Here is a 72089-nt window from a genome sequence, read left to right as displayed (position 1 = left end):
AATGGGTCTCAAGCTTTAGCTAGAATCAGAAGGCTTGTCAAAACAATGATTTCTGGAGCCTCAGCTGGGAATTTGCATTTCTAACAAGTTTCTAGGAGAAGCTTCTGCTGCTGTTACATATTTGATGAACCACTGCTCAAGTAAAAGGAATGGGAATTTAGGAAGTAGAAAGATGGAGAGCTATGAAAAGCTGAAGTCAGCTTCTGATCTTCTTCACCAATCTGCCCAAGCTATTGGGAAGATAATCACTACCGCCCCAGGGAAGCGTATTGAAAGTCACACCGATTAGAATGGGCATCATCAGAAAATCTACAAGCAACCAATGCTGGAGAGGGTGTGGAGAAAAGGGAACCCTCTTGCACTGTTGGTGGGAATGTAAATTGATACAACCACTATGGAGAACAGTATGGAGGTTCCTTAGAAAACTAAAAATAGAATTACCATATGACCCAGCAATCCCACTACTGGCACATATCCAGAGAAAACCATAATTCAAAAAGACACATGCACCCCAATGTTCATTGCAGCACTATTTACAATAGCCAGGTCATGGAAGCAACCTAAATGCCCATTGACAGACAAATGGATAAAAAAGACGTAGTACGTACATAAAATGGAATGAACTTGGGTCATTTGTAGAGACGTGGATGGACCTAGAGACTGTCATACAGAGTGAAGTAAGTCAGAAAGAGAAAAACAAATATCGTATATTAACACACATATGTAGAATCTAGAAAAATGGTACAGATGAACTGGTTTGCAAGGCAGAAATAGAGACGTAGATGTAGAGAAGAAACGTATGGACACCATGGGGGGAAAGCGGGGCAAGGGTGGTGGTGGTGGGATGAATTGGGAGATTGGGATTGACATGTATACGCTAATATGTATAAAATAGATAACTAATAAGAACTTGCTGTATAAATAAATTAATTTAATTTAATTTAAAAAGTAATTGGCCCTCCTCTGAGTAAGTGATTGCCCGAGGGCATCATGTTGAACACTCTTGACTGTCCTCTTAAGCCCAGGTTTGCAGTGAATGAGCCATTTAACCTCTCTTTACCCCAGTCTTTCTAGATTACAAATAGTAACGGTAATTTCCCTTCCCTCTTGTTAAAAAACAAGACAAAACAAAAAATACGCAAATCCTGATGGCGCTTTCCCTTTGTGGAAAATTCTTTGGATTTATCCATCTATTACTCTGATGTAGTAAAGAAGAAATTTAGCAAAATTTCTCTCTGTCCATAAAGATTTTAGGCTTTTAAGCTTAACTCTTCAGCAAAAACTATCAAATGCCTATTCTCCACTGCCTGTGACTAGACAGTTCCTTGATTCTGTCTAAGAGGTGGGGAGCCACAAGGGAACAAGTACTTAAAGAGACTCTCAAAGGCCCTATCTTTTCTGCACCCCCTTCGCCACCACCAGCTCTCCAGTTTATCCACTGCTCTTCTCACTCTTTCCACACCAGGAACACCAGCCTCTTAGTTTGTACTTTCAACACTCAACGTCCTCCCATCCAAAGGCCCTTGCATTTACGATTTCATCCTCTGGAAATGTTCTAGAAAAGTAATCCATACACATATAAATAGAATATGATACTAGAGGTTATGATAATAGATAGGCTATGACTACCTTCAAGTCTCTGGTCAAATGTCACCACATCAGTGAGACCTTGATCATCCTATAAAAAACAGCTGTTGTGCATCCCCATGCAGGTGCACACATTAACCTACACATGCTCCATTCCATCTCTGATATAGTTTTCTCCATATGTTTGTTCCCGTCTGCCAAACAATATATCAATATTTGGGTATTGGTTTATTTTCGGTCTCTTCCCTAGGTAGAATGCAAATTCCGTGCAGGTAGAGTCATGATTTTTTCACTGCAGAACCTACAACAATCATTGGCACATAAGAGTCACTCAGTAAATATTTCTAGGGTGAAAAAAAGAAAGGTGATATATCCTTACCTTAGATTATCCACTGCACATTTTGGCATCCTTTGCATTACTTGCTCAAATGATCTTACACTCCAGTCATACGTACCTATTGGCAGTTCTTTAGGACCACCATTGCTCTGTATGCCCTCGTGTCTTTTTTAAAATTTAATTTTATTTTTTTAACATCTTTATTGGAGTATAATTGCTTTACAATGGTGTGTTAGTTTCTGCTTTATAACAAAGTGAATCAGCTATACATGTACATATATCCCCATATCTCGTCCCTCTTGCGTCTCCCTCCCACCCTCCCTATCCCACGCCTCTAGGTGGTCACAGGACATATATACACTCACTACCAAATGTGAAATAGATAGCTAGTGGGAAGCAGCCACGTAGCACAGGGAGATCAGCTCTGTGGTTTGTGCCCTCTTGCTTTTTAAATCTTGCTGTAGCCTCTGCCTAGAATGTTCACTTCTGAAACTTTTTGGTTGTCTTTCACACTTCTACATTTCCTTCAAAACACAAATCAGGTGTCCTGTTCTTCAAAAATATTTCATGATGAACTCATTCTTTCTCTGTGTCCTCCTTCCCACCCTGGCACCCTGTCCTGGCACTTATCTACTCATTATGCTATACTATTCTGTCCAGTTGAAACTCCTCCCAGCTTTACCAGAGACCACTTGAAAGCAGGGACTGCTTCTGACGTCAAAAGCACAATGCCCCAATGCCTGGCATATGACAGCTACTCATAAATGATCAATAAATGAACAACAACCCACCTTATTCTTTTTTCTTATCGTAAGAAGCTGCTCTTCATTGCTTTAAACTTCTAAAATTGCCCTGAGGGATATAATAGTAATGAGTGTTCCTGAAAATCAAGAGAATGGACACTTATGATAAGTAGCTTGAAGATCAGCCAAGTGAAAACTGGAATAGCTCTCAAGGAAGAGGAGTGAGGCATTCAAGCTCCTTTAGGAGTAGCAAGTAGCAGTGATGCTGGTGTTCACACTGCCATGAAGAAAACCACTGCCATGTGAAGCTCCTAACACAAGTAAATATGTAGTATCTCTGAGGTATGTGATAGTATGTGAGAGTAGATCATGACAGAACTCTTCAGCAACCTTGTTTCTGGATTTTACCTCATCCAGCATCACTTGGTGTATGTTGAGGTAATGCACAAATTTTACTAGGTAATTAGTCTAGGAATTATTCCTCTAAGGTAGAAAGATGCTATCTTACTCCAATCATGTTGCTATAACAAAATACCACCAACTGGGTAGATTATAACAACAGCAATTCTTGCTCACAGTTCTGGAGGCTGGGAAGTCCAAGACAGAGGTGCTAGCATGTTTGCCTTCTGATACCAGGAGGAAAGTGGAAAGTAGTCATGTATGTCCCTGCAGGTATTTGTAGGTTGTCTTCCACTCTGAGATTTCTCTGCTGCCTCCCCTCCCCTAAACAAGTGTCAGAGAGGATTGGAGCTCTATCTTCACAGCGCTTGCTGACTTTTCAAGAGAAACATTGTACAGATAGACCCACAGACATACTTAAATAGATATCCGCAGCTCTGTTGGATGTGTAGTATTTAGCTTCTTCGGTCTGTGTGTGAAACACTTCTAACTTGCTTCCCCTCCTCCAATGCCCGCAGGGCCACCAGTTTTCAGCCTGTTTTCTCTGTTCTGTTAAACACACCTCTTTTTCTAGCAGCTGAATGGGAAGGAGGACCCCCCTTTCAGTTGTCATCTTCCTCGAAACTGTTCACTCTAAACGAATTCTCACATTTCCCTTCTGAATCTATCTACCATCTCCCTCTATGTCCAAACTCCTCCTGATAGACAAATTTATTGAGCGCTTAAATGTATACCAGTTACCGTTTGTCAGTGGCATTTAACCCTCACAAATATTATCCACATTACACAGTTAAATACTGAGGCTTAGAGAAAGTAAGAAACTTGCCAAAAGTTGCACACTTAACAAGTGACATGTCCAGGATTCAGGCACAAAAGATTTGAGCCCAGAGGCCATGCTCTTAACCATGAAGTGAAACCCTCTACACAGGAAGCAGTTAACACCTCTTCAAGGGAAATGGAGGGTCCATACTAGCTCCCTTATTTATACCAGCTGCCCGAGGGGAAAGTTTAACAGAAAAGTGTTCCCATTTAATTTTTCTGTTTCTTTAACCATTGAACTAAATAATAGCACGTCCTCCTTAAATGCAATCTCTCTTTGATTCAAGCTTTCTGATTATTTCAGAAACTTCAGTGAATAGTTTATATCTTCATAATTTTTTTCTTTAATTTCAGAACTTTGTGAGAAGGATAATGCTATTTTCTTTTAAGTGATTAGATAATTTTGTAATTTTCTATGCTAAAAAGTATACTTATACTATAGTATATATAAATTCTATGTATTTAGTGTGTACTTTTGTTAAAGCATTGTAAAATAACAACTGAATTGTACTCCAATAAATACATCATTTTCCTCAACATTGACTTAATGTGCACTATAGTTCATATTTTTTTCTGATTAGTTCAGAATTATCAAATTAGAGAATTATCATTTTGAGACTGGTTTTTACTAACTCTAACTTCCATGTTCCTAATTTCCATGTTCCTAATGAATAAACTAAGCTTTATTTATCCTTAATATTTTCTGACCTCTTCACTTCAATTGAAATCTGGATTGTTTCAAATGATTCCCCTACCATCTCCACCACAAATTTAGCTTTCTCTTTCTCTAGTATAAGAAGAGCCAGCCTGCTTCTTACATTTATGCCACTTTCTGATTATTATTCTCTAATCTCTGTATTCCCCTAATTTTAACTTACTGTTAGGAAGTAAAGTTGGCCCTCTCTCTATTCAAACCACTCCTGTATCCTCCAGAACCAGTGCCTACTTCTACTTTCCTGAATGAGGTCAACTACAGTTCACCAAGCTTAATGTTTTTTAATTTTAACTAATTAATTTTTTAAAAATTAATTTTATTGAAGTATAGTTGATTTACAGTGTGTTAGTTTTAGGTGTACAGCAAAGTGATTCAGTTATACATATTCATATATCTATTCTTTTTCAGATTCTTTGCTCATATAGGTTCTCATAGACCAAGCTTACCAATTTTATAGTTTCATTGCCTGTCTTCATCTATGCCATGACCTCATTTCTCATTCACATCTCAAAATTAAACTTTCAGAACTCCATTGCAACAATGATCAGTTGTCTAATGAACTTGTATAAGATGACCAGAAGTTGAAGTATTGTAAGCATTAGTAATATAAAAGTCCAACTTCTGTCTGTTCTGCAAATGAATATATGTTTAATACTAAATATAGGTTTAGTACTAAAAGTTTCACCATGGTAGTGTGAGTCTTTCCCAAATTTATTACATTCGTATTATATGCCAAGCACTGACTTACTCTTTGATTTCATTTTCCCCCCAATTTTGTTTTCCAAACACAGAATGACAACTTGGTGGAAAAAACCCTGCGGTATATACCAAATACCAAGATGTGCATCCTCTGCCCATCCTCATTTCTGTATTCCCACTCATCCCATCGTAATTAGATTCTGCCACTTTTCTCCTGAGCCCTATAATAGTCTCATGTCTACTCACTTCCCATCTCTTTCACGTCTTTTAATCTCAAATACAGTTCATAAATACAGAACGTCACCTGAATGATGTTCATAACTGATGGCTGCTTGCTTTCTTAAGAATGCTTAAAAGATGCAGTGTTGGAAGAGAAAGCTGTCACCACCTGCTGACTTGTGCCCAAAGTCTCTGAGGCTGAAACTTCTGCTTTCATAAATGGGGAGGTCCAGCACAGAAGTGAATTGAAGAAGTGCCATAAAAGAGCTTATGAGCCTTTTAAAGACTTCCCAGGAGATATACACACACACATACATGTACACAAGATGTTCAGTGTGATTTCAGAGAAATTCTCAGAGACCTCATATGTCTCGAACACTGGGTAAGACCTCTGCTTCCAGACATTCTAAAATTTACTCTTGAATAATGCAACCCAGAGAGTGGAGTACTTGGACCAAATTACTTATATCCCTTATAGTATTATTTCTGGCAAATTACCCCATCCGCTTTTGGCTTGCATAACACACAATTACAAGAGCTTCTTTTCTATCTATTGGTAGAGGTCCTCTTCCATCACATCCTGTATACAAAGACTATATAAGTGCACATAATGTCTTACATACTATTTCATAGGGTTAACAGATACTTGGTGTCCAATGTAGAATAACATGGACTATGGGCTAACAATGTTCTATAAAGAATAAAGTAGTTCTTTGTAAACTAGACTGTTTATATATTTCATACACACGCTTTGTTTCCCAGTTATTCTCTCTCATCACTTAATAAATTCTTTTGATGTCTTTTCTATATCATTTGTACTAAAGTGAAACAAAGCAAGATGTTTTTGATTGCTCCATACCTGGACAAAAGTGTTAGAATGGAAGCCTAGAGGCTGCTATGGTGGTAGCAGTCATAATGAAAATGAGAGAACCCCTAAATGCATGTGGTTTTCCTGCTTCAATTACCTGGAGATTGTTTTCCAGTGCTGACACCAGGATGTTCTGCATTTTGCTTTAGTGAAAGGAATGAGTGTTTCCTCTACAGTTTTAATTATAATTTTGTTTCCTCTAAAATGGCTATGTAATTTCATTGACCACTGAGTTAATGCAAAGTGAACTCCTTGGCCTGGCCCTCCAGGCACTCCAACTGTTCTAACCTATCCCTGCTGCTCCATCACCTCCCCTTCTCCTACACATGGGCCTGTGCTGCCATCAAACTGCACAAACCTCTCTTCTCTCAAGTGCTGGGGAGTTTTCTAATCTCTGTGTCACTTTTCATTCTGCTGATTATGTCAGGAATTGGATTTTCTTAGATGCGATGCATACTAAATCTACTTTACATGTATAACATGCTTATATAGTTAGTAAATTTGACAAAAAATTATTAAATGATACCTAATGATGACTACATTATAAAATCATATATATATGCTTTTTCATATATATTCATGTCTTTCAACACTAACCTCACCCTCTCCATTCTCATAATACTTAAAATATGCTTGCTTTATGTTTTCCAGGCCATTGCATGTGGTGCTCTCTTTGCCTGGACTTCTCTCCTTCCTCCGTTCTTCTACTTGCTACCACTTCCCCATGTAATGACCCGATTTGGAGAAGACTTGTTTCTGCTTCTCTTACGGGTTCCCTTAGTACCCTCTTCTAAGTTCTATTAATTCAGACTGCATTGTAACTCCCTGTTCATTGTCTTACTTGCTCATTGTGTCCCCAATGCCTATACAGCACCTAACGTTTGGAAAGTACTCAAATAAATGAAAGTTGGTGACATTGAAATACATGTATAACGGGTTTAGAAGAGTTAAATGATCATTGTTATTGAAAGTCATAAAGATACTTACACCTTTGACCCAGTAATCCAGGAGTCAAAAATTCACATGCTTTCAGGGTCAAGCAAGTAATCTAAATGTGCAATGTTGGCCTGGGGGAAGGCAATGGGAATACAGGTTACTGTACTTGCCTCACCTAAACACATTCAGATTTACACTTTTATAAATACTGTCAATACAAGCCAAACAAACCATAACCCCGGTCTCATTCAAAGAAACAATTCTGTAGAGGAAAAAAAATATTCATAATAATATTATTTGTGAATCTATCTGTAATCAGGAAAAAATGAAGACAAATAGCTAGTAATAGGAATCTGATTAAATTAAATATCGATTGTATCCATTAAATATCATGTATTCTTTAACATTAAAATAATCCCCCAATTGTAATATATGAAAAATGCTTTCGTTATTGGAAATGGTGAAGGAATAACACAAAACCCTGTGTTTGCTGTAATTGCAACCATGTAAAAATGTACATCCTTGTTTAAAACCAAAAGGATTATACAAAATGAAGATAACTATGTTAGGGTGCTCAAAATAGAAATGATTTTTGTCAAGTTCAGCATTTAATAATGCCGTCACTTTTCCAATCCTAGTCTCTGGAGAAAGCTTTGGCAATATCTCTTGGAGTCTTAGAAGATGATACCTAGCAAGCAGAACCAGGTGACTTTGGGTAAAAGCTGAAGAATATGAATTGTGGGCTGAGCTACAAATAACATTGTCATAGCACCCTCCAAAGATTTCATAGAAAAGGCATGACTTGGATTTCTCTCTTTTTTTTTAAGGAAAATGACTAACAAGATCCCTTTTGAAACAGTTCCGATATAGTGCGGGATAAGATACAATAAGTTTGATAAAGAGTTTTGTCGAGAAATTGGGATAAACTGGCATAACCTTGAGATCAGAAGTGAGACTCCCTAGTGTAGCCTTAGCACATTATTTTGTGTGTGTATTGATTAGTTTTCAGTGACGTAACACTTATGTGATGCCAATCTGCCTTCCCTGCAGATAATATTTATTTAATAATAAAATATTAAGAACAATATAATAATTCTATAATGATAATAATGGTTATTGTTAGTAAAAAAGTTCAATTCTCCTTGTTAGGAGACATTTAATATATTTCTCTGATTCTTTATAAAGGCTTGATTATCTGTTCTCAGGGTTCTTCTGTGATACTATATATAACCTCCTGGAAACAGAGGACTGTGGAAATACTGATAGTATCAACGGAAATCATTGTACCTTCTTTGGAAAGGGCGTATTCCATCAGTCTCATTGCCTCATTTGTTAAGCTGAATCGCCATCCTCAGTGACAGATCTTTTCAGTGTCCAAACTTCCTGCAAGGATTTATGTTATTAACCCCATTCTGTTTGAGTTTAGATCAGGAGTGTCCCTTAGGTTATTTTAGGAACCCAGGTTTCCTGTAGTTTGCAAAAGCTGGCCCAGCCCACTGGCAGAAAATCGGCTTCTGATAGCATAGTCCTGTGGTAACAACTTTGGTATCTTGCACAGATAAGCAGCCTTGATATAGGTCCATGTGGTTAAGGAGGAAGACATTGTCAGTAATTACTTTTACGGGGGAAATTCTAGTTAGCAATTTTTTTCCAGTTCGAGGTAAACATGTAAATCTGGGCTTATCATAAATAGCAATATATCCAAAGTATCATTCTCAGACTACACACACATTTTTGACTCTAGCTTTCTGTGTAACGTTAGAAAAACAAACAAACAAAAAAGCATAGTCAGATCACCTGTTACCTCAAAATAAGGAGCTGTGTGGCAGCATCAGGAAGCATAATGAGTTAAGCCAGAGTTAACAAGGAGCAGGGCTGAGTGTGAAACCCCTGCAGTTCAGGCCTGATCATTGAAACTGGCACCTGATTGCCCTTACAAGTAATACCTGTTCACTCAGTTCTTGAAACAATCAAATATATACCGTAAATATCATGGTTCTGCTAACACCTTTTGTATGTTTTCTGAAGCCACTGGTAGAACTAACCTTTTTAACCATCTGCTGAGGACAGAAGTCACGTTATAAGTCAAGTGGAACTTTGAGTTCTATTTCCATTTCTAAACATTTGACCACAAAATTAAACCTCAGATTCTTAAAGAAGAATTCAGTCTTCTGGGTAAGTGGGATCTGTCCACTCGTTCATTCAACAGTTACTGAGCTGCTGCTTCATGTAGAATGTACAAGTGGGTTAAAAGATGTTTGAGGAGATTACTGTCTCGTTAGCCATCCAACTAATGATCACTCATGCTGAAGTTTTGAATCAGAAAAATAAAAGAGTTGAACCAATATTTGTTAAATTTTGCACACAAATAGCCCTAGGGAGCACAGAAGGGAAGACTTTTTCCATTGAAAAAATGTATGACTTTTCTGAATAAATTAATATGTATCTTAATCATCTACGTTTCAAATGAGGAAAAGATTAATTTAACAGAATCATTCTGTAAAACCCCTACTGCTTTGAATCCTATGAAAACTTGTTGCTAATTTGAGGCTTTCAAATGTAAAGTCATAAGATAAGTTGAGCAGTCAATAACCTTGAAATTTAGGAAAGTGACTGACATGGACTAGCCAGAACGTTTTTTGCAGTAATTTGATTTATAACTCTGCCCTAATCACTCTTAAAAATCAGCTAGACATGGGGGCTTCCCTGGTGGCGCAGTGGTTGAGAGTCCGCCTGCCGATGCAGGGGACACGGGTTCGTGCCCCGATCCCGGAGGATCCCACGTGCCGCGGAGCGGCTGGGCCCGCGAGCCGTGGCCGCGGAGCCTGTGTGTCCGGAGCCTGTGCTCCGCAACGGGAGAGGCCACAGCAGTGAGAGGCCCGCGTACAGCAAAAAAAAAAAAAAAAAAAAAAAAAAAAAAAAAAAAAAAAAAATCAGCTAGACAGTAAAAAGTTCTCTACCTTCAAACCTCTTGATGAAGTTTTGCAGATTAATCTGAATGGGTTGAAAGTTTGATGAAAGGATGGAGAGCATCTAAATTTAGTTTTTCTGGATAGCCACACACAAAAGAATGAGACTAGACCACTATCTTATACCATGCATAGATATCAACTCAAAATGGATTAGAGACTCCAATGTAAGATCTGAAACAATAAAACTCCTAGAAGAAAACATAGGCAGTATTCGCTTTGACTTTGGTTTTAGCAATATCTTTCTGCATATGCCTCCTCAGGCAAGGAGACAAAAGCGTAACTAAACAAATGGGACTATTATCAAACTAAAAAGCTTCTGTACAACAAAGCAAACATCAACAAAATGAAAACCTACCAAATGGGAGAAGATATTTACAAATCATGTATCTAATATCCAAAATAGATAAAGAATTCAAGCAACTCAACAACAAAAAAGCTAACAATCCAATTAAAAAACGAGCAGAGAAACTGAATAGATATTTTTCCAAAGAAGGTATATAGATGGCCAACAAGCATGTGAAAAATGTTCAACATCACTAATTATCAGGGAAATGTAAATCAAAACCACAGGGAGATATCACTTCACACCCATTAGAATGGCTATTATCAAAAAGACAAGAAATAAGTGCTGGAGAGGAAGTGAAGAAAAGGGAACCCTTGTGCACTTTTGGTGGGAATGTAAATTAGTGCAGCCACTATGGTAAATCACATGGAGATTCCTCAAAAAATTAAGACTAGAACTATCATATGATGTAGCTATTCCACTTGTGGGTGTTTATCCAAGGAATACAAAAACACTAATCTGAAAAGATATATGCACCCCTGTGTTCATCACAGCATTATTTAGAATAGACAAGATGTGGAGACAACCTAAGTGTTCACTGATGGATGAATGGATAAAGAAGATACACACACACTTACAATGGAATAATAGCCATAAAAAGATGAAATCTTGGCATTTGGGACAACATGGATGGACCTTGTGGGTATTAGGTTAAGTGAAATAAACCAGATGGAGAAAGACCAATACCATATGATTTAACTCATATGTGGCATATAAAAACAAGCAAAACAGAATGAATGAAGAAACCAAACTGAAACAAATAGATACAGAGAACAGAGTAGTGGTTAGCAGAGGAGAAGGGGGTGGAGGGAGGGCAAGATGGGTAAAGGGGGTCAACAATATGATGACAGTTGACAACTAACCTTTTGGTGGTGAGCACACTGTAGTTTATATAAATGTCAAAATATAATATTATACACATGAACCTTATGTGTTATAAACCCATGAAACTATAAATAAATAAAAATTTAATAAATAAATTTACTTTCATTAACTTATGAAACAGCAACATACTTTGCCCAATTTACTTAGGTTCAGAATTTTCATTTGTACAGTTTGAACCAGAAGAAGTACCTTTTTATTGGTTTATTTTTTTCTAAAATTCTAAGACTAAATTGTTATTACAATGTCTTCACAAAATTATTAATAGAATGCCTCCATAATTATCTCACGTAAATATTTAGATAAATAGCTATGTATTAGCTGAATTTTCTCTAACTCTTAAAATATTATTTCTAAAGGTATATTTCAGGTTAAGAAGGATTAAGCTGCAGAGATATAATGTTTAATGATATTTCTCAAGTGATAAGAACTTACTATCAGAAGCATGTAATGTATTAGTACCCTCATTATGGAGTTCAGATTCTCTCTTCAGCAGAAAATGCTCAGGGCATATGTGAGTGATGATAATTTTTTTTCTATGCCTATATTCCTATAGCATTTCTTATCATGATGTCATTGTGTAACTGCATTTAAAGTGGGCTCTTAGGGACTTCCCTGGTGGCACAGTGGTTAAGAATCCACCTGTCGGGGCTTCCCTGGTGGCACAGTGGTTGAGAGTCCGCCTGCCGATGCAGGGGACACGGGTTCGTGCCCCGGTCCGGGAAGATCCCACATGCCGGGGAGCGGCTGGGCCCGTGAGCCATGGCTGCTGAGCCTGCGCATCCGGAGCCTGTGCTCCACAACGGGAGAGGCCACAGCAGTGAGAGGCCCGCGTACAGCAAAAAAAAAAAAAAAAAAAAAAAAAAGAATCCACCCGTCAATGCAGGGGACACAGGTTCGATCCCTGGTCCGGGAGGATACCACATGCCGTGGAGCAACTAAGCCCATGCACCACAACTACTGAGCCCATGTGCCACAACTACTGAAGCCCACGTGCCTAGAGCCTGTGCTCTGCAATAAGAGAAGGCACCGCAATGAGAAGCCCGCGCGCCACAACGAACAGTAGCCCCCACTCCCCGCAACTAGAGAAAGTCCACATACAGCTATGAAGACCCAACACAGCCCAAAATAAATAAATTTAAAGAAAAGATGATTCTTTAATCAATCAATCAATCAATCAATAAAGTGTGCTGTTAAGCATTTGCCAATTAAAGAAACTCAACATAAAGACCCAAAGACCCCATCTGAGTTTGCTAAATGATGCAGTGTTAATAAAACTGTGGCTCATTGGAATCTAGTGTGTTACAGGATTTTTTGCACACTTAGCTCTTCAACTGATTTGGTTTGGATTCTAGTCAAATTACTTGGTACCTTGGTTAAGTGGGCTTGTGAAAAATACCTGATATATACAACCACTTCCTATGGAGCTAATAGCTATGTGTTTGCTAAGTATTTTGTGAGAAGAAAAGATCAGAGAGCAAAGAAAGCTGGATTTCCTTAAAAGCACTGAACTGTAACATGTATGTAAAGACTGGGTAATTACTGGGCAGAAACAGGCCTGCCAGTAAAAGCCAAATATATGCAGCTCCCTTCTTCTGCTGAAAATCTGTCCTAGTTTCATGTTAAATTATATATTAAAAGAATACTGCATTTTTCTATAATGATGTTTTTATAATATAGAGGGTGTTTCTGACCAAAGACTCTACATCCACAATATATGATAAAAGCAAAGGTATAATGATAAAATATCATACTCAACTCATTTAAGTAGTAAAGTATATTCTAAACCTCATAATGGACAAATACAGTCACTGTGAGGTGTTTCTATAAGTCTCTAATATATTTTAAAAAGGTATATATCATGTTCAAACCAATTTCTACTATATCTTAAATTATAACTATATAAAATGAACACATTAACTTTAATGACCACTTATTTACACTAATATAAGTCTGTTCCCCAACAAGAAAGATGTACATATATATATGGTTGTTTGTATGAGTTAGATAACTGGCATCTTTTAAAAAAATGTTCAAGAAAGTTTGAAGGAATGAGTTTTCATGTAGCATGAGGAGGTAATCAAAATCATTCTCCCATATTTCCTTAATTCTAAGGTGCCATATGTTGTATATGTCCTTAAGTTAGTGAAACTTTTTTTGGAAAGAAAAAGCAAGTACACCCGATGCGCACATTAGAAGGAAAATTCTGGTTTTATAAATTTTATAATGAAAAAAAGAAAATGGAGTACATATTTTTATTTACCTTAGAATTAAATTTGAATTTAAGCTTAATTTCTACAGTAACCTTTAGAAATTTTTATTATGCATTCTTTCTTGATGATAATTTGTAATTTGCTATGATTGATATAGAATTTCCAAATTTCCATCCATTTTTAGAATTCAAAATTTTGGCTAAAACCATCAATTATTGGAAATCCTCTCAATGTAGACTGTGCATGAGGCCAGTACCTGAGCTGATCCTCTAGGGAGCTTCATGGAGAGTATAATAAGGGGAGCCCTTGTTGAGTAATTTATAGTTGATTAACATCATCACAAATTGCTCCCAACTTTATTCATGATTCTGAACACTTGAGATAATTGAAATACCAAAAGAACGAGTATAAAGCTATTAGGACGAGTGGATACTTGAGCCTACTCACAGTCTCTTGGAGGCAGAGGCTCATTTTGTGCATAAGTGTAAAGAAATTTATTTTTGGAAAAATAATTCTAGTTCCAGTTAGAAGATGGTGAACTCAGAGATTTCATTTATCACTGCTCAAAGTGTTTAGAGCCATTGAAAACATTTCCCCCTAGACATTGACATGATGGACTTATTTTAATCAGCAATTACAAAAGTTGACCAAGTGCCAGGCATCAGTGAGTAGATTATTGGGCAAAAATCAGTTTTTTCCCCTTGTACAAAACCTGGATGCATCCTGTCCAAGGACAGACTTAAACAGGCAAGGGAAAGTTTATTGAAAACGATTGCAGTTGGAGAGAGAGATTGGACTAAACTCTGCTGAAACACAAGGTGGGACAGTTTATCAATTCTGGAGTGAGCTAGTGGACTGGTACTGGAGGACATTAGGAGGAGACTGGTTAATGTGATTAGGCCATCTGTGTTTGCTAATCAGCACTTATTGAAGTTAGACTCTTGCCCTCCCACAGAGAATGCGGTGCTATCTTTCTTGATGATTACATTTCGAAAAATGGCTCCCATGTCCGTGAGAAAGACATTCCTGGGTTGTAAATCTGGCAAGATTACTAGAAGAAGATTTACGTGTCAAAGGGGTGAAAAAAGAATTTGCATGTTTTTTAGAGTAAATGTTCTAAATAAGGGGAGGTCAAGGGCCTATAAGTCAGGAAGAAACCTGTCTAAAGTTTTATTAAGCTGAAAGGAATGTGAAGGCTGTCTTGGTCAATCTAAACCTTGAACACAGGTAAAGATGTTTGCCAACTCTAGAGAAAAGCCTACAAGTACGGCAAGCTCCTTTACCTTTAATCTCCCATCCTCCCTAATCTGATTTAGATATTTCCCTTGTGTTGTCACAGGCTTACCAATATCACAGAATTTATCAGGTCAAATTGCAATTTTTTGTCTGTTTACTACTCTTGACATTAGACTGTAAGGTACCTGAGAACAGGGATCCTGTTTACATTTGTAACCACAGGACCTACTGTAATTCCCCTTACCTCAATTAATGCCTGCTAAAATAAACTGAATTCTAAAAAATAACAGAAAAGTAGCTGAGATAGGAAATAAGAATGTGGGGATTACAAAAAAATTAAGAGCCTTTAGTTTAGTAAAATGAAGATGGTAAGGGAATATGATCAGAAGCCATATATTCCTAGAAGGTATGAAATTTTCTAGTAAATCCTAGAAAACTAGAAGTTGGCCACACCCAGTGGAGATAGGAAAGAGGGCTCACATTTAATGTACACTATATGGTAGACACTATGTTAGCATATCAAATTTAATCCTTTATCTGTGAAGAAAGCACTGCAAACCCTATTTTATAAGTAAGAAAACTGATACCTGGAGTGGCCATATACCACCTACAGAACAGTGAACCAAGATTTAACCACTCACCTTTATGGCCCCAAAGCTGTTCAATTTGGCTGCCTTAAACATAAATTATAATAGTTTAAGTTTAGGAGAGAAACATGATCAATACTTTTAACTTTGCATATGAGATGATATCCCTAAGAAGGGATCACCCTCAAAATATAAATAGAATCAATAAGTATCAGATGTGTCTTTAAATACTAGAGACAAGCAAGGTTGTAAAGAAAACTGGTGATGTTTGGGGGTACCTTGCAAAACTTTTGAAGGTGGTGTCACCACAAGGAGACTCTGTCTTTTGGTAGCACCATCAGCTCTGCTTCTGGATTGGATGGATTTTGAGATGACATTAGAAGTGCTCTTCTCTTAGAGTTAGGACATTCTCGGATTCTTTAGTAATGAAATACCTTTGATTCTTTGCTTTATCACCAAAAAAGATGGTTTAAAGGAACAACCTTTTTGTTTTTCCAGATACACACTGGGAATGCTATTTACTAACTCTCACTACATGCTAGAGATATGATGGTAGTCCCCTTATATATCGCAGTATACCGTACAGAAAATATTAAGGCTACTGGCATCAGTCCCATATGGTTAAATAAGCTATTTAAAGGAGGATATTCCTGAACTGGAGAGGGATGTCTGGGACAAGAGCAAGCAGGATGAGGATTTAATCAACAATTTAGTTTTCTCTGGAAGCCTGATAAAATTCAAATACCCATGTCTCGCTTACATGGGACTTATTTTTCAACATAATATGGCTTGACAATTTTTCTTAAGAATTTGGGATGAGAAGGAAAAACATAATAATTTAATCTAGTCAATAAGAGGAATATTGATGTTCCTCATATTTCTTTGAAGTCCTTTGGTAAATTTCTTGACTTGTCATCTGACTGACTTTTACCCTTTTCTAGAAAAAAAGCATACCGGGAGGAAGTAAGACCTAGTGCTTTTTAGTGTACTCTTGGCATTCTTCCAACTCTTCTGGAAAACATCATTCTTTCACTTATATTCCTGTCGAACTGTAAGTTGAAATGAAGAACCCTCTTACCCAGCCTCTTACACAAAAGTATCACGATATTCTTTAAAAGACCCTATCCAAACAGACACATTTTAAATAATTATTAGTTCATCATCATGACCCAACAAGACTGCAGGGTTGCTTAGCAACAGAATCAGGCACTCTTAACAGGAACATGCATGGGAACAATGGTGAAAAGTGATGGAGATCTTACAAAGGCAAATTCTTTGAATTAAATCTTTGTGAAAAGACATCACGGGGAAAATGAGTTTTTTAACCTAAGAATTGTTTCCTGAGATTGATACATTATTTCATAGCTAAACATCAACCACTTTCCATAGAATAGATAGAACAATGGAACTTTTAGTCTTTACATAATTTAGGGCACTGACAAAACATTATTTATCAGTGTTAGCTTGAAAGTGAATAATATTTCTGTGTTGTTCCGTTATCTTTAAAACTGTATAGATACATAAAGAAAGGAAGTTACATACAAAAATAAATACTGAAAATGTATTTGATTAATGATGTTCTATTTTTATGTCATACATAGACTATAAAAAATTGTATTCTTTTAAATTTGAACAAGATACAAGTATATATATATACATATATATATATATATATATATATATATATATATATATATACACATACATACATACATACATACATACACACAAACATGCATTATCTATCTAATTCCCATTTCCAATGGAAAAAGAAAAGAAAAGAAAAGAAAAAGCCTGCAAAGCATTGTCTCTTTGGGAGTCCTAGATTGACTAATTTTTGACTAGTTTGACTGAATGGGCTGATTTTATACTACAATACCTGTAAAGGCACTAACTTGCTTCTATCAGTAAATGGAAGAAAATCCAGTACATATGGGCTCTGTTGATGCAATATGTAAACACCCAGCAAGTTCAAAGAGTAAGCTCAACATCCTGGCAGAAGACCTCAACTTTGACCCTAGTCCCATCTCTGGCTTGGACAATTCACTTAACCACCATAGACCTCATATTCCTCATCTATAAAAGGAGGCCTCCAAGATTATTTTCAGCTCTAAAATTCCTAAAGTTCATGTCCATCAACTCTAAGTAGCATCATTCTTTTTTTCTCACAGAAGAATTGTTTGTTTTACTGCATTGGTTATTTGACTACTGTCTTTATGTAAATACTAGAAGTAGCAGGCTTGTTCACCAATACATTCAGGTATCAGGCAGAAAATTTTCAATACTGGGTTTTTGTTTGTTTCTTTCTTCATGGCTGATTGCATGTTGCAGAGCTGATTTTTAGTTTCTGGAAGTTAAAAACATGCAGGTGTAGATATAATATGCTGCAGCCATTTATATCACCAGCCATAATGTTTTAAAACAACTGGCTTTTTTGCATAGTCTTTAGAAGAGGGTTAGATGAGCACTTCTGTTTTCCTTTTCTTGAGAAGTTTTATAAAAACACCAAAAGGTCATCTTTAAACTGTCAGACAAGATTAACAACAAAATCTTGGAAGACAGCCAGTCCACCAAGGAAACAAACCCAAAGGACTCTTTACAGATGCAAATCTTAAATAAGCAACAGAACCTGAGAGTGGGGTGAGGGCAGGGGAGAGAAATACTTTGTAGCAAAGAAATACATTCAAGAGATGCCTCGTGGCATTGAACTGTTGGAAAGGAGTAGCAGTAAACAAACCTGGCCCCCAGCAATTGCTAAAGGGCACATTCATTAGGAAGTTGGAAGCAAGAAGTCTAAGATCATGAGTCAGAGAAGCAGAATCATGAGCCACACCCACACTGGGTTCTATATGCTATTGTTAAAACAAAGAGAAGTTGATGTAAATATTTTAATTGCAAGGAATTGAAAAAGTGGTTATTAATCCCACTAGTTGATGCCAGGCCAGGTTTCTGATTATACAACTGAGGATGTAGCTCTATAGTCCTGACAGCTGGGTAGTAGAGAAGATGCAGTTTTCTTCCCACAAAAATACCACTTCTCCTACTAACACTTCTAAAGGGAGAGAAAGCCTTTAACAGAGAACACATTAAAGGAGAGTCACAGTTATTTAAAACCAGAAACTTAAATATTGATGGAAGAAGCAAGTAGGTTTAGGAAGAGAGCAAGCTACAGAAATTGATAAAAGCTTTGCACTTTTAGTTGAAATTTTTAAAATTATAAACAGAAATGGAGAATTCTCTGCCATTTGTATTTTATCCAGTATTCAACTAAGTGGCCTATTAGTTTAGTAGGATGAAAAGTATCTTGCTGGCAAATGTGGAAACTAATACTGAAACAAAACTATAAGGCAGAGACATATTTTTGTAGCAAAGGATTTCACCAGCGCTGTCAGGGTTGACACAAGAATCATATTATAGGGGCTTCCCTGGTGGCGCAGTGGTTGAGAGTCCGCCTGCCAATGCAGGGGACACGGGTTCGAGCCCTGGCCTGGGCAGATCCCACATGCCAGGGAGCAACTAAACCCGTGCGCCACAAGTACTGAGCCTGCGCTCTAGAGACCGTGAACCACAACTACTGAGCCCATGTGCTGCAACTACGGAGGCCCACGTGCCTACAGCCCGTGCTCCACAACGAGAGAGGCCACTGAAATGAGAGGCCTGCGCACTGCAACCAAGAGTAGCCCCCGTTTTCCGCAACTAGAGAAAGCCCACGCGCAGCAACGAACACCCAACACAGCCAAAAATAAATAAATTAAATAAATACATTTAAAAAAGAAACTGTCAAGGTTATCAAAAACAAGAAAAGCCTGAGAAACTACCACAGCCCAGAGGAGCCTAAGGGGGCTTGATAACTAAATGTAATGTGGTGTCCTGGATGGAAGCCTGAAATGGAATTAAGGACACTAGGCAAAAGCCGAGGAAATCTGAATAAAGTACAGACTCTGGTTAATATTATTGTATTAATATTGGCTCGTTAATTGTAAAAAAGCTACCACACTAGTGTACGGTGTCAATAATAGAGGAAATTGGGAATGAGATATATAAGAACTCTGTATTATCCCCTTAATTTTTCTGTATATCTAAAACCATTCTAAAATAGATATAGTCTATTAGATAAAACAAAAAAGGTAATGATGAGTTGATTGTAACATCAGACTAGTGATACTTTGAGATAACTATAAAAACTGCCTTAGGAAATTGTCTGTGGTATCTGCTGGGGATATAGTCACAGGTACTCCTAATATTATTGTGGTTTGTTGTCTGCATTTAGATTTAAAGGACATGCTAAATACTAAATTGCAGCTAGAGGTTAGTGAAATTAAAGATGTAATATTCCCATCCAGATTCCACATACAGTTTGATACATATTAAGAATCCCCTGCTCTTTGGTGAGGTCTAATTTTATGAAAGTGAAACTCAGAGAGATGAATTAGGTTGTTCCAGCTTTTAAAAAGCCCGCATTCTAGGGTCAAGAATTCTTACTGAGCCTTGTTGAAACTGTTTGCTACACTACCTCCTAATTTTGGAACTGCTAAACAGAGAGTTGGGAACTCTTCCTAGATTAAAAGTACTGCCTTGGCCTTGTGCAATTATACTGTTTAGGTTGCTGGACAAATCCAAGGATAAAACTGGCCTGGACCTAGTGATGGGCAATTCCAAAAGCAAGCTGAATGTGAGAAGTTCACTCACAGAGAACCCTAGTGTCAAAAAGCCTCTCTACTTGGGAATGGCTGAACACCGGGAAAATAAGCCCTGGTTCAGCTGTAAAGAGAGCACATCCTTGGCCTTTTTTCCCCCTTAAGTCCGGAAACTGATGATCTGGTCAGCTTAGGAGAGGGAGGGAGGGAAGGAGGGAGGGAGGAAAATGAGAGAGAGAGAGAAACCTGTTAATAGGTGGTGCCAATTTAAAGAGAGAAGGAAAGGGTTTCTTATATACGTATATGCTAATATTATTCCTAAAGCCAATTCTGATAAATCCTTCGGGAAAGAAAGAGATGCAGCCACCTGTTAATGTGGCTTCAGCTTCTTTGTTTCCAACTGTTACAGCGGTCACCAGACCAGCCATTCCACTTGGGGCGGGGCCAGGGGGTTAGAGGGGGAACATCTGTCCACTAAGGACACTACTGAACAGCAACAAAATCTTGGGGCGACCCCTCTCTCTTTCCTCGAGTGCTTTCGCTAGCCGGTCCTACTTCCCCACTCCTTTGGGAGTTTCCTGTTCCATTACGTAGGCAAGAGGGCGGGCGAGAGGTCCCAGCTTTCCTAATTGTGAGTGGTTTGGCTGGGTGTGTACGTGCGAGTAACTGTGTGTGTGTGTGTGTGTGTGTGTGTGTGTGTGTTGAGGGAAAGTGGAGCTTGCTACAGGGGCTTAGAAAAACTAGTCGCCAATTTAAAATATTTTCGGAGTGTTTGAATGATATCTTCAAAGCTAATCCCACTCTCAAATTCAGCGAAATGAACAATACAGATAAGGAAGATGAAGAGGGTGGAAAACCCACACAGCGGAATGGAGCTGTCCATGCCGCGGGAGTGACAGGGGAGCGCTCAGAGGTAAGGCGCTCTGCAGAGAAAGTCACTCTGGCTCTTCTCTCTCGGTCCACCAGCCGGCGACGCTTCTTCTGTAAAAGCATTCCTAGAAAATAACCCTACAACCGGGAAGGGTAGCGATCTTTGAGCGCAGTTTCCAGGAGCTGGTCCCCGCAGCAGGGAGAGGCCCCTCTCCCCCCGCGGCTGGCGCGGAATGTGGCGATCCGGCCCGGCGCGGGGGATGACTTCCTGCGGCCGGAGCTCGGCGGCGGGAGCGGCGGGAGCAGCTGCTGCAGCTGGCAGGTGGGCTGGGGGCCGGCCGAACTGACCAAGCACAGACCCGGCGCGGCGGCACTGCGGCCCCGGGGCAGCCGGCGCGGGGACATGCGCTGATTCGATCCCTCCGGAGAAGGTAAGCAGCCCGGCTATTATTAGCCTCGGCCACACTGCGCGGTGCTTTCTGCTTGGTTAGTAATGGGGTTTGTAATACAGAGGGAAGAAGGGGAATATCCCTGCCGCCTTCTGCAATGGGAAAAAGAGCAGCAACTGGAATTGAAATATTAATCAGCCAAGTGCTTGAGATTATTGGAGGAGCGGTGTTACTGGGCAAACAAAGAAGGCGGTCAGCCTCTGTAATCTTAAGATAATCAACCATTGCTGTGCCACACTCGCTTCGATATTGAAGAGGATTCAGAATGTAAAATAATTTGAGTTTCACTTTTACGTTGCTACCTTCAACCTTCGCTTGGTTAATTTCTGGTTTGCGAGCAGCAGGTTCTTGTCAGCAGCCTCGAGAAGTAATCGGAAATCTTCCCTCTCCTTTTGCCTTCCTCAGTCTTCTCCCTTTCCAGTTATTAGAATGGGTCTGCACATTTCAACGTCAAACACCCACTTCAATACTGAACCTTTAGAAAGAATCTCAAATTAGAGGAGAAACTTACCTCCTGGAGTTCAGCTTGGGTTGAGCAGCACTTGTCCCCACTTCTCCCTTCATTTACCATCTTCTCTGGTCAATCATTTCATTGATTCCCCCACCCCCCACCCCGGGGATGCTGTGCTCATTAACAAGCCAGCTCTTGTCAGCTCCTGTCCACCACCTCTGTTCCCTGACTGATTTTTCAAGGACCCAGAAAGGACATGGCCTTATACCATGTTTGGACTATTATCTGTGTCCTTCCCCAAAATGCATGGCATGAAAAATCCTTTAAACCCAGTACCAACATGGTTTCCGATAACTCCCTTCATTGTAGTCACTGCAGCTACCAGATGGGTTTCGAGGACAGCAGAATCTGTTGGGGTGTGAGAAAGAGGGCTATACCTACATATTTTGCTCCACGTGCCTAAGAATAGGTGGAAGTAGAAATGCAAATGTCAGTCTGTCCCGTTTTTCTTGAAGCTTTTTTAGTCCAGCTAGGTTGTGAGACACCTAGCTGGGTAGGGTGTGGGGCAAGTCCTCCTGCAAAAGCAAGCAGTGTGTTTGTCCTAGGATTCCCCCAATAACCTCAAAAGAGATTCCAGAGAGGCTTTTCCCACAGGCAGTCAGAAAGCCAGGGGAGGTGGCCAAGGTAAACCTCAGGTTATTTGGGCATCCTCAAGTTAGTCTCCCCTTTTAGGGGTTCTGACCTAGGATTTCCCCACAAACGCTTTGCTGCTGAGCTCAAGTGCCGATTCTTGTTGCCCACCTAGGGATGTACAATTGAATGATATTCTGTGAAATGGTGAAGATTGCTATGGTGGGGATTACAAATGTGCCACTTCACCAACAGAGAACAGTTGCAATAAGCCAGACTGTGTGGTGTCTGTGTGCCAATATTCCATTTAAAAAGAGATTTGTTATCTTTAAATCTGAAATTAAAGAGACAGTTTGACTCAAAAGGCCATGGATTTTATTTTAACAAATTAAAATAGGAGACCAATGAAAAAGAGGTCCAGGGTTTATAGCTAACCTTCTTACCTTCTTTTTTAAATATTGCTTTAGAACAAGATACTGGTTCTGAAAAATCATGTTACTTCTATTATATATCGTTCTTGTTTTTCTGATTACAAATTCTCTATTTATAGATACACTTTGGAAAGAGTTGAGTTGGTTTCTTTGTCTCTATCTTCAGTATATGAGGCAGAAGGAGTGGAGGGGGGTGGGCAAATCCCACTCCAAATGGCCCCCTCAGAGAACTGTTCCCCGGACCATGCAAACCTCTGGACCGATATTGTTTTGGCTGGTTGTTATTATTATCTTTAAATGCGGTTTGCGTTTGAAATATTAAATTTTCAATATTCTAAAATTTTGGCTCAGGCACACCAACTAGAAGAGAGAACAAAGAACAAGAAGAGCAAAACTATTTTCCACCTTTCTTACCTAATTGTAAAATATTTAATTATATGAATAATCATTCTGAATAATAAGTGAAAAACATATTAAAATAATAATTCATTTTTTAGAAAGTAGCCCAAGGTTTATGAAATACAGGTGAGTGCAATTGATCTTAAGTACAGTAAAAATTTCTGTAATTTTGAAAGGTGTTTTTATGTTGAGTATTAGTACATGAAAATATGCTAATGATGGTTAGAAATTGAAATGTCTGTTACTTTGTTTCTGAAGAAGCTGAGTTCTTTGGCAAGAAATGGGTCAGGATTAGGGGACTGGAGCCGCCAAAGCCGGCATCATACCTGCCAGTGATTGTATAGGTGAGATGAATGCATGAAGTTATGGATTAGGGTTGGAGAAGCCTTCTGGGGAAGAAAGAAAACAAGATAGAAAATAGAATTTGTTATTTTAGTGCAACTAAGATAATTAAATTTAAGGTATTTCTGAATTTGGACTTCGTTATATTTAAACAATTTCTGAGGAAAGTTTCTAAATTCCAAGCCCTAGGTAGAAATAGTTGTATGGTTTCCTAACCAAAACTAATTTATGACTCTATTTCCTTTGTTAAAAACGTTTCCCAGAGAAAGGAAAAATTAATTGCCCCGTGTTAAGGAGGAGTAATACCAAATAGAAGGATGTATTCTATTAGTTGCTAAATGAACTGTAGGAACTTTTTTGTAGATATGACAAGATAGAATTGAAATCAATCTGTTGCTTTCCAATCACGTAAAGAAAAACATTTAGTCTGGTGGGTGGTCAGTGTTATCAGTAATTTAAGACTTGAGTACCCACTTAGGATTCACAAAGTTGCCCTCTCTTTACAAAAGGCATTTTCTGGTGCTGCATTACTGCCATTAGCTACAATTGAAATAGACTTATCCTGAGATTTTGAAAAACAGTAAAAGAAATAGTAGGATTAATAAGGCTTTGCCTCCACTGAGAATGGGTAGAAAAAGTGCTATTTTGAAAGTTATCAATGGCCTCTTAATTGCCAGATTTCTGCGCTGTTTCAACCTGCTCTTTATGTCTTTATTTTTAAGCTCTCTTCTAAGTTCTTTTTTAAAAATTTTACTGCTTAGTGTTTTATTCACTAAAATAGCATTTTTAATTGAAGTACAGTTGATGTGTAATATTATATAAGTTACAGGTGTAAAATATAGTGACTCACGATTCTTAAAGGTTATACTCCATTTATAGTTATAAAATATCGGCTATATTTTCTGTGCTATGCAGTATATCCTTATAGCTCATTTTATAATAATAGTTTGTACCTCCTAGTCTCCTATCCCTATATTGTTCTTTTTTTAAAAATTAAATACTTGTGTTCAAAAGTATTATTAATAAGTAATACATAAAGAGATATCTCTTTATCTAGTTTCTCACTAATCCCCTTAAATTACCTCATGACCAGCCTAGAACAAGTGCTGTTTATTTCTAGTTTGTGCCTCATGATATCACGACTATATGTCTTCATTTGTTCCTTTCACTCACCCTGCTACACGTTGAAACCTTGCTCACAGCATACACTGCCTCTTCCATGAACCCTTCCCCATACCCACCTTCCTTCTCATTTCAGATGTGTTTCTCCCTTGTCTAAATGCCTGTGGCACTTTCTATTTTGGTCTATCCTTTAGTTTGAACATGATTTGCTGTTGTAAAATAACCCTAGGGAGCAGAGTCTTTGACTAACAACTTTTTATTACCTGAAACTCATAATACAGTGCCTAGCTATGTATATGCAAAGTAGATGTTCAGCAATTTGATTTTAGTGAAGAAATTAGCTATTATTTTCCAGGGGTGTATATCCACCTACTCTAATATCCAAGTTAGGCTCTAAATAGTGTGTGCAGGTACATTTTAGTTTAAAATCCCTATATAATAATATACTGAAAGTACATTCAAACAGTTATATTCAACAAAAGTTATTGTGAGCTTACATGCCCTTAAGTGGATATTGGCTCATCCGTATCAAAAAGCATAGTAAGCATTACAAAAGAAAACTTTAAAGAAGACATTGTACCAGCTTTCAGTATGCTTTCATTCTACTGAAAACAAGTAAGCAGGGGAAGATGTCTTGCATAAATAAGTACTAGTCTTAAAGCGCTCTGCTAGGTACTTTCATCTGTGGTGTATAATTTCATCCTTCTACTATATGCTAATTTTACACTGAGACTCAGAGATCTTACCTAAATGGCAGAGATTCTTTCCACATTCACATGCTGTTCTTTGAAGTGTTAACGAGTGAAGGAAAACTATAAAAACATAATCAGAGTAGTTTAAAATGGTTTTGTGGTCAGGCTTTCCAGTGCTTTTTAAACTTTTGGGTCTTAACATCCCCTTTAATAATTCAATAAAGGCTATGCGTCCACTCCCCAAGTACATACACAACACACACACATAGAATTTTGCCTGTAATTGCAGGTGTTCGCGGACCTAATAAAGCCCTCCTTTGCAAATGCTTTAAGGACATCTACGCTGGACTCAGTTTTTCTTTTTGCTTGTTGTATGCTTAATATTTATTTTTGTACCTATTAAAATTAAACAAATTGTTATCTGTTATAGAATGAGATATAAACCTAAGCAGCTTCGTACTTTACAACTTTTCTTTTTGCATTTTTGTATTCTGTCCTCTCTCACACAAACACACAAATTTATATAAATGAGATCAAATAATACTTTTCTGTGAAGAGAATGCTTAGAATTTATTCTTAACGATTTTTCTATATATCACACGTCAGTGTTAGCTGTAGTCATCATGTTGTACATGATGTCCATAGTATGTATTTATCTTACAATTGGAAGCTTGTACCTTTGACCATCTTCCTCCAATTTCCCCTCCCCTGACCCTCTGTCTCCTGTAACCACAGGTCTGATCTCTTTTTCTATGATTGTTTTCTTTTTTTTTAGGTTCCACATATAAGTGAGATCATATAGTGTTTGCCTTTCTTTCTCTGACTTATTTAACTTAGCATAAAGCCTTCAAGGTCCATTTCTGTTGTCTCAAATGGTAGCATTTCTTTGTGTTCTTACAGATGAATAATATTTCAGTGTGTGTGTGTGTGTGTGTGTATACATATAATACGTATATATCTATAAATATATAAAACAACCTCTTTACCCATTTGTCCATCAATGGGCACTTAGATTGTTTCCATGTCTTGGCTATTATAAATAATGCTGCTATGAACATGGGGGTGCAGATATCTTTTTGAGTTAGTGTTTTCATTTTCTTTGGATATATTCCCAGAAGTGGAGTTGCTAGATATATGTAGTTCTAGTCTTAATTTTTGAGGATCCTCCATACTGTTTTCCATACTGGCTTTACCAATCTACAATCCCACCAACAGCACAAGGCTTCCCTTTTCTCCACATCCTCACGAGCATTTGTTATCTCTTGACATTTTTGAGGATGACTGTTCTAACAGGTGTGAGGTAATATCTCAATGTGGTTTTAATGTGCATTTCCCTAATGACTAGTGGTATTGAGCATCTTTTCATGTACCTGTTGGCTTTTCGTGTGTCTTCTTTGGAGGAATGTCTATTCGGGTCCTTTGCTCACTTTTTTAATTGGGTAATTTTTTTTTTTGCTATTGATTTGTATGAATTTTTAATTTATTTTGGATATTAACCCTTATCAGATATATGGTTTACAAATATGTTTTTTTTGCATTCTATAGGTTGTCTTTTCAATCACTTTGTTGATTTGTTTTTGTTTTCGTTTGCTGTGCAGAAGCTTTTTAGTTTGATGTAGTTCCATTTGTTTATTTTTTATTTTGTTGTTTGTGTTTTCAGTGTCATATCCAAAAAGTCATTACCAAACCCATGTAATGAGCTTTATTCCTATGTTTTCTTCTGGCAGTTGCATAGTTTCAGGTCTTACATTTGAGTCTTTAATCCAATTCAAGTTAGTTTTGTGTATAAGATATTGGTCCAATTTCATTCTTTTACATGTGAATATCCAATTATCCCAGGGTTCCCTTGTATGTAACTTCTCTCTTTTCTCTTGCTGGTCTTAAAATTCTTTCTTTGTTTTCGACTTTTGATGATTTAATTGCAATGTGTCTCAGAGTAGCCCTATTTGAGTTCAACCTATTTGGGCTTGTTTAGACTTCATGGATATGGATGTCCATTTCTCATCCTAGGTTTGGGAAGGTTTCATCCATTATTGCTTTAAATATACTTTTTTTTCCCTTTCTCTCTCTCTTTTCTTGTTCTGGAATTCCCATACATGAACATTGTTTACTTTATTGTGTCCCATAATTTCCATAGGCTTTCTTCACTCTTTTTATTCTTTTGCTTTTTGTTCCTTTCACTGGGTAATTTCTAAAGTCCTGTCCTCCAGTCTGCTGATTCTTTCTTCTGCATGGTCGATTCTACCTTTGAAACTTTCTATTGAATTCTTCAGTTCAGTTATTGTATTTTTAAAATCTAGTGTTCCTGTTTCTTTGATGTTGCTACTTCCTTGTCAAACTTCTTGTCTTGTTCATGCATTGTTTTCCTAATTTCACTTAGCTGTCTGTGCTTTCTTGTAGTTCACTAAACTTCCTTAGGAGGATTATTCTGAATTCTTTGACAGTTTATAGATATTCTCTTTTTTTTTTTTTTTTTTTTTTTTGCGCTGTGTGGGCCTCTCACTGTTGTGGCCTCTCCCATTGCGGAGCACAGGCTCCGGACGTGCAGGCTCAGCAGCCATGGCTCATGGGCACAGCCCACTCTGCGGCATGTGGGATCCTCCCGGACCGGGGCACGAACCCGCATCCCCTGCATCGGCAGGCGGACTCTCAACCACTGCGCCACCAGGGAAGCCCAGATCTTCATTTTTTTAAGGTCAGTTATTGGAGTTTTATTACTTTCCTTTGGTGGTGTCCTATTTGCCTAATTTTTGTGATCCTTGATTCCTTACATTGGTATCTGCATATCTGAATAATTGGGCTCTTCCACCAGACTTAACTGGGTATTATATTCAGTAGTAGTAGTACATGGGGCTATGAATTAGTTTCCTGGCAGAGAATCAGAGCTTGTATAGGACCTGGCTCTGGACAGGACCCAGAGCCTGTATAGTTCATTGTTTGGGAACCCAAATCAGGCCAGAGTGTGCACTTAATTCCCTGGTCAGGTGAGGGCAGTGGTTTTGCCCTGCAGAAGGGGGAGGCCACAGGCTGTGCTGTCTGTTCAAGTGCCACTGTATCTAGGGCTGTTTAATGGGCTGTACAGCTTCCCATGTTCTCTGGTTAGGTTCCCCAGTTGGACGTGCTGAAGGCTGTATTCAGTGATGAGTAGGGCTATGAATTAGATTTCCTGCCTGGGTGCAGCAGGAGAAGCAGCTCTAAAGCCAGTAAAGCTCTTTGTTGTCTTAACTCAAGCTGATCCACACTCCACGTTCTGTGGCTGAACAAGGCCACTGGCTTGGCTTTGCAGACTATCAGCTCTGTCTACCCTTCTCTAGGCTTGAGCACTGCTGGGCCGCACAGTTTCTAGGAGTTGTCACCAATCCTTCTAGTCAGATGGGCCAGGAAGACACTCTCCACAGCAGATGGGATGGGGCTAGTCCCAGTTCCTTTGCCTGGGTGGGATGAGGAGGGACCACTCCAGGCGACTCTTAATTTCTCAAACAGGCTCCCCAGTTGGGAGGAGCTGGGAGCTCCTCTCAGCCTTGGATATGAATTAATCTCCCTGCCTGTGCATGGTACAGGATCCCTCCACACCTGATACTGGCTCTGCTTTGTACCAGAGCCAGTGATGAGCTCTGGCTGCCTGCCTCTTGGCTGGAGCACGACTGGGCCAAATAGCTTCCAGGATTTATTGCCAGCCCTTTTGGTCAGATGGCCAGAAGACACTCTCCACAGTGGGTGGGCTGTGACTCTGCTCTTTCCCTGGGTATTGGCAAACCAGGTTCAAGGGCCAGATGCATATCAGGTGGATCTGTACCCTGCTGAGTTCCCCGGTTGTAGTGTCCCACCAACCTGGCTCTGTAGATAAGCAAAGGTGCCAGTTGTGATCACTACTTGGGCACTGCAGGTATGAATTCCATCGGTCACAATCCATGTGCTGGCTGTTGCATGCCCCTTCCCCCTTCATCACTAAAAGTCCAACTTTTAGTGGTCAAACCCTGCAGATTCCCCTGCAATCCCAGTGGAGCAGATTAGAGCAGTGGCTCCCACAAAGCAACCCCAATGCTAGTGGTGGTGCTTGCTGTCCCCCAGTTCTCTTCCCCTACTGGAGGAACCAGAGGTTCAGGGGAGACCTCACCCATGGTGCTCCACTGGCTTGGGGGAGGGGCAGTGTGGTCAAGCTCCTTTTCTCACCCTTCTAATGCAGTCTGTCTTGGTCTCTGTGGTGCACGGGGGTGCTTCAGCCTCACCTCCATGTTCTAGGATTCTCTCAAATAGTGTCCTGTTTCCAAGTAATTGTTAGTTGTTCCTCCTGTGGGGGACGTGGAGCCAGGAATGACCTTGGTGATGTCACCCCACTCTGGGCTTACTTTGACAATATGTGTGTCCTTTATAGCCCAGACATTTCTGGTACTTGAAATGAGGTTCTCCTTTTATTGTTCTCCCTGCTTTAGGACCTAAACTGGGAGCTCTTCATTAGCACTGGCACAAAGGCTGCTGAGATGACTAGGAAGCAAGTGCCAAGGAGGATAGTGAATCAAAGAACCTTGATTCATGGAAAAGGAATCCCAGAAGGAGCTCTAAACGTTACACATTCCAAAGGATTTATTCAGGGTTTTCCAATCAAAATCATTTTTACAAAAAAGAAACAGTTCTCAGACTTCAAGTAGTATACTGCCAAGTATGTGGAAGAACATTGCCAGCAGTTGAGTGGTGTGGTCTGCTTTGAAATATATTCAGTTTGCTTAGGATGGACATATGTCTACTTCAAAGTTACTATTTCTTTCTAGTAATGCTGTCTACAGTACTGTATTTGCTTTTGGCAAGTTAAGAAAACAATGACATCCCTCCCAGGTTCTAAAACAATTACCAGCATAAAAATACATTAAACTTTTTAGCTGATACTTAAGGAAACCAGTACTAGCTAGCATTCCTACTGATGCTAGTATTCAAAGAGAGGCGTGACATAACCATTAATCTAGAAAACACCAGGTTGGAAAGATGGAGAGAAAGAACTCAAGAGGACTACTTAAGCTGTTGCTTTCTTTACATGTCCCCAAATATGATAATAACCATATAAGCTCCTAAAATAAGTGCAATTTTATGCAAACTTCATAGTATGCCTAGTATGAGGTAAATTTGTACTTTATTTTATAGTATATTTTAATTTTTTTATTTTGGTAAAATGTCCCATAATGTAAAATTTACCATTTTAACCATTTTTAAGTGTATCATTTATTGGTATTAAGTACATTCACAATGTTGAGTAACCATTATCATTATCCATTTTAAGACCTTTTTTGTTATCCCAAACAGAAACTGTACTCACTAAACAATAACCCCTTATTTCTCCCCTCCCCTTAGCCTCTGGTTAACTCTATTCTATTTTCTGGGTTTATAATTTGCCTATTCTAACTACCTCATATAAGTGGAATCATATAATAGTTGTCCTTTTGTGTCTGGCTTCTTTCACTTAACATAATGTTTTCAAAGTTTATCCATGTTATAGCATGTAGCAGCATTTCATTCCTTTTTAAAGCCATACAATGTATAGTGATTTTTAGTTGCAAAACACTTTTAGTACATTGTGTTTCTATTATATTAATGATATCTAGCATATATCACTACCATATTACCTTTAGTAGATGCCCAGTAATGTGTACTATGAGTGAGCCATAATTTCATTCAGTCAAAACCCATTGATAAACATTTATTAAGTTCCAAACAGTTTTATGATTTCAAGAAATGTGGTAATGGACATAGAGGTTCATGTCTTGATGTCCTGGAGCTTTTACTTTTGATGGAAGAATTCTTGGAGTGGCATGGAATGGTATTGTTGGGTCAGAGATTATGCAGAAACATTTATCATTTGAATACATACATTGACTATAAAAACCATCAACTTCTTCAACAGATAATATTCCTGTATTTTATGTAACCATTTATGACTATCTTAAAAATGAATGCAAGTAATGTAAGGGAATCCACTTAATGTGATTTGAGCAAGGAAACATTCTCACTTTTTTCATTTCTAGTTCATGGAAGAAAATTCCTATACACAAGTATTGAAATATTTCAAGTCTCTGGATCACACATTTCATCATTTCAAAAATATTACAGAGTACATCACGGATGTCAGTCAAGTCTTGTAACAGCAGTGTAGAAAACTAGTAACATTTATAGCTAGTTTGTTTTTAAGCTTCAGCAATGGATCAATTCTATCCAGCCTAATCTGTAATTTTAATTAGATTAATTTTTAAAATAAAACAGATTAATTTTTAATTTAAAAGTATTTTTAGTTCATATTTATGTACCTGCATTATGGTAAATCTTTTATTTTGTTGTTTTTTTCTTAGTTTCTCTTCAGAGTATCTTTGAAAATTTATTTTTAAACAGAATAATTAAAGCCCAAAGATGAGAATGTCTCATTTAAGATAAACTAAAGAACGTTGGAAGAGCTGAAGTATGAACACAATTGGCACAACTTTTCACCACCCTCCTTAGAAGAAGACTGTTTTGATTTGCATGGTCCAAGAAAGGAGAAACAGATAACTTGCTGGGGATTGCATCCTGCTTTACTTAAGTTAGACATTAACAGGCTAAAAGGGCAAGGATGAAGCAACATGTTTATAACATATTTTTGAAAAGCTACTTAAAGGTGAAGGGTGGCAAGAACACAGACAGACACACCCTAGACATTTCACGACAGTATTTTAAGGTATGCCTTTTCTTTGGTTGATAGGGATGGAGGGACCTATTAATAAACATTTCTCCTATTTACTTTTGTCTTTATTGCTGTCTAATCAAACCCTCATTAAAAAACAGACATAAAACAAATAAGCATTCTGACTTTTGCCTGAATAAGCAACAACAAGCTCACATCTTAAACAATGGACTGCAATGGCTATGAGACTGAGGATCCTTGGTCATTGCAACAGTAGCAGCAACACAACCTGCTTTGTTCCTTCTGTTGTATCCTGCGGAATCTGAGTAAATAGAGAGAAGTCAGTGATACCTTTAGTGCCATTTCTTACACTCCTCTCCATGATCTTTCACACTCAGGTTCTCTGGTCATCTCAATGTAGTGAAAAACCACCAGGATGTTAATACCCTCTATCCATTCACAAAACTTAATGCTTCTGAGACTTGCAGAAATAATGTTGAATCTGAATTGGTGGTACCCAATAGAGTCACTAAGAATAATCCGTCAGACTCACCAAATCCAAATTCAGATTTAAAGGCCATCAAATTTTAAAGATAATGAAGATTTTAAGATTTCCATATTTATTATATATGGTCATATGTAAAAATTTAGAAAAGTAAAATTACATGTATAGGTTTTTAATTATAAGCTATATTCACGGGAGAATTAATGCATTTTTAAAAGGATTCATTCTGAAAAGATTACATTAGCACTTTTTTTAAACCACTACCCTCAAAAATAAATTGTGACAAATCATTGTTCACTCAAGTTTATGTCTCATCTCAAGGAAGTGAGTTGTTCTTGGGGAAATTGCTTTCATCTAATTTGTGCTTTCCTGCAGTGGATCAAGCTGAAATGAAATGGGGCTGACATTCTTAACTATTATTACGCGCCCACATTTACCGGAATTACCTAATGATCAGTACCGAAGAGTTTTATAATAAATAAATATGTATGTACTGAGAGTCTCCACTGATAAAAGTTAGTTGAGACATGGCTGGTGATCCCATAGAAGAGATATCTAGCTTATATTTCTTACATCATCTCCATAGTAGAAATCAATCCAGGATTGCAAAGCAAGGCATGAGACAGTAGCATCTGGTGTATTTTATAAATGTTTAGATTTCTAGGGAGCTTATTGGTATTACATATTGTGGTAAGCACTCAAATGTAAACTGTTACTTTAAAATAGTAAAATATCAAGACCGTACAAATTCCTGCAACTTAAATGGTCAGTTTGGTATTTGGCTTTATGATAGGCATCTGCAAGATATTTATTAAACAACCAAATGAACCAATACCATTTAATTTTGAAAACTGCCTTCCTAATACAAAAGAATTGGTATTCTACACCAGTTCCTTGTGATTATTTTTGTAGGTGTGGTGGGAATGAATTATGGATGGCACTACCCTTTCTCCTGTTTCTTGTCTGAGGTTTTGGTAAGGTGGAAATTAGAGATGATGGACCTTAAAGTTTGAGCAGTTCAAGACACTCAACCAGTAAGTCAGAAAGAGAAAGACAAATACCGTATGCTAACACATATACATGGAATCTAAGAAAAAAAAAAGGTCATGCAGAACCTAGGGGTAAGATGGGAATAAAGGCACAGACCTACTAGAGAATGGACTTGAGGATATGGGGAGGGGGAAGGGTAAGCTGTGACAAAGTGAGAGAGTGGCATGGACATATATACACTACCAAATGTAAAATAGATAGCTAGTGGGAAGCAGCCACATAGCACAGGGAGATCAGCTCGGTGCTTTGTGACCACCTAGAGGGGTGGGAAAAGGAGGGTGCTAGGGAGGGAGATGCAAGAGGGAAGAGATATGGGAACATATGTATATGTATAACTGATTGACTTTGTTATAAAGCAGAAACTAACACACCATTGTAAAGCTATTGTATTCCAATAAAGATGAAAAAACAAAAAACAGTGAGTAGAATTCAAATAAGTAATAGTAGATATAAAAATAATAAAAAAAAATTTTGGCAAAAAAGACACTCAACCAAGCACAACCCATTTACCCGGGACAAGAAAACATATGACGTTACTCTTCTTTTTTCAACCACCATGGATTTGAACTTTTAGAAAATTGAAAATGCAAGATACAGATTTTATTTATTTTCTTAAGTAATTTATTTATTTCTGGCAGCGTTGGTTCTTTGTTGCCGTGCCTGGGCTTTGTCTAGTTGCTGGGAGTGGGGACTACTCTTCGTTGTGGCGCACAGGCCTCTCATTGCGGTGGCTTCTCTTGTTGCACAGCACGGGCTCTAGGGCACGCCGGCTTCAGTAGTTGCAGCGCATGGGCTCAGTAGTTGTGGCTCGCGGGCTCTAGAGAGAAGGCTCAGTTGTTGTGGCCCATGGGTTTAGTTGCTTTGTGGCATGTGGGATCTTCCCAGACCAGGGTTCGAACCTGTGTCTCCTGCATTGGCGGGCGGATTCTTAACTGCTGCACCACCAGGGAAGCCCAAGATACACATTTTAATAAGAAAATATTAGTCAACAGTTCTCTTATCTCTGTGTCTTTTTCTATCTCATTGATTGTGAAGAATACAATCATAGAGAAAGCAAAATCTACATCAGTTGAAAATTTTTTCCACCTGCATGCATGTTATAGTGGATGTGTAACATCTTCACAGGGTTTGTGAAATCACTATTTCACCACAGAAATTAAATATGACACTAAAATGATCTGACACTAATTAGTCCATTGAATAAGGGGAGGAGGATCGGCATCTTGGTCATCGTTTAGAAGAAAAAAAATCATTAACCTGTTAGGCAAAATACTTGTCTTTAAATTATCCCTTAATAAATATAATAGAAAATGAAATAAAATGGCAGTACAGTGTTATGAAAGGAAAGCAATTGGGTGATCTCAAAGTGAGTGAGTATAAAAATCAATATTTTTTGTTTAGTTTGTTAATAATTTTATTCTTAGAGCTCTCAGGCAGCTAGCTTTTGGTCATTTTTAAGATCAATCAAAAAGTTCTAAACATTATTTTTAAGGTATGCAGATCACTAGGCCCTCCTCCCCTCCTTTCTCTCTTTCTTTTAATTTTTAAATTTATTTTGGGGAGTTTTGGCTACCATTTATGTTCTAATCATGTTTTTCAGGAAGTGAATTTGAACTTTGAACCTCACCTAGTTTGAATCCTACCTCTATTGTTTTCTATCTCTATGACTTAGGGTAAGTTACTTAACCACTGTGAATTGTTTCTGGATATTTAAAACAGGAAAATCACAGGGTTGTTGCGAAGATTAAAGAAGATAACATAAAAGGGAACTTACTGCAGTGTTTGAGACATAGTAAGGGTTAGTAAATATTTCCAGTTTTTATCTTTCTAATTCTCGTGAGCAGTTTACAATGAGATCTCATTACCACAGATTTTCCCTAAAATTATGAACCTTTTCCTACCCCTCTCCATTTTAAAGCAAACCTTGAAATGACTGAACCTCATAGGAAGATGTCTCAATGCAGGGAATCCCAGTAGCAGGAGAGGTTGGAAGCTACCACAATGCAAAGTTGTCCGGCTCTGATCTGGCAGTAGCTGTGGGAATTAGTCTTAGCTTCTATTTTTAACTCTGCAAGGAGTTGATTGGATGACCTGGGAAAACTCAGTTGGCATCTTATTTTCTTTCTGAATTTCTTTCTGCATCTTATTTTCTTTCTGAATTGTACCATTTGTCTAATCACTCTTTTCACTGACTCATTATCAGAAATGATATCAAGGGTGTTGATTTCAGAAGTAATGTTATAGAAAATGGGAATTGTTCCCTTTCTTAAAAGCAATAGTTGACAATTTTATTTTATTTTTTCTGGTACAGTATTGAAGTTCCTGGGAGAGGCCAACTTTAATTTATAAAGAGTTGTTAACATTCACTTCCTCTAACAAAAGCCTTTAAAGGTAATACTACTAATTATCTGCCTTGTACCCCAGTCTCTTTTTTAATATGTAACTGTTGAAGTTTTTTAATGTTAATCAATATCATTAAGTTGTCCAAAAAGGAAAATTAATCTGTTACTCCATTGTACATCATATACAAAGGAATCTTCTTGGTATATGATATGTTTCTATTTGACTGAATCTCAATGAATTGAGAGAGTACATGTAAGAATTTTAATATTCAGAGTCTTATTCATAAAAGTGCACTACTGAGTAGATTCAATCACTAGTAACACCTTTAAACTGAAATCAAAAGTAGAGCCTCAATTAATGTGAAAACTTTAGTAGCAGAAACACCTGCCTATAAAAACTGCACTGTTAGTACACAGGCGAGCTTTAGTATGATAAGAATTTTGTTGAGCTTGAAAAGCACATAATTTGACATTTTTTTCTTATTTGACTTTTTATCATTATGTGGACCATTTAGGTCTAAGGACACAAGTACAAAAACTGCCTAAAGCCTTCCATTTAATATGTAAGCCATAGTTGTCCGCAAGAGAGAATTTTGTGGTGATCAACAACTCTAGCCAAATCGGCAATAATTTATTTTAGTTGGTAGAGTCTAATCATGTGTACCTAACTATGTTCTTTTAAGTAAAAAGTGTAAAACATTTTTAGTAGTAAGTTTGTCCTGAATTTCCAAGTCAATATTTTTAATCCCTGTTTGAATACTGAATTCATTAGCTATTCACCAAAGGCTTGAGGCATAGATTTTGGGCATAGTCTGCTTCTAAGATGAGATGTAGCAAACAGTCTAAATTCCAGTTTTAAATATACACGTGCAAACACATATACACGTATATTATACAAAAATTTATATACAGACATTCCCCGAATTACAATGGTTCGACTTACCGATTTTTCAACTTTACCATGGTGTGAAAGCGATACTCGTTTAGTAGAAACTATAGTTTGAATTTTTTCATTTTATCAAAGTATACTTTGAATTTAGAGTAGAAACTATACTTTTCCCAGACTCCTGATATGCAGCATGATGCTCTCTTGTGATGCTGGGCAGCAGCAGCAGCAAGCCACTCCTCCCACTCAGCGACTCGATCACAACTGACACACTTACAACCGTTCTGGTTTTCACCTTCAGTACAGTATTCAATAAAACAAATGAGATATTCAACAGATTCTTATAAAATAGGCTTTGTGTTAGATGATTTTGCCCAACTTTAGGCTAATGTGAGTGTTCTGAGCACATTTAAGGTAGACTAGGCTAAACTATGACGGTTGGTAGATTGGGTGTAGTATAAGCATTTACAATTTATGATATTTTCAATTGATGATGGGTTTATCAGGATGCAGTGCCATAGTAAGTTAAGGAAGATCTGTATTTTATGTGTATTATATATATTCATTATATTATCCAATTATGTGTATATGTGCATATAAATGCATGTATATATGTCTGCTTTCATGAACATTTGCCTTCTATTTCAAATATTTGATTATATTTATTTATTTTTATTTTTTTATTTGGTTATATTTAAAATAAACAGACAAGTTCTTGGAGAAGCATTTGAAGAATCTTTGTTTCCAGAGTCAAGTTTTGCAAAGAAAACTTATTTTTTCACTAGCTGTTTATTTTTCAATAGTTAAAAAATATTTTTAAATTTTAAAGTGATTCTTTAATATATGAATATGAATATGTATTTACTTCAGGTGCTATATATGTTATTTATACATATGTGTATTTATATATATTTAAATGTTTTTAAACCTGATCTTACTGGGTTATGTCTACTGTCCAATTATGTGAGAATAGTGAGATTGTTGCCTTTCAGCTTGGAACATGCTTCTGTTTCATTTGATTATATTTTATCCATTAAGTGCTCTGGCCTTCCATTAGCTCTTTTGCTTTGAGGAATACATTTTATAGTGCATTAGAAATATTCTTCTATTTTTCATGCCATAATTTTCCAGTGTCTCACAAAATCATAATTTGGAATGTTCTGACTTGAATAGTGTTTCAGAATAGAGACTTGTCCCTTTTGGAATCATCAGATCTGTTGGTTAGGTACAGTATTTCTTATTTTTTCTGTTGGGGAAAGGGAGGAAGGAAACTGCAGTATGGAACGTTCCAGTTTTTTTTTTTTTTTCTTACGCTTATACCAAAAAAATGCACTCTTCTAGTAAAACTAGAAACATGAGAGTGGCAGTTACATAGTTCCAAATTAGGACAACCTAATATACTGTAATTTTTTCAAGTAAAAGAATAACCCAGGTAGTATATACTATTAACTAGATTTTTTAAAACAGCCATTTGTTGCTTAATAATTCTACTCTTTTTCCATTCTTAGTTTCATAACATTTTTACACAAAGGTTTATATTAACAAATGCCATCAGTTGTATTGTTGGTTTCCTCCTGCTTTCTGATGAGTTCTATAATTTAAAAATGCTTAAAGTCCAGACTTCTCAACTAGAATACATAAGCACAGTAAAAGCAGTGTTTTTAAAATTAATTCTGGAATATATTTCTCTTGATGGTAAAGACATATAAGATTACAGATGTGTATGTTTGGATGCTTTATAAGTAAAAGTAATATGATTAATCATGTAATAATTTATACTACCAGAAATTCCCTCTAAATCCTTTCTAGGACACAAACATTTATGACATTTCTATATTGTTCTCATTTTATTATTTTAATGAAATATTATATAGGTAGTATTTCATAAAAACATTGCATCAATTGTAATACAAGTTTAGGAATCTTAATTTGGTATGTAAATATACTAACTTCTGTTGAAATTGCTATAGCTTAGGGTCAAAATTAATTTGAAGGTTATTAGTGTTATTATTCTGGTTTTTATTAGCTGCTGTCTCAAATTAATTATAAAGACAAAAATATCCCTGGCTTAGAGTTTCTGCACTATTAATGACATACCGAGATGTCTCTTGGGTATCGGTAAATGATATATTTTAGAGCATAACTTACGAAATGACTTGCCGATTGGCAGACCACCTTTGACAATAAAATACATTTGATAGTCTACCTTTGCAAATTCATTGTACCACACAAATGTGATCTTGGTAATTGACATATGACTATTAAGCTTCAATCATTCTCCATAATATTCCTATTAGCAATTATTAACAGAATAAAGGGGAGATAACAATTCTATAGTATTTATTCAGATTTTTATTTAAAGTCAAGTATAATCTATATTTCTATAGTGCTTTTTTTTATCTAACACCTCACTTAAGTAGAAGGAAGTGTTCTAGAGGTTTGTTATCAGCTTTTAAATGAAGTCATCTTTATCTTTTATTTAAAAATACTAAAAACAGGGCCTCCCTGGTGGCGCAGTGGTTGAGAGTCCGCCTGCCGATGCAGGGGATACGGGTTCGTGCCCCGGTCTGGGAGGATCCCATATGCCGCGGAGCGGCTGGGCCCGTGAGCCATGGCCGCTGGGCCTGCGCATCCGGAGCCTGTGCTCCGCAACGGGAGAGGCCACAACAGTGAGAGGCCCGCATACCGCAAAAAAAAAAAAAAAATACTAAAAACAAGTTTCATGGTCTTTAATTAAATATAAATAGTGGAATTGTCTATGAAACTTTTGAAATGGTCAATCACATAAAAACATAGGGATATCCTTTAAGCAGGGGTCCCCAACCCCCTGGCTCTGTGAGGAAATGGGTCACCCAGCAGGAGGTGGGCGGCCAGCAAGCGAGCGAGCGAAGTTTCATCTGCTGCTCCCCATGGCTTGCCATCGCTCACATTACAGCCTGAACCAACTATCCTCCCCCCACCCACTCTGTTGGTGGAAAAATTGTCTTCCACGAAACCGGTCCCTAGCTCCAAAACAGTTGGGGATCACTGCTTTAAAGCATATGAATTTCTAATATATTAATTTAGGTTATAGATGCTGAACTTTTTTTTACATAATAGCTCATAGGTAACCTTCACTATTAAGTATTTTATGATGCTTAGAATCGGAAACAATACAGAAGTTAACAAATGAAAATTGTTTTTTGTAAAATGTCAAGTGAGAAGAGAAGAATGTTAAATAATAAATACAGCATATTCAGCACTTTGTTTTGAATATCACGCACATAGAGAAAAAAGACCCAAAGAAAATGTAAAAATTATTTATCAATGGTTAACTCAAGAAATAAGAGAGTCAGGGTGACCTTTACTTCCTCCCGTTCTCATTCTGTATTTCCAAATTCATTGCACTATGTATGTATTACTTTTAGAACTGTTTAAGAAGAAATGTGCCAGTTTGGATAATTTTTTTTTAACATCTAAACATTGCCGAGTATTGTTAAAATGTTCAGTTTTTATGTAGCTTTCTGGAAGATCTAGGTGGCCATAAAAAGCTGAATATATTAGCGGAGGGGGAGTTTTCCCTCATCTTGAAATAATAATGATAAATAATATTTTTAAAGCATTAAATAATTTTCAAAGCATTTTTATGTACATTTTCTCCTCAGACCATCCTAACTCTCTAGAGTTGGTAGAAAAAAAGATTCTACTCATTTTGCCCAGGGTGGGGGTTGGAGAGTGGGAATTGAAATTCATGAAGTTTAGCAAATTGCCTGTTTAAGCCGTACACAGTTATTAAGTGGCAGGGCCAGAATCCTAACCTGGCCATTCATGCCATGGCCAATCTAGTGCTTTCCTCTATGCTGTAGGAACTGGACATATTTAAGAGGTAAGCACAAAAATGGAAATAGGTCTGAATCTTGCTCTAGTTGCAAATTTGCCTATAGACCTCACTGGAGCCTGAACCAGGAAAATCTATATGAATTTCTTTCTTCAACCCAAAGAAATGGCCATGTTAAATAATTCCTAGGTTTAATTTTAAAAAATCGATACTGTCTGTTTTTGCACCATATTCCAGTTTTGTGTATCTTGTGTCTCTCAACTTCTCCAAAGAACCATGCTTCCTACCTAAAGGATTGCATTGCTTAAGAAACAAACATTGACAATTCTGATGCTAACCTGAATTAAATAATATACCAATCATTTATGAGATCTGCCTTAGTATTTTTACACTCCTGAAATATCATCTCTATAACCTGCTTTTTAAAATAGTCTGACACCTCCCGGGTACTCTTTCACTTCCTACAAGAAATCAAGAAAAAGGAAGCATTTGTGTTTTTAATTTTAGTGAAGGGTTCTTGATTTAAGAATTAGTCATTTAATGTCATTTGAATTTCAAGTGTGCCTCAAGTACTTGAGGTTCTTTCTGTATGACTTCTCCAGAGTTTTCACATATATATCATCATTAATTTCATCTTTCACTTGGGATTAGTACAAGAAAAGTTTTATTTACTACTATTTCTTAGTTTTCTTCATTTCAAATATTCAGTGCCTTGTCAAAAATAATATTACAGTCTTATACTGTTCATTGATAACAGATAATACCAAGAAATTGTGATTCTGGTTTTCAGTTAAAAAAACAAAATGAGAAACTAAAGAAATAATTACTATAACAGTGTTTTTCTCCATTTAGCCAATCAGATATTCACATCAGTGAGTGTTAGATTTTGAGACTATGAATCCCAATACTAAATGTTTTATATATTCAGAGAAGTGAAAAATAATAATTATTATGCTTCCTCTGTGCTAAATACTATTTTAAAACCAGTTGGAATCCCCCCTGACAACAATACTAAGAGGTAGGTTCTGTTTGTACCTATTTTACAGCCGGACAAACTGAGGCACAGAGTGATTAAATTATTCATGGTCACACTGCTAGTAAGGCACAGATACAGTATTTAAAATCAAGTCTGTTTTTGTGAGAGTCCACATTCCCAACCCCTGTAATGAAAGCGTGTGACCCCTACTATTTTCTATGTACCCATTTACTTGCTTTGTGGAAAGAAAGGGAGTGAGGGAAGAGGAGGGAAAGGGAGGGAGGGAAAGAGGAAAAGAAGGCGGAATGGAGGGAGGCAGGAGAATTGTCAAAATTCTGCCAGCTTGTTGCTACTGTGTGTTATTTCTTATAATAAGGTTGAAAATAAGGACTTGTAGAGATTTACATAGAAGAAATAATTTTAAATTTCCTTAAGGGAAGTCTCTGGTAATATTATCAGATGGTGACAGCAAGTGAATTTCTGTTTAATTCTATTCATAATTAAAATGCTATAGCAGGCTCATATTTGGAACAAACACAGTTCTGTTAATTCTCATAGTAATAATTCTACATTTCCTTAAATTTGTTATCATGTTTTTCACCCTCAACACTCTCAGCTTATTTAATTTTAGTACCTACTCTTTTTCAAAAGTCCATAAATTTTAGTTAGGCTTATATCATAGGAAACTTGAAGAAAGTTTAGAGCTTGTAACAGAAGGAAACCACCCCCTTCCCACCCCGAGCCCAGCTCTGTCCATTTCTATCAGAGCTACTCCACCAAGAATGGAGGAATTATTCTAATTGGTCAGATTTATGACACATTCTATTACATAGGGTGACTGTATTTGTTTAGAGGTACACAGCAACAGTTCCACATTTCTTCTTGTCCGTTGCCTGGTTCTGTGAAAGCAGGTAAGTGGAGTGAAGATCCTCAAAACCTAGACCTCAGTCTCTTGTTTCTGTTCCATTCCGTTCCACCAGGGTGAGCTTAATCCAGCAGAAGAGTGAGCTCTTCTGTGTTTCGCTGGATGGTTCCATGCAGATGAGTCAAGTTCCATTTTGAGCCTGGAAAATCTTGCATGCTGTCTCATCAACTTCTTCCTCTTCTGAGTGTGTCCTCAGAAAATGGTACCATGCCCCCAGTAAGCCTTGACCACAGCTCTGACTCAGGGTTATTAGGAAGGAATTCCAAACCTCAGACATGTTCTGTATTTTAATCAACAGATAATTTGTACTTATAGTTAACATTTACTCTGGATTAGTCACGTGTTCTTATGCAGTTGGAACCTATTTCTGTCTTCATGTGCTTAAAGCTAGGATGAGTATGGATTTTAATCAAGATAATTTAGAAATTTTATTAAGTGTTTCTTATGTGGCAGGCACTGTTCTAGGTACTGGTGATAGAGTTTTAAACAGAGTGGTTACAATCCACACTCTAAGAAAGGGTACTTAACATGAAAATTCATATAGGAAAGATGTACAGAAATCATACGCAAAAAACAAGAGTCCGTTTAATATGCATGGTTGGCATCTTGGGGATAGAAGAAATCTAACACAAGGAGTTTTACAAGACTGATGATATTATAGTCACTTCAGTTGAACTTTGTTTTATTTAAAACAAGCAACCTTTTTCAAACCAAGTAAAAAAATTATTGACAGTAATTGTACAACTTTGTAGCTCCTTATTTAGTAAGGAGAGGGTGCTTTGACTTATGATATGAGGGAATTTCAGTATTTTGATAAACTAACCTTCAGCATTTTAGAAATTAAGCTTTTTCATTGATGGAAATTCTAATATTTGCCCATCAGTTTTATTTCATGCCTCCGAAATTCGATTAAATTTTCCAATTTTAAGTGAAAACCTGGCATATTATCTATTGACACTACAGTTCCAAGTTTTATCATAAGAAAAGGTGGGTGAGAGGAATCCCCAGCTCAAAATCCTATGCAAATTTGGATTCTGAAAGTCTTTTTTTGATTGATTAGTAGATGTTGGTATCACATTATTTGCAATGACAGAGGACATTGTCAAGTTGTTATTAGCATTCATTGCAGCACCGGCTTCTGAGAATTTAGTGGGTTTTTATAAACCACGTTTTCTCCTCTTGACCCATGACTCCAACTCTCAAAATATCTTGACTCATTCATACATCATACATTCAAGAAATAATTACTGATCGCATATACTATTCCAGATACCAAGCTGGTCACTAGGGAGTCAAAATGACTAAGGCACAGGCTTGGCTGTCAAGGAGACCCCAATGTAGTGAACCTTTGCTTCTTACTCTTCAAGTGGCATTGATCCTGTGTAACCAGAAGTAATAGGGAATTAAGTAGCATTCATATTGTAAGTAAATGTAGATTGAGCCAGATGATTTTCCAAAATCAGGTTTAATCAGAGATAGGGCAAGAGTGTTCTTTGGGATTTTTCCTTGATGAGCATTGTTAACTATCCTTGAGATGCAATAATAGAAGTCAGTGAGTGATTTATCAATTTGGTTTCCTATGGGAACCAAGATGAAGGACGTTTCCTCCTTGAGTCATTGACTTTCTACAGAGATAGCAAAGGTGCTTCAACTTTCCCAGAAAAGCAATCACCAGTAAACAGCAGTGATGGTAGATGTGGGTTATTTACTACCATGGGGTTGAGAATATTAGTGAGCTGCATTTTGACCACTTGTCAAACATTTTGACATCTTGGAACAGAAAGTGTTATTTAAATATAAAAAGCATTTTCTGTTGAATTGCTGTTAGTCATCCCTATGAGGAAATGACCTATTAAGTAATAGATCGGGAATAAGATTGATTTCTGCTAAAGAGTCCTTAAAGTAGCTACATGTTTCAATTTGTGGGTGTTTTTCAACCATTTGTAAGTTACCACAGTAAAAACCCCATATAAAAAGCTCTCTGAATTTACTTTCCAGCATTCTTTCCTGGGCTTTCTCTCTCTTTCCCCCCCCCTCCCTCTCTCTCAGATCAGAAGAAGAGCAATGGGTCTCAAGCTTTAGCTAGAATCAGAAGGCTTGTCAAAACAATGATTTCCGGAGCCTCAGCTGGGAATTTGCATTTCTAACAAGTTTCTAGGAGAAGCTTCTGCTGCTGTTACATATTTGATGAACCACTGCTCAAGTAAAAGGAATGGGAATTTAGGAAGTAGAAAGATGGAGAGCTATGAAAAGCTGAAGTCAGCTTCTGATCTTCTTCACCAATCTGCCCAAGCTATTGGGAAGATAATCACTACCGCCCCTGGGAAGCGTATTGAAAGTCACACCGATTAGAATGGGCATCATCAGAAAATCTACAAGCAACCAATGCTGGAGAGGGTGTGGAGAAAAGGGAACCCTCTTGCACTGTTGGTGGGAATGTAAATTGATACAACCACTATGGAGAACAGTATGGAGGTTCCTTAGAAAACTAAAAATAGAATTACCATATGACCCAGCAATCCCACTACTGGCACATACCCAGAGAAAACCATAATTCAAAAAGACACATGCACCCCAATGTTCATTGCAGCACTATTTACAATAGCCAGGTCATGGAAGCAACCTAAATGCCCATTGACAGACAAATGGATAAAAAAGACGTAGTACGTACATAAAATGGAATGAACTTGGGTCATTTGTAGAGACGTGGATGGACCTAGAGACTGTCATACAGAGTGAAGTAAGTCAGAAAGAGAAAAACAAATATCGTATATTAACACACATATGTAGAATCTAGAAAAATGGTACAGATGAACTGGTTTGCAAGGCAGAAATAGAGACGTAGATGTAGAGAAGAAACGTATGGACACCACGGGGGGAAAGCGGGGCAAGGGTGGTGGTGGTGGGATGAATTGGGAGATTGGGATTGACATGTATACGCTAATATGTATAAAATAGATAACTAATAAGAACTTGCTGTATAAATAAATAAATTTAATTTAATTTAAAAAGTAATTGGCCCTCCTCTGAGTAAGTGATTGCCCGAGGGCATCATGTTGAACACTCTTGACTGTCCTCTTAAGCCCAGGTTTGCAGTGAATGAGCCATTTAACCTCTCTTTACCCCAGTCTTTCTAGATTACAAATAGTAACGGTAATTTCCCTTCCCTCTTGTTAAAAAACAAGACAAAACAAAAAATACGCAAATCCTGATGGTGCTTTCCCTTTGTGGAAAATTCTTTGGATTTATCCATCTATTACTCTGATGTAGTAAAGAAGAAATTTAGCAAAATTTCTCTCTGTCCATAAAGATTTTAGGCTTTTAAGCTTAACTCTTCAGCAAAAACTATCAAATGCCTATTCTCCACTGCCTGTGACTAGACAGTTCCTTGATTCTGTCTAAGAGGTGGGGAGCCACAAGGGAACAAGTACTTAAAGAGACTCTAAAAAGCCCTATCTTTTCTGCACCCCCTTCGCCACCACCAGCTCTCCAGTTTATCCACTGCTCTTCTCACTCTTTCCACACCAGGAACACCAGCCTCTTAGTTTGTACTTTCAACACTCAACGTCCTCCCATCCAAAGGCCCTTGCATTTACGATTTCATCCTCTGGAAATGTTCTAGAAAAGTAATCCATACACATATAAATAGAATATGATACTAGAGGTTATGATAATAGATAGGATATGACTACCTTCAAGTCTCTGGTCAAATGTCACCACATCAGTGAGACCTTGATCATCCTATAAAAAACAGCTGTTGTGCATCCCCATGCAGGTGCACACATTAACCTACACATGCTCCATTCCATCTCTGATATAGTTTTCTCCATATGTTTGTTCCCGTCTGCCAAACAATATATCAATATTTGGGTATTGGTTTATTTTCGGTCTCTTCCCTAGGTAGAATGCAAATTCCGTGCAGGTAGAGTCATGATTTTTTCACTGCAGAACCTACAACAATCATTGGCACATAAGAGTCACTCAGTAAATATTTCTAGGGTGAAAAAAAGAAAGGTGATATATCCTTACCTTAGATTATCCACTGCACATTTTGGCATCCTTTGCATTACTTGCTCAAATGATCTTACACTCCAGTCATACGTACCTATTGGCAGTTCTTTAGGACCACCATTGCTCTGTATGCCCTCGTGTCTTTTTTAAAATTTAATTTTATTTTTTTAACATCTTTATTGGAGTATAATTGCTTTACAATGGTGTGTTAGTTTCTGCTTTATAACAAAGTGAATCAGCTATACATGTACATATATCCCCATATCTCGTCCCTCTTGCGTCTCCCTCCCACCCTCCCTATCCCACGCCTCTAGGTGGTCACAGGACATATATACACTCACTACCAAATGTGAAATAGATAGCTAGTGGGAAGCAGCCACGTAGCACAGGGAGATCAGCTCTGTGGTTTGTGCCCTCTTGCTTTTTAAATCTTGCTGTAGCCTCTGCCTAGAATGTTCACTTCTGAAACTTTTTGGTTGTCTTTCACACTTCTACATTTCCTTCAAAACACAAATCAGGTGTCCTGTTCTTCAAAAATATTTCATGATGAACTCATTCTTTCTCTGTGTCCTCCTTCCCACGCTGGCACCCTGTCCTGGCACTTATCTACTCATTATGCTATACTATTCTGTCCAGTTGAAACTCCTCCCAGCTTTACCAGAGACCACTTGAAAGCAGGGACTGCTTCTGACGTCAAAAGCACAATGCCCCAATGCCTGGCATATGACAGCTACTCATAAATGATCAATAAATGAACAACAACCCACCTTATTCATTTTTCTTATCGTAAGAAGCTGCTCTTCATTGCTTTAAACTTCTAAAATTGCCCTGAGGGATATAATAGTAATGAGTGTTCCTGAAAATCAAGAGAATGGACACTTATGATAAGTAGCTTGAAGATCAGCCAAGTGAAAACTGGAATAGCTCTCAAGGAAGAGGAGTGAGGCATTCAAGCTCCTTTAGGAGTAGCAAGTAGCAGTGATGCTGGTGTTCACACTGCCATGAAGAAAACCACTGCCATGTGAAGCTCCTAACACAAGTAAATATGTAGTATCTCTGAGGTATGTGATAGTATGTGAGAGTAGATCATGACAGAACTCTTCAGCAACCTTGTTTCTGGATTTTACCTCATCCAGCATCACTTGGTGTATGTTGAGGTAATGCACAAATTTTACTAGGTAATTAGTCTAGGAATTATTCTTCTAAGGTAGAAAGATGCTATCTTACTCCAATCATGTTGCTATAACAAAATACCACCAACTGGGTAGATTATAACAACAGCAATTCTTGCTCACAGTTCTGGAGGCTGGGAAGTCCAAGACAGAGGTGCTAGCATGTTTGCCTTCTGATACCAGGAGGAAAGTGGAAAGTAGTCATGTATGTCCCTGCAGGTATTTGTAGGTTGTCTTCCACTCTGAGATTTCTCTGCTGCCTCCCCTCCCCTAAACAAGTGTCAGAGAGGATTGGAGCTCTATCTTCACAGCGCTTGCTGACTTTTCAAGAGAAACATTGTACAGATAGACCCACAGACATACTTAAATAGATATCCGCAGCTCTGTTGGATGTGTAGTATTTAGCTTCTTCGGTCTGTGTGTGAAACACTTCTAACATGCTTCCCCTCCTCCAATGCCCACAGGGCCACCAGTTTTCAGCCTGTTTTCTCTGTTCTGTTAAACACACCTCTTTTTCTAGCAGCTGAATGGGAAGGAGGACCCCCCTTTCAGTTGTCATCTTCCTCGAAACTGTTCACTCTAAACGAATTCTCACATTTCCCTTCTGAATCTATCTACCATCTCCCTCTATGTCCAAACTCCTCCTGATAGACAAATTTATTGAGCGCTTAAATGTATACCAGTTACCGTTTGTCAGTGGCATTTAACCCTCACAAATATTATCCACATTACACAGTTAAATACTGAGGCTTAGAGAAAGTAAGAAACTTGCCAAAAGTTGCACACTTAACAAGTGACATGTCCAGGATTCAGGCACAAAAGATTTGAGCCCAGAGGGCATGCTCTTAACCATGAAGTGAAACCCTCTACACAGGAAGAAGTTAACACCTGTTCAAGGGAAATGGAGGGTCCATACTAGCTCCCTTATTTATACCAGCTGCCCGAGGGGAAAGTTTAACAGAAAAGTGTTCCCATTTAATTTTTCTGTTTCTTTAACCATTGAACTAAATAATAGCACGTCCTCCTTAAATGCAATCTCTCTTTGATTCAAGCTTTCTGATTATTTCAGAAACTTCAGTGAATAGTTTATATCTTCATAATTTTTTTCTTTAATTTCAGAACTTTGTGAGAAGGATAATGCTATTTTCTTTTAAGTGATTAGATAATTTTGTAATTTTCTATGCTAAAAAGTATACTTATACTATAGTATATATAAATTCTATGTATTTAGTGTGTACTTTTGTTAAAGCATTGTAAAATAACAACTGAATTGTACTCCAATAAATACATCGTTTTCCTCAACATTGACTTAATGTGCACTATAGTTCATATTTTTTTCTGATTAGTTCAGAATTATCAAATTAGAGAATTATCATTTTGAGACTGGTTTTTACTAACTCTAACTTCCATGTTCCTAATTTCCATGTTCCTAATGAATAAACTAAGCTTTATTTATCCTTAATATTTTCTGACCTCTTCACTTCAATTGAAATCTGGATTGTTTCAAATGATTCCCCTACCATCTCCACCACAAATTTAGCTTTCTCTTTCTCTAGTATAAGAAGAGCCAGCCTGCTTCTTACATTTATGCCACTTTCTGATTATTATTCTCTAATCTCTGTATTCCCCTAATTTTAACTTACTGTTAGGAAGTAAAGTTGGCCCTCTCTCTATTCAAACCACTCCTGTATCCTCCAGAACCAGTGCCTACTTCTACTTTCCTGAATGAGGTCAACTACAGTTCACCAAGCTTAATGTTTTTTAATTTTAACTAATTAATTTTTAAAAAGTTAATTTTATTGAAGTATAGTTGATTTACAGTGTGTTAGTTTTAGGTGTACAGCAAAGTGATTCAGTTATACATATTCATATATCTATTCTTTTTCAGATTCTTTGCTCATATAGGTTCTCATAGACCAAGCTTACCAATTTTATAGTTTCATTGCCTGTCTTCATCTATGCCATGACCTCATTTCTCATTCACATCTCAAAATTAAACTTTCAGAACTCCATTGCAACAATGATCAGTGGTCTAATGAACTTGTATAAGATGACCAGAAGTTGAAGTATTGTAAGCATTAGTAATATAAAAGTCCAACTTCTGTCTGTTCTGCAAATGAATATATGTTTAATACTAAATATAGGTTTAGTACTAAAAGTTTCACCATGGTAGTGTGAGTCTTTCCAAAATTTATTACATTCCTATTATATGCCAAGCACTGACTTACTCTTTGATTTCATTTTCCCCCCAATTTTGTTTTCCAAACACAGAATGACAACTTGGTGAAAAAAAACCCTGCGGTATATACCAAATACCAAGATGTGCATCCTCTGCCCATCCTCATTTCTGTATTCCCACTCATCCCATCGTAATTAGATTCTGCCACTTTTCTCCTGAGCCCTATAATAGTCTCATGTCTACTCACTTCCCATCTCTTTCGCGTCTTTTTATCTCAAATACAGTTCATAAATACAGAACGTCACCTGAATGATGTTCATAACTGATGGCTGCTTGCTTTCTTAAGAATGCTTAAAAGATGCAGTGTTGGAAGAGAAAGCTGTCACCACCTGCTGATTTGTGCCCAAAGTCTCAGAGGCTGAAACTTCTGCTTTCATAAATGGGGAGGTCCAGCACAGAAGTGAATTGAAGAAGTGCCATAAAAGAGCTTATGAGCCTTTTAAAGACTTCCCAGGAGATATACACACACACATACATGTACACAAGATGTTCAGTGTGATTTCAGAGAAATTCTCAGAGACCTCATATGTCTCGAACACTGGGTAAGACCTCTGCTTCCAGACATTCTAAAATTTACTCTTGAATAATGCAACCCAGAGAGTGGAGTACTTGGACCAAATTACTTATATCCCTTATAGTATTATTTCTGGCAAATTACCCCATCCGCTTTTGGCTTGCATAACACACAATTACAAGAGCTTCTTTTCTATCTATTGGTAGAGGTCCTCTTCCATCACATCCTGTATACAAAGACTATATAAGTGCACATAATGTCTTACATACTATTTCATAGGGTTAACAGATACTTGGTGTCCAATGTAGAATAACATGGACTATGGGCTAACAATGTTCTATAAAGAATAAAGTAGTTCTTTGTAAACTAGACTGTTTATATATTTCATACACACGCTTTGTTTCCCAGTTATTCTCTCTCATCACTTAATAAATTCTTTTGATGTCTTTTCTATATCATTTGTACAAAAGTGAAACAAAGCAAGATGTTTTTGATTGCTCCATACCTGGACAAAAGTGTTAGAATGGAAGCCTAGAGGCTGCTATGGTGGTAGCAGTCATAATGAAAATGAGAGAACCCCTAAACGGATGTGGTTTTCCTGCTTCAATTACCTGGAGATTGTTTTCCAGTGCTGACACCAGGATGTTCTGCATTTTGCTTTAGTGAAAGGAATGAGTGTTTCCTCTACAGTTTTAATTATAATTTTGTTTCCTCTAAAATGGCTATGTAATTTCATTGACCACTGAGTTAATGCAAAGTGAACTCCTTGGCCTGGCCCTCCAGGCACTCCAACTGTTCTAACCTATCCCTGCTGCTCCATCACCTCCCCTTCTCCTACACATGGGCCTGTGCTGCCATCAAACTGCACAAACCTCTCTTCTCTCAAGTGCTGGGGAGTTTTCTAATCTCTGTGTCACTTTTCATTCTGCTGATTATGTCAGGAATTGGATTTTCTTAGATGCGATGCATACTAAATCTACTTTACATGTATAACATGCTTATATAGTTAGTAAATTTGACAAAAAATTATTAAATGATACCTAATGATGACTACATTATAAAATCATATATATATATATGCTTTTTCATATATATTCATGTCTTTCAACACTAACCTCACCCTCTCCATTCTCATAATACTTAAAATATGCTTGCTTTATGTTTTCCAGGCCATTGCATGTGGTGCTCTCTTTGCCTGGACTTCTCTCCTTCCTCCGTTCTTCTACTTGCTACCACTTCCCCATGTAATGACCCGATTTGGAGAAGACTTGTTTCTGCTTCTCTTACGGGTTCCCTTAGTACCCTCTTCTAAGTTCTATTAATTCAGACTGCATTGTAACTCCCTGTTCATTGTCTTACTTGCTCATTGTGTCCCCAATGCCTATACAGCACCTAACGTTTGGAAAGTACTCAAATAAATGAAAGTTGGTGACATTGAAATACATGTATAACTGGTTTAGAAGAGTTAAATGATCATTGTTATTGAAAGTCATAAAGATACTTACACCTTTGACCCAGTAATCCAGGAGTCAAAAATTCACATGCTTTCAGGGTCAAGCAAGTAATCTAAATGTGCAATGTTGGCCTGGGGGAAGGCAATGGGAATACAGGTTACTGTACTTGCCTCACCTAAACACATTCAGATTTACACTTTTATAAATACTGTCAATACAAGCCAAACAAACCATAACCCCGGTCTCATTCAAAGAAACAATTCTGTAGAGGAAAAAAAATATTCATAATAATATTATTTGTGAATCTATCTGTAATCAGGAAAAAATGAAGACAAATAGCTAGTAATAGGAATCTGATTAAATTAAATATCGATTGTATCCATTAAATATCATGTATTCTTTAACATTAAAATAATCCCCCAATTGTAATATATGAAAAATGCTTTCGTTATTGGAAATGGTGAAGGAATAACACAAAACCCTGTGTTTGCTGTAATTGCAACCATGTAAAAATGTACATCCTTGTTTAAAACCAAAAGGATTATACAAAATGAAGATAACTATGTTAGGGTGCTCAAAATAGAAATGATTTTTGTCAAGTTCAGCATTTAATAATGCCGTCATTTTTCCAATCCTAGTCTCTGGAGAAAGCTTTGGCAATATCTCTTGGAGTCTTAGAAGATGATACCTAGCAAGCAGAACCAGGTGACTTTGGGTAAAAGCTGAAGAATATGAATTGTGGGCTGAGCTACAAATAACATTGTCATAGCACCCTCCAAAGATTTCATAGAAAAGGCATGACTTGGATTTCTCTCTTTTTTTTTTAAGGAAAATGACTAACAAGATCCCTTTTGAAACAGTTCCGATATAGTGCGGGATAAGATACAATAAGTTTGATAAAGAGTTTTGTCGAGAAATTGGGATAAACTGGCATAACCTTGAGATCAGAAGTGAGACTCCCTAGTGTAGCCTTAGCACATTATTTTGTGTGTGTATTGATTAGTTTTCAGTGACGTAACACTTATGTGATGCCAATCTGCCTTCCCTGCAGATAATATTTATTTAATAATAAAATATTAAGAACAATATAATAATTCTATAATGATAATAATGGTTATTGTTAGTAAAAAAGTTCAATTCTCCTTGTTAAGAGACATTTAATATATTTCTCTGATTCTTTATAAAGGCTTGATTATCTGTTCTCAGGGTTCTTCTGTGATACTATATATAACCTCCTGGAAACAGAGGACTGTGGAAATACTGATAGTATCAACGGAAATCATTGTAACTTCTTTGGAAAGGGCGTATTCCATCAGTCTCATTGCCTCATTTGTTAAGCTGAATCGCCATCCTCAGTGACAGATCTTTTCAGTGTCCAAACTTCCTGCAAGGATTTATGTTATTAACCCCATTCTGTTTGAGTTTAGATCAGGAGTGTCCCTTAGGTTATTTTAGGAACCCAGGTTTCCTGTAGTTTGCAAAAGCTGGCCCAGCCCACTGGCAGAAAATCGGCTTCTGATAGCATAGTCCTGTGGTAACAACTTTGGTATCTTGCACAGATAAGCAGCCTTGATATAGGTCCATGTGGTTAAGGAGGAAGACATTGTCAGTAATTACTTTTACGGGGGAAATTCTAGTTAGCAATTTTTTTCCAGTTCGAGGTAAACATGTAAATCTGGGCTTATCATAAATAGCAATATATCCAAAGTATCATTCTCAGACTACACACACATTTTTGACTCTAGCTTTCTGTGTAATGTTAGAAAAACAAACAAACAAAAAAGCATAGTCAGATCACCTGTTACCTCAAAATAAGGAGCTGTGTGGCAGCATCAGGAAGCATAATGAGTTAAGCCAGAGTTAACAAGGAGCAGGGCTGAGTGTGAAACCCCTGCAGTTCAGGCCTGATCATTGAAACTGGCACCTGATTGCCCTTACAAGTAATACCTGTTCACTCAGTTCTTGAAACAATCAAATATATACCGTAAATATCATGGTTCTGCTAACACCTTTTGTATGTTTTCTGAAGCCACTGGTAGAACTAACCTTTTTAACCATCTGCTGAGGACAGAAGTCACGTTATAAGTCAAGTGGAACTTTGAGTTCTATTTCCATTTCTAAACATTTGACCACAAAATTAAACCTCAGATTCTTAAAGAAGAATTCAGTCTTCTGGGTAAGTGGGATCTGTCCACTCGTTCATTCAACAGTTACTGAGCTGCTGCTTCATGTAGAATGTACAAGTGGGTTAAAAGATGTTTGAGGAGATTACTGTCTCGTTAGCCATCCAACTAATGATCACTCATGCTGAAGTTTTGAATCAGAAAAATAAAAGAGTTGAACCAATATTTGTTAAATTTTGCACACAAATAGCCCTAGGGAGCACAGAAGGGAAGACTTTTTCCATTGAAAAAATGTATGACTTTTCTGAATAAATTAATATGTATCTTAATCATCTACATTTCAAATGAGGAAAAGATTAATTTAACAGAATCATTCTGTAAAACCCCTACTGCTTTGAATCCTATGAAAACTTGTTGCTAATTTGAGGCTTTCAAATTTAAAGTCATAAGATAAGTTGAGCAGTCAATAACCTTGAAATTTAGGAAAGTGACTGACATGGACTAGCCAGAACGTTTTTTGCAGTAATTTGATTTATAACTCTGCCCTAATCACTCTTAAAAATCAGCTAGACAGTAAAAAGTTCTCTACCTTCAAACCTCTTGATGAAGTTTTGCAGATTAATCTGAATGGGTTGAAAATTTGATGAAAGGATGGAGAGCATCTAAATTTAGTTTTTCTGGATAGCCACACACAAAAGAATGAGACTAGACCACTATCTTATACCATGCATAGATATCAACTCAAAATGGATTAGAGACTCCAATGTAAGATCTGAAACAATAAAACTCCTAGAAGAAAACATAGGCAGTATTCGCTTTGCCTTTGGTTTTAGCAATATCTTTCTGCATATGCCTCCTCAGGCAAGGAGACAAAAGCGTAACTAAACAAATGGGACTATTATCAAACTAAAAAGCTTCTGGACAACAAAGGAAACATCAACAAAATGAAAACCTACCAAATGGGAGAAGATATTTACAAATCATGTATCTAATATCCAAAATAGATAAAGAATTCAAGCAACTCAACAACAAAAAAGCTAACAATCCAATTAAAAAACGAGCAGAGAAACTGAATAGATATTTTTCCAAAGAAGGTATATAGATGGCCAACAAGCATGTGAAAAATGTTCAACATCACTAATTATCAGGGAAATGTAAATCAAAACCACAGGGAGATATCACTTCACACCCATTAGAATGGCTATTATCAAAAAGACAAGAAATAAGTGCTGGAGAGGAAGTGAAGAAAAGGGAACCCTTGTGCACTTTTGGTGGGAATGTAAATTAGTGCAGCCACTATGGTAAATCACATGGAGATTCCTCAAAAAATTAAGACTAGAACTATCATATGATGTAGCTATTCCACTTGTGGGTGTTTATCCAAGGAATACAAAAACACTAATCTGAAAAGATATATGCACCCCTGTGTTCATCACAGCATTATTTAGAATAGACAAGATGTGGAGACAACCTAAGTGTTCACTGATGGATGAATGGATAAAGAAGATACACACACACTTACAATGGAATAATAGCCATAAAAAGATGAAATCTTGGCATTTGGGACAACATGGATGGACCTTGTGGGTATTAGGTTAAGTGAAATAAACCAGATGGAGAAAGACCAATACCATATGATTTAACTCATATGTGGCATATAAAAACAAGCAAAACAGAATGAATGAAGAAACCAAACTGAAACAAATAGATACAGAGAACAGAGTAGTGGTTAGCAGAGGAGAAGGGGGTGGAGGGAGGGCAAGATGGGTAAAGGGGGTCAACAATATGATGACAGTTGACAACTAACCTTTTGGTGGTGAGCACACTGTAGTTTATATAAATGTCAAAATATAATATTATACACATGAACCTTATGTGTTATAAACCCATGAAACTATAAATAAATAAAAATTTAATAAATAAATTTACTTTCATTAACTTATGAAACAGCAACATACTTTGCCCAATTTACTTAGGTTCAGAATTTTCATTTGTACAGTTTGAACCAGAAGAAGTACCTTTTTATTGGTTTATTTTTTTCTAAAATTCTAAGACTAAATTGTTATTACAATGTCTTCACAAAATTATTAATAGAATGCCTCCATAATTATCTCACGTAAATATTTAGATAAATAGCTATGCATTAGCTGAATTTTCTCTAACTCTTAAAATATTATTTCTAAAGGTATATTTCAGGTTAAGAAGGATTAAGCTGCAGAGATATAATGTTTAATGATATTTCTCAAGTGATAAGAACTTACTATCAGAAGCATGTAATGTATTAGTACCCTCATTATGGAGTTCAGATTCTCTCTTCAGCAGAAAATGCTCAGGGCATATGTGAGTGATGATAATTTTTTTTCTATGCCTATATTCCTATAGCATTTCTTATCATGATGTCATTGTGTAACTGCATTTAAAGTGGGCTCTTAGGGACTTCCCTGGTGGCACAGTGGTTAAGAATCCACCTGTCGGGGCTTCCCTGGTGGCACAGTGGTTGAGAGTCCGCCTGCCGATGCAGGGGACACGGGTTCGTGCCCCGGTCCGGGAAGATCCCACATGCTGGGGAGCCGCTGGGCCCGTGAGCCATGGCTGCTGAGCCTGCGCATCCGGAGCCTGTGCTCCACAACGGGAGAGGACACAGCAGTGAGAGGCCCGTGTACAGCAAAAAAAAAAAAAAAAAAAAAAGAATCCACCCGTCAATGTGGGGGACACAGGTTTGATCCCTGGTCCGGGAGGATCCCACATGCCGTGGAGCAACTAAGCCCATGCACCACAACTACTGAGCCCATGTGCCACAACTACTGAAGCCCACGTGCCTAGAGCCTGTGCTCTGCAACAAGAGAAGGCACCGCAATGAGAAGCCCGCGCGCCACAACGAACAGTAGCCCCCACTCCCCGCAACTAGAGAAAGTCCACGTACAGCTATGAAGACCCAACACAGCCCAAAATAAATAAATTTAAAGAAAAGATGATTCTTTAATCAATCAATCAATCAATCAATAAAGTGTGCTGTTAAGCATTTGCCAATTAAAGAAACTCAACATAAAGACCCAAAGACCCCATCTGAGTTTGCTAAATGATGCAGTGTTAATAAAACTGTGGCTCATTGGAATCTAGTGTGTTACAGGATTTTTTGCACACTTAGCTCTTCAACTGATTTGGTTTGGATTCTAGTCAAATTACTTGGTACCTTGGTTAAGTGGACTTGTGAAAAATACCTGATATATACAACCACTTCCTATGGAGCTAATAGCTATATGTTTGCTAAGTATTTTGTGAGAAGAAAAGATCAGAGAGCAAAGAAAGCTGGATTTCCTTTAAAGCACTGAACTGTAACATGTATGTAAAGACTGGGTAATTACTGGGCAGAAACAGGCCTGCCAGTAAAAGCCAAATATATGCAGCTCCCTTCTTCTGCTGAAAATCTGTCCTAGTTTCATGTTAAATTATATATTAAAAGAATACTGCATTTTTCTATAATGATGTTTTTATAATATAGAGGGTGTTTCTGACCAAAGACTCTACATCCACAATATATGATAAAAGCAAAGGTATAATGATAAAATATCATACTCAACTCATTTAAGTAGTAAAGTATATTCTAAACCTCATAATGGACAAATACAGTCACTGTGAGGTGGTTCTATAAGTCTCTAATATATTTTTAAAAGGTATATATCATGTTCAAACCAATTTCTACTATATCTTAAATTATAACTATATAAAATGAACACATTAACTTTAATGACCACTTATTTACACTAATATAAGTCTGTTCCCCAACAAGAAAGATGTACATATGTATATGGTTGTTTGTATGAGTTAGATAACTGGCATCTTTTAAAAAATTGTTCAAGAAAGTTTGAAGGAATGAGTTTTCATGTAGCATGAGGAGGTAATCAAAATCATTCTCCCATATTTCCTTAATTCTAAGGTGCCATATGTTGTATATGTCCTTAAGTTAGTGAAACTTTTTTTGGAAAGAAATAGCAAGTACACCCGATGCGCACATTAGAAGGAAAATTCTGGTTTTATAAATTTTATAATGAAAAAAAGAAAATGGAGTACATATTTTTATTTACCTTAGAATTAAATTTGAATTTAAGCTTAATTTCTACAGTAACCTTTAGAAATTTTTATTATGCATTCTTTCTTGATGATAATTTGTAATTTGCTATGATTGATTTAGAATTTCCAAATTTCCATCCATTTTTAGAATTCAAAATTTTGGCTAAAACCATCAATTATTGGAAATCCTCTCAATGTAGACTGTGCATGAGGCCAGTACCTGAGCTGATCCTCTAGGGAGCTTCATGGAGAGTATAATAAGGGGAGCCCTTGTTGAGTAATTTATAGTTGATTAACATCATCACGAATTGCTCCCAACTTTATTCATGATTCTGAACACTTGAGATAATCGAAATACCAAAAGAACGAGTATAAAGCTATTAGGACGAGTGGATACTTGAGCCTACTCACAGTCTCTTTGAGGCAGAGGCTCATTTTGTGCATAAGTGTAAAGAAATTTATTTTTGGAAAAATAATTCTAGTTCCAGTTAGAAGATGGTGAACTCAGAGATTTCATTTATCACTGCTCAAAGTGTTTAGAGCCATTGAAAACATTTCCCCCTAGACATTGACATGATGGACTTATTTTAATCAGCAATTACAAAAGTTGACCAAGTGCCAGGCATCAGTGAGTAGATTATTGGGCAAAAATCAGTTTTTTCCCCTTGTACAAAACCTGGATGCATCCTGTCCAAGGACAGACTTAAACAGGCAAGGGAAAGTTTATTGAAAACGATTGCAGTTGGAGAGAGAGATTGGACTAAACTCTGCTGAAACACAAGGTGGGACAGTTTATCAATTCTGGAGTGAGCTAGTGGACTGGTACTGGAGGACATTAGGAGGAGACTGGTTAATGTGATTAGGCCATCTGTGTTTGCTAATCAGCACTTATTGAAGTTAGACTCTTGCCCTCCCACAGAGAATGCGGTGCTATCTTTCTTGATGATTACATTTCGAAAAATGGCTCCCATGTCCGTGAGAAAGACATTCCTGGGTTGTAAATCTGGCAAGATTACTAGAAGAAGATTTACGTGTCAAAGGGGTGAAAAAAGAATTTGCATGTTTTTTAGAGTAAATGTTCTAAATAAGGGGAGGTCAAGGGCCTATAAGTCAGGAAGAAACCTGTCTAAAATTTTATTAAGCTGAAAGGAATGTGAAGGCTGTCTTGGTCAATCTAAACCTTGAACACAGGTAAAGATGTTTGCCAACTCTAGAGAAAAGCCTACAAGTACGGCAAGCTCCTTTACCTTTAATCTCCCATCCTCCCTAATCTGATTTAGATATTTCCCTTGTGTTGTCACAGGCTTACCAATATCACAGAATTTATCAGGTCAAATTGCAATTTTTTGTCTGTTTACTACTCTTGACACTAGACTGTAAGGTACCTGAGAACAGGGATCCTGTTTACATTTGTAACCACAGGACCTACTGTAATTCCCCTTACCTCAATTAATGCCTGCTAAAATAAACTGAATTCTAAAAAAATAACAGAAAAGTAGCTGAGATAGGAAATAAGAATGTGGGGATTACAAAAAAATTAAGAGCCTTTAGTTTAGTAAAATGAAGATGGTAAGGGAATATGATCAGAAGCCATATATTCCTAGAAGGTATGAAATTTTCTAGTAAATCCTAGAAAACTAGAAGTTGGCCACACCCAGTGGAGATAGGAAAGAGGGCTCACATTTAATGTACACTATATGGTAGACACTATGTTAGCATATCAAATTTAATCCTTTATCTGTGAAGAAAGCACTGCAAACCCTATTTTATAAGTAAGAAAACTGATACCTGGAGTGGCCATATACCACCTACAGAACAGTGAACCAAGATTTAACCACTCACCTTTATGGCCCCAAAGCTGTTAAATTTGGCTGCCTTAAACATAAATTATAATAGTTTAAGTTTAGGAGAGAAACATGATCAATACTTTTAACTTTGCATATGAGATGATATCCCTAAGAAGGGATCACCCTCAAAATATAAATAGAATCAATAAGTATCAGATGTGTCTTTAAATACTAGAGACAAGCAAGGTTGTAAAGAAAACTGGTGATGTTTGGGGGTACCTTGCAAAACTTTTGAAGGTGGTGTCACCACAAGGAGACTCTGTCTCTTGGTAGCACCATCAGCTCTGCTTCTGGATTGGATGGATTTTGAGATGACATTAGAAGTGCTCTTCTCTTAGAGTTAGGACATTCTCGGATTCTTTAGTAATGAAATACCTTTGATTCTTTGCTTTATCACCAAAAAAGATGGTTTAAAGGAACAACCTTTTTGTTTTTCCAGATACACACTGGGAATGCTATTTACTAACTCTCACTACATGCTAGAGATATGATGGTAGTCCCCTTATATATCGCAGTATACCATACAGAAAATATTAAGGCTACTGGCATCAGTCCCATATGGTTAAATAAGCTATTTAAAGGAGGATATTCCTGAACTGGAGAGGGATGTCTGGGACAAGAGCAAGCAGGATGAGGATTTAATCAACAATTTAGTTTTCTCTGGAAGCCTGATAAAATTCAAATACCCATGTCTCGCTTACATGGGACTTATTTTTCAACATAATATGGCTTGACAATTTTTCTTAAGAATTTGGGATGAGAAGGAAAAACATAATAATTTAATCTAGTCAATAAGAGGAATATTGATGTTCCTCATATTTCTTTGAAGTCCTTTGGTAAATTTCTTGACTTGTCATCTGACTGACTTTTACCCTTTTCTAGAAAAAAAGCATACCGGGAGGAAGTAAGACCTAGTGCTTTTTAGTGTACTCTTGGCATTCTTCCAACTCTTCTGGAAAACATCATTCTATCACTTATATTCCTGTCGAACTGTAAGTTGAAATGAAGAACCCTCTTACCCAGCCTCTTACACAAAAGTATCACGATATTCTTTAAAAGACCCTATCCAAACAGACACATTTTAAATAATTATTAGTTCATCATCATGACCCAACAAGACTGCAGGGTTGCTTAGCAACAGAATCAGGCACTCTTAACAGGAACATGCATGGGAACAATGGTGAAAAGTGATGGAGATCTTACAAAGGCAAATTCTTTGAATTAAATCTTTGTGAAAAGACATCACGGGGAAAATGAGTTTTTTAACCTAAGAATTGTTTCCTGAGATTGATACATTATTTCATAGCTAAACATCAACCACTTTCCATAGAATAGATAGAACAATGGAACTTTTAGTCTTTACATAATTTAGGGCACTGACAAAACATTATTTATCAGTGTTAGCTTGAAAGTGAATAATATTTCTGTGTTGTCCCATTATCTTTAAAACTGTATAGATACATAAAGAAAGGAAGTTACATACAAAAATAAATACTGAAAATGTATTTGATTAATGATGTTCTATTTTTATGTCATACATAGACTATAAAAAATTGTATTCTTTTAAATTTGAACAAGATATAAGTATATATATATATATATATATATATATATATATACATACATACATACATACATACATACATACACACAAACATGCATTATCTATCTAATTCCCATTTCCAGTGGAAAAAGAAAAGAAAAGAAAAAGCCTGCAAAGCATTGTCTCTTTGGGAGTCCTAGATTGACTAATTTTTGACTAGTTTGACTGAATGGGCTGATTTTATACTACAATACCTGTAAAGGCACTAACTTGCTTCTATCAGTAAATGGAAGAAAATCCAGTACATATGGGCTCTGTTGATGCAATATGTAAACACCCAGCAAGTTCAAAGAGTAAGCTCAACATCCTGGCAGAAGACCTCAACTTTGACCCTAGTCCCATCTCTGGCTTGGACAATTCACTTAACCACCATAGACCTCATATTCCTCATCTATAAAAGGAGGCCTCCAAGATTATTTTCAGCTCTAAAATTCCTAAAGTTCATGTCCATCAACTCTAAGTAGCATCATTCTTTTTTTCTCACAGAAGATTGTTTGTTTTACTGCATTGGTTATTTGACTACTGTCTTTATGTAAATACTAGAAGTAGCAGGCTTGTTCACCAATACATTCAGGTATCAGGCAGAAAATTTTCAATACTGGGTTTTTGTTTGTTTCTTTCTTCATGGCTGATAGCATGTTGCAGAGCTGATTTTTAGTTTCTGGAAGTTAAAAACATGCAGGTGTAGATATAATATGCTGCAGCCATTTATATCACCAGCCATAATGTTTTTAAACAACTGGCTTTTTTGCATAGTCTTTAGAAGAGGGTTAGATGAGCACTTCTGTTTTCCTTTTCTTGAGAAGTTTTATAAAAACACCAAAAGGTCATCTTTAAACTGTCAGACAAGATTAACAACAAAATCTTGGAAGACAGCCAGTCCACCAAGGAAACAAACCCAAAGGACTCTTTACAGATGCAAATCTTAAATAAGCAACAGAACCTGAGAGTGGGGTGAGGGCAGGGGAGAGAAATACTTTGTAGCAAAGAAATACATTCAAGAGATGCCTCGTGGCCTTGAACTGTTGGAAAGGAGTAGCAGTAAACAAACCTGGCCCCCAGCAATTGCTAAAGGGCACATTCATTAGGAAGTTGGAAGCAAGAAGTCTAAGATCATGAGTCAGAGAAGCAGAATCATGAGCCACACCCACACTGGGTTCTATATGCTATTGTTAAAACAAAGAGAACTTGATGTAAATATTTTAATTGCAAGGAATTGAAAAAGTGGTTATTAATCCCACTAGTTGATGCCAGGCCAGGTTTCTGATTATACAACTGAGGATGTAGCTCTATAGTCCTGACAGCTGGGTAGTAGAGAAGATGCAGTTTTCTTCCCACAAAAATACCACTTCTCCTACTAACACTTCTAAAGGGAGAGAAAGCCTTTAACAGAGAACACATTAAAGGAGAGTCACAGTTATTTAAAACCAGAAACTTAAATATTGATGGAAGAAGCAAGTAGGTTTAGGAAGAGAGCAAGCTACAGAAATTGATAAAAGCTTTGCACTTTTAGTTGAAATTTTTAAAATTATAAACAGAAATGGAGAATTCTCTGCCATTTGTATTTTATCCAGTATTCAACTAAGTGGCCTATTAGTTTAGTAGGATGAAAAGTATCTTGCTGGCAAATGTGGAAACTAATACTGAAACAAAACTATAAGGCAGAGACATATTTTTGTAGCAAAGGATTTCACCAGCGCTGTCAGGGTTGACACAAGAATCATATTATAGGGGCTTCCCTGGTGGCGCAGTGGTTGAGAGTCCGCCTGCCAATGCAGGGGACACGGGTTCGAGCCCTGGCCTGGGCAGATCCCACATGCCAGGGAGCAACTAAACCCGTGCGCCACAAGTACTGAGCCTGCGCTCTAGAGACCGTGAACCACAACTACTGAGCCCATGTGCTGCAACTACGGAGGCCCACGCGCCTACAGCCCGTGCTCCACAACGAGAGAGGCCACTGAAATGAGAGGCCTGCGCACTGCAACCAAGAGTAGCCCCCGTTTTCCGCAACTAGAGAAAGCCCACGCGCAGCAACGAACACCCAACACAGCCAAAAATAAATAAATTAAATAAATACATTTAAAAAAGAAACTGTCAAGGTTATCAAAAACAAGAAAAGCCTGAGAAACTACCACAGCCCAGAGGAGCCTAAGGGGGCTTGATAACTAAATGTAATGTGGTGTCCTGGATGGAAGCCTGAAATGGAATTAAGGACACTAGGCAAAAGCCAAGGAAATCTGAATAAAGTACAGACTCTGGTTAATATTATTGTATTAATATTGGCTCGTTAATTGTAAAAAAGGTACCACACTAGTGTACGGTGTCAATAATAGAGGAAATTGGGAATGAGATATATAAGAACTCTGTATTATCCCCTTAATTTTTCTGTATATCTAAAACCATTCTAAAATAGATATAGTCTATTAGATAAAACAAAAAAGGTAATGATGAGTTGATTGTAACATCAGACTAGTGATACTTTGAGATAACTATAAAAACTGCCTTAGGAAATTGTCTGTGGTATCTGCTGGGGATATAGTCACAGGTACTCCTAATATTATTGTGGTTTGTTGTCTGCATTTAGATTTAAAGGACATGCTAAATACTAAATTGCAGCTAGAGGTTAGTGAAATTAAAGATGTAATATTCCCATCCAGATTCCACATACACTTTGATACATATTAAGAATCCCCTGCTCTTTGGTGAGGTCTAATTTTATGAAAGTGAAACTCAGAGAGATGAATTAGGTTGTTCCAGCTTTTAAAAAGCCCGCATTCTAGGGTCAAGAATTCTTACTGAGCCTTGTTGAAACTGTTTGCTACACTACCTCCTAATTTTGGAACTGCTAAACAGAGAGTTGGGAACTCTTCCTAGATTAAAAGTACTGCCTTGGCCTTGTGCAATTATACTGTTTAGGTTGCTGGACAAATCCAAGGATAAAACTGGCCTGGACCTAGTGATGGGCAATTCCAAAAGCAAGCTGAATGTGAGAAGTTCACTCACAGAGAACCCTAGTGTCAAAAAGCCTCTCTACTTGGGAATGGCTGAACACCGGGAAAATAAGCCCTGGTTCAGCTGTAAAGAGAGCACATCCTTGGCCTTTTTTCCCCCTTAAGTCCGGAAACTGATGATCTGGTCAGCTTAGGAGAGGGAGGGAGGGAAGGAGGGAGGGAGGAAAATGAGAGAGAGAGAGAAACCTGTTAATAGGTGGTGCCAATTTAAAGAGAGAAGGAAAGGGTTTCTTATATACGTATATGCTAATATTATTCCTAAAGCCAATTCTGATAAATCCTTCGGGAAAGAAAGAGATGCAGCCACCTGTTAATGTGGCTTCAGCTTCTTTGTTTCCAACTGTTACAGCGGTCACCAGACCAGCCATTCCACTTGGGGCGGGGCCAGGGGGTTAGAGGGGGAACATCTGTCCACTAAGGACACTACTGAACAGCAACAAAATCTTGGGGCGACCCCTCTCTCTTTCCTCGAGTGCTTTCGCTAGCCGGTCCTACTTCCCCACTCCTTTGGGAGTTTCCTGTTCCATTACGTAGGCAAGAGGGCGGGCGAGAGGTCCCAGCTTTCCTAATTGTGAGTGGTTTGGCTGGGTGTGTACGTGCGAGTAACTGTGTGTGTGTGTGTGTGTGTGTGTGTGTTGAGGGAAAGTGGAGCTTGCTACAGGGGCTTAGAAAAACTAGTCGCCAATTTAAAATATTTTCGGAGTGTTTGAATGATATCTTCAAAGCTAATCCCACTCTCAAACTCAGCGAAATGAACAATACAGATAAGGAAGATGAAGAGGGTGGAAAACCCACACAGCGGAATGGAGCTGTCCATGCCGCGGGAGTGACAGGGGAGCGCTCAGAGGTAAGGCGCTCTGCAGAGAAAGTCACTCTGGCTCTTCTCTCTCGGTCCACCAGCCGGCGACGCTTCTTCTGTAAAAGCATTCCTAGAAAATAACCCTACAACCGGGAAGGGTAGCGATCTTTGAGCGCAGTTTCCAGGAGCTGGTCCCCGCAGCAGGGAGAGGCCCCTCTCCCCCCGCGGCTGGCGCGGAATGTGGCGATCCGGCCCGGCGCGGGGGATGACTTCCTGCGGCCGGAGCTCGGCGGCGGGAGCGGCGGGAGCAGCTGCTGCAGCTGGCAGGTGGGGTGGGGGCCGGCCGAACTGACCAAGCACAGACCCGGCGCGGCGGCACTGCGGCCCCGGGGCAGCCGGCGCGGGGACATGCGCTGATTCGATCCCTCCGGAGAAGGTAAGCAGCCCGGCTATTATTAGCCTCGGCCACACTGCGCGGTGCTTTCTGCTTGGTTAGTAATGGGGTTTGTAATACAGAGGGAAGAAGGGGAATATCCCTGCCGCCTTCTGCAATGGGAAAAAGAGCAGCAACTGGAATTGAAATATTAATCAGCCAAGTGCTTGAGATTATTGGAGGAGCGGTGTTACTGGGCAAACAAAGAAGGCGGTCAGCCTCTGTAATCTTAAGATAATCAACCATTGCTGTGCCACACTCGCTTCGATATTGAAGAGGATTCAGAATGTAAAATAATTTGAGTTTCACTTTTACGTTGCTACCTTCAACCTTCGCTTGGTTAATTTCTGGTTTGCGAGCAGCAGGTTCTTGTCAGCAGCCTAGAGAAGTAATCGGAAATCTTCCCTCTCCTTTTGCCTTCCTCAGTCTTCTCCCTTTCCAGTTATTAGAATGGGTCTGCACATTTCAACGTCAAACACCCACTTCAATACTGAACCTTTAGAAAGAATCTCAAATTAGAGGAGAAACTTACCTCCTGGAGTTCAGCTTGGGTTGAGCAGCACTTGTCCCCACTTCTCCCTTCATTTACCATCTTCTCTTGTCAATCATTTCATTGATTCCCCCACCCCCCACCCCGGGGATGCTGTGCTCATTAACAAGCCAGCTCTTGTCAGCTCCTGTCCACCACCTCTGTTCCCTGACTGATTTTTCAAGGACCCAGAAAGGACATGGCCTTATACCATGTTTGGACTATTATCTGTGTCCTTCCCCAAAATGCATGGCATGAAAAATCCTTTCAACCCAGTACCAACATGGTTTCCAATAACTCCCTTCATTGTAGTCACTGCAGCTACCAGATGGGTTTCGAGGACAGCAGAATCTGTTGGGGTGTGAGAAAGAGGGCTATACCTACATATTTTGCTCCACGTGCCTAAGAATAGGTGGAAGTAGAAATGCAAATGTCAGTCTGTCCCGTTTTTCTTGAAGCTTTTTTAGTCCAGCTAGGTTGTGAGACACCTAGCTGGGTAGGGTATGGGGCAAGTCCTCCTGCAAAAGCAAGCAGTGTGTTTGTCCTAGGATTCCCCCAATAACCTCAAAAGAGATTCCAGAGAGGCTTTTCCCACAGGCAGTCAGAAAGCCAGGGGAGGTGGCCAAGGTAAACCTCAGGTTATTTGGGCATCCTCAAGTTAGTCTCCCCTTTTAGGGGTTCTGACCTAGGATTTCCCCACAAACGCTTTGCTGCTGAGCTCAAGTGCCGATTCTTGTTGCCCACCTAGGGATGTACAATTGAATGATATTCTGTGAAATGGTGAAGATTGCTATGGTGGGGATTACAAATGTGCCACTTCACCAACAGAGAACAGTTGCAATAAGCCAGACTGTGTGGTGTCTGTGTGCCAATATTCCATTTAAAAAGAGATTTGTTATCTTTAAATCTGAAATTAAAGAGACAGTTTGACTCAAAAGGCCATGGATTTTATTTTAACAAATTAAAATAGGAGACCAATGAAAAAGAGGTCCAGGGTTTATAGCTAACCTTCTTACCTTCTTTTTTAAATATTGCTTTAGAACAAGATACTGGTTCTGAAAAATCATGTTACTTCTATTATATATCGTTCTTGTTTTTCTGATTACAAATTCTCTATTTATAGATACACTTTGGAAAGAGTTGAGTTGGTTTCTTTGTCTCTATCTTCAGTATATGAGGCAGAAGGAGTGGAGGGGGGTGGGCAAATCCCACTCCAAATGGCCCCCTCAGAGAACTGTTCCCCGGACCATGCAAACCTCTGGACCGATATTGTTTTGGCTGGTTGTTATTATTATCTTTAAATGCGGTTTGGGTTTGAAATATTAAATTTTCAATATTCTAAAATTTTGGCTCAGGCACACCAACTAGAAGAGAGAACAAAGAACAAGAAGAGCAAAACTATTTTCCACCTTTCTTACCTAATTGTAAAATATTTAATTATATGAATAATTATTCTGAATAATAAGTGAAAAACATATTAAAATAATAATTCATTTTTTAGAAAGTAGCCCAAGGTTTATGAAATACAGGTGAGTGCAATTGATCTTAAGTACAGTAAAAATTTCTGTAATTTTGAAAGGTGTTTTTATGTTGAGTATTAGTACATGAAAATATGCTAATGATGGTTAGAAATTGAAATGTCTGTTACTTTGTTTCTGAAGAAGCTGAGTTCTTTGGCAAGAAATGGGTCAGGATTAGGGGACTGGAGCCGCCAAAGCCGGCATCATACCTGCCAGTGATTGTATAGGTGAGATGAATGCATGAAGTTATGGATTAGGGTTGGAGAAGCCTTCTGGGGAAGAAAGAAAACAAGATAGAAAATAGAATTTGTTATTTTAGTGCAACTAAGATAATTAAATTTAAGGTATTTCTGAATTTGGACTTCGTTATATTTAAACAATTTCTGAGGAAAGTTTCTAAATTCCAAGCCCTAGGTAGAAGTAGTTGTATGGTTTCCTAACCGAAACTAATTTATGACTCTATTTCCTTTGTTAAAAACGTTTCCCAGAGAAAGGAAAAATTAATTGCCCCGTGTTAAGGAGGAGTAATACCAAATAGAAGGATGTATTCTATTAGTTGCTAAATGAACTGTAGGAACTTTTTTGTAGATATGACAAGATAGAATTGAAATCAATCTGTTGCTTTCCAATCACGTAAAGAAAAACATTTAGTCTGGTGGGTGGTCAGTGTTATCAGTAATTTAAGACTTGAGTACCCACTTAGGATTCACAAAGTTGCCCTCTCTTTACAAAAGGCATTTTCTGGTGCTGCATTACTGCCATTAGCTACAATTGAAATAGACTTATCCTGAGATTTTGAAAAACAGAAAAAGAAATAGTAGGATTAATAAGGCTTTGCCTCCACTGAGAATGGGTAGAAAAAGTGCTATTTTGAAAGTTATCAATGGCCTCTTAATTGCCAGATTTCTGCGCTGTTTCAACCTGCTCTTTATGTCTTTATTTTTAAGCTCTCTTCTAAGTTCTTTTTTAAAAATTTTACTGCTTAGTGTTTTATTCACTAAAATAGCATTTTTAATTGAAGTATAGTTGATGTGTAATATTATATAAGTTACAGGTGTAAAATATAGTGACTCACGATTCTTAAAGGTTATACTCCATTTATAGTTATAAAATATTGGCTATATTTTCTGTGCTATGCAGTATATCCTTATAGCTCATTTTATAATAATAGTTTGTACCTCCTAGTCTCCTATCCCTATATTGTTCATTTTTTAAAAATTAAATACTTGTGTTCAAAAGTATTATTAATAAGTAATACATAAAGAGATATCTCTTTATCTAGTTTCTCACTAATCCCCTTAAATTACCTCATGACCAGCCTAGAACAAGTGCTGTTTATTTCTAGTTTGTGCCTCATGATATCACGACTATATGTCTTCATTTGTTCCTTTCACTCACCCTGCTACACGTTGAAACCTTGCTCACAGCATACACTGCCTCTTCCATGAACCCTTCCCCATACCCACCTTCCTTCTCATTTCAGATGTGTTTCTCCCTTGTCTAAATGCCTGTGGCACTTTCTATTTTGGTCTATCCTTTAGTTTGAACATGATTTGCTGTTGTAAAATAACCCTAGGGAGCAGAGTCTTTGACTAACAACTTTTTATTACCTGAAACTCATAATACAGTGCCTAGCTATGTATATGCAAAGTAGATGTTCAGCAATTTGATTTTAGTGAAGAAATTAGCTATTATTTTCCAGGGGTGTATATCCACCTACTCTAATATCCAAGTTAGGCTCTAAATAGTGTGTGCAGGTACATTTTAGTTTAAAATCCCTATATAATAATATACTGAAAGTACATTCAAACAGTTATATTCAACAAAAGTTATTGTGAGCTTACATGCCCTTAAGTGGATATTGGCTCATCCGTATCAAAAAGCATAGTAAGCATTACAAAAGAAAACTTTAAAGAAGACATTGTACCAGCTTTCAGTATGCTTTCATTCTACTGAAAACAAGTAAGCAGGGGAAGATGTCTTGCATAAATAAGTACTAGTCTTAAAGCTCTCTGCTAGGTACTTTCATCTGTGGTGTATAATTTCATCCTTCTACTATATGCTAATTTTACACTGAGACTCAGAGATCTTACCTAAATGGCAGAGATTCTTTCCACATTCACATACTGTTCTTTGAAGTTTTAACAAGTGAAGGAAAACTATAAAAACATAATCAGAGTAGTTTAAAATGGTTTTGTGGTCAGGCTTTCCAGTGCTTTTTAAACTTTTGGGTCTTAACATCCCCTTTAATAATTCAATAAAGGCTATGCATCCACTCCCCAAGTACATACACAACACACACACATAGAATTTTGCCTGTAATTGCAGGTGTTCGCGGACCTAATAAAGCCCTCCTTTGCAAATGCTTTAAGGACATCTACGCTGGACTCAGTTTTTCTTTTTGCTTGTTGTATGCTTAATATTTATTTTTGTACCTATTAAAATTAAACAAATTGTTATCTGTTATAGATTGAGATATAAACCTAAGCCGCTTCGTACTTTACAACTTTTCTTTTTGCATTTTTGTATTCTGTCCTCTCTCACACAAACACACAAATTTATATAAATGAGATCAAATAATACTTTTCTGTGAAGAGAATGCTTAGAATTTATTCTTAACGATTTTTCTATATATCACACGTCAGTGTTAGCTGTAGTCATCATGTTGTACATGATGTCCATAGTATGTATTTATCTTACAATTGGAAGCTTGTACCTTTGACCATCTTCCTCCAATTTCCCCTCCCCTGACCCTCTGTCTCCTGTAACCACAGGTCTGATCTCTTTTTCTATGATTGTTTTCCTTTTTTTTAGGTTCCACATATAAGTGAGATCATATAGTGTTTGCCTTTCTTTCTCTGACTTATTTAACTTAGCATAAAGCCTTCAAGGTCCATTTCTGTTGTCTCAAATGGTAGCATTTCTTTGTGTTCTTACAGATGAATAATATTTCAGTGTGTGTGTGTGTGTGTGTGTGTGTGTGTATACATATAATATGTATATATCTATAAATATATAAAACAACCTCTTTACCCGTTTGTCCATCAATGGGCACTTAGATTGTTTCCATGTCTTGGCTATTATAAATAATGCTGCTATGAACATGGGGGTGCAGATATCTTTTTGAGTTAGTGTTTTCATTTTCTTTGGATATATTCCCAGAAGTGGAGTTGCTAAATATATGTAGTTCTAGTCTTAATTTTTGAGGATCCTCCATACTGTTTTCCATACTGGCTTTACCAATCTACAATCCCACCAACAGCACAAGGCTTCCCTTTTCTCCACATCCTCACGAGCATTTGTTATCTCTTGACATTTTTGAGGATGACTGTTCTAACAGGTGTGAGGTAATATCTCAATGTGGTTTTAATGTGCATTTCCCTAATGACTAGTGGTATTGAGCACCTTTTCATGTACCTGTTGGCTTTTCGTGTGTCTTCTTTGGAGGAATGTCTATTCGGGTCCTTTGCTCATTTTTTTAATTGGGTAATTTTTTTTTTTTGCTATTGATTTGTATAAATTTTTAATTTATTTTGGATATTAACCCTTATCAGATATATGGTTTACAAATATGTTTTTTGCATTCTATAGGTTGTCTTTTCAATCACTTTGTTGATTTGTTTTTGTTTTCGTTTGCTGTGCAGAAGCTTTTTAGTTTGATGTAGTTCCATTTGTTTATTTTTTATTTTGTTGTTTGTGTTTTCAGTGTCATATCCAAAAAGTCATTACCAAACCCATGTAATGAGCTTTATTCCTATGTTTTCTTCTGGCAGTTGCATAGTTTCAGGTCTTACATTTGAGTCTTTAATCCAATTCAAGTTAGTTTTGTGTATAAGATATTGGTCCAATTTCATTCTTTTACATGTGAATATCCAATTATCCCAGGGTTCCCTTGTATGTAACTTCTCTCTTTTCTCTTGCTGGTCTTAAAATTCTTTCTTTGTTTTCGACTTTTGATGATTTAATTGCAATGTGTCTCAGAGTAGCCCTATTTGAGTTCAACCTATTTGGGCTTGTTTGGACTTCATGGATATGGATGTC

This window comes from Mesoplodon densirostris, chromosome 12 (assembly GCF_025265405.1).
Source record: "Mesoplodon densirostris isolate mMesDen1 chromosome 12, mMesDen1 primary haplotype, whole genome shotgun sequence".
In the NCBI taxonomy this organism is placed as follows: domain Eukaryota; kingdom Metazoa; phylum Chordata; class Mammalia; order Artiodactyla; family Ziphiidae; genus Mesoplodon; species Mesoplodon densirostris.
The sequence above is the reverse complement of the archived record's forward strand: the minus strand, read 5'-3'. Positions refer to the sequence as shown.